The sequence below is a fragment of the Topomyia yanbarensis genome, chromosome 1 (genome assembly GCF_030247195.1).
Source record: "Topomyia yanbarensis strain Yona2022 chromosome 1, ASM3024719v1, whole genome shotgun sequence".
In the NCBI taxonomy this organism is placed as follows: Eukaryota; Metazoa; Arthropoda; class Insecta; order Diptera; family Culicidae; genus Topomyia; species Topomyia yanbarensis.
Window position 1 is genome coordinate 209,034,559 of NC_080670.1, and position 60,948 is coordinate 209,095,506.

At 39.2% G+C, this 60,948-nt stretch overlaps 2 protein-coding genes across 3 annotated transcripts; one reads left to right on the top strand and one right to left on the bottom strand.

Moving 5' to 3' along the window:
* The first annotated feature begins 5,597 nt into the window (after positions 1-5,597).
* LOC131690468 (zinc finger and BTB domain-containing protein 24) lies at positions 5,598-29,497 on the top strand. Its single transcript, XM_058976263.1, has 6 exons — positions 5,598-6,791; positions 15,892-16,181; positions 27,319-27,503; positions 27,566-27,713; positions 27,809-27,988; positions 28,054-29,497. The coding sequence occupies exons 1-6, from the start codon at positions 6,748-6,750 to the stop codon at positions 29,208-29,210; spliced, it is 2,004 nt and encodes a 667-aa protein (XP_058832246.1). The 5' UTR covers positions 5,598-6,747; the 3' UTR covers positions 29,211-29,497.
* A 10,599-nt stretch (positions 29,498-40,096) lies between these two features.
* LOC131690474 (paired box protein Pax-6-like) lies at positions 40,097-51,185 on the bottom strand. Of its 2 annotated transcripts, XM_058976275.1 has the most exons (7): positions 51,121-51,185; positions 42,523-42,542; positions 42,258-42,423; positions 42,023-42,203; positions 41,806-41,965; positions 41,413-41,741; positions 40,097-41,359 (listed from the first exon to the last, which is right to left on the bottom strand). In XM_058976275.1, exons 1-7 carry the CDS (start codon positions 51,138-51,140, stop codon positions 40,604-40,606), a joined length of 1,632 nt encoding a protein of 543 aa, XP_058832258.1. In that variant the 5' UTR covers positions 51,141-51,185; the 3' UTR covers positions 40,097-40,603. The 2 variants fall into 2 exon arrangements, with proteins under 2 accessions (XP_058832258.1, XP_058832265.1); XM_058976282.1 differs by lacking the exon at positions 42,523-42,542 and having other exon boundaries at positions 51,121-51,156.
* Positions 51,186-60,948: the final 9,763 nt, after the last annotated feature.

Genomic DNA, 60,948 nt, shown 5'->3' on the forward strand with positions numbered 1-60,948 from the left:
AGCGAACTCTTGTTTTATGGCTAGAGAATCAAACGCCTGGAGTTATGCAATATTGATTCCCAAAGGGAAAATTGGATTAAACTAATTTCTTCTGCAGTTTCTCCAAGCATTAGGTGTAACGGATTCTACTTTTCCGTATGGGCATTGCGGATATGTATTTTATAAATGGCTTAGGGGAAGTACGCAGCGCTAGATCGTGTAGTCGTACCTATATATTGTCATCTTTCACAAACAAGAGTTATAATTTTAACGCTACCACTTTTAACCATGTGTTTTAAGTTGTTCTGAAATTTTATAAAATTCGGTTTTTGTGTCCTTGAAAAGGGTCTCAAACGGACCGAAACGTCGGATTAAGATATACTAGTTCCACTTGATTACAGAGAAGGCTACACAGCAAAACCATAATCTAAAGATCTGCACATGATGTTTTATATTAGTAAGGATTGTTTTTTCTACGTTTTATTTTTATCAATTGGAATTATTGAACAACTGAGTTGGCATATGAAAGTCAGTTTTCTTATGATGCTTTAATTTTTCTTTGCAATTTCATCGTGCATCATCAAAAACGACCGTTGAATCAAGCAGAAAAGTGGTCAGAAAATCGTATTTGGTCACTTCTGAGAACGATTTTCGTGAATAAAGCGTTCAATGTAAGCCTCCTGATCATCAGTTGTTTTCAGTTTGTCGACATAGATGTGAATCAGCTCCAATGAAAAGATGGTTGTAACAACCCTATAAATTGTTGCCTTATTTTGTTCAGACAACAGGTGTGACAACATTTGGATCAATCAGCCCTCCAGCGTATCCCGATGTCGCCCGCCAGTGACGTTGACGTTGGCTTAAGCATCATTTTTAAGAAACACGAGATCAGGATACCATTCACGTGCCAACCGCATTACACTGTCAAGTTTAAAGAAGCTATGGAGTCTTGAGGATCTCCTTCAGTTGCCCATAGCAGTGAGGGAGTTTTGTTGGTTTAGTGGAGTCCTTCTTCAAGGGCATGGTAACTTACCTACTGCATCTAGAGAGTAACTTACTTCTTTCTTGTCGTTCACGTGAATGTTATCACCGTTAAAGCTATTTTGGTTCTCACGGTCAAATGTTCTTCGCTGCCTTTTGCCCGCCGTCATTGTTATTAACATTCCGGTCGATGGCGCTGGTTGTTGATACTGGGGTACTGGATGCTGCTGCTTGTGCAGTCGCCACTATCGTTTGAACAACTTCCACAAATATGGGAATCGTTTATGGTTCAGGTATTCGTATTGAAGACAGTACTTTGGATCGGTTTACTGCAGCTGAGTGGACAATCGATTGTAATACATTCTCCTCATTCCAATTAAAACTAGAAATCGAATGCAGGCGAGCTGTGTAGAATTTAATCGATTTATCAATCACGCTATGATCTCCAAGGTACAATATACCTGTAGCTATCTCACCTTCATAGGTATATACTGTTGTCGCTGCTGATTGGAAACTGAATACTTGAGTCTGCAACTGAAGGCTTTGAGAGCACTTTGAAAATTTTGTGGAAGAAAGGGGATATGGAGAAGTTGTCTATAGGAAGGATGTTGGGATTCGTGATAAATGCTTTCCATTGTAATCAACATTACTTAATTTTTATTAGGCGTAAAACTGACGGTTTTTATAAGAGATGGCAGATTTAAATGTTCGATTCAAATTTTCTTTCGTAGTCTTCTCGAGCACCATGAGCTCATTGCTCAACCGTCTTATTACAGAACTAGTTCGGAGGTGTGTATCCTTTATATTTGCTTCTATATAAAAAAGTTGCGAGATTTTAAGGTCTTATTTTGAAGGTCGTATTTTTAGTAACATAAAATAAACTCGGGTTCGGGATGCGTTCGGAACTGGAAGAGAGAAGAGAGAAAGGAGCTGGAGGAGACCAATGTGATTGACTTTATACAAATTGGTTTTAGACCTGCGATACATTAGGTGAAGCAATTACTAAATGTGAACATGGCAATTTGGCTTACGAAAATCTCTCTAATACAATCCTACGTATACTGTGCAATTCTGATAACATTCAATACGTTAGCTGAGGGAGACTACTTTACTAGTTAGAACAAAATGCACTATTCCGTCGAACATGACAACGTTAGATTCAAGTTGCTCGTACATAAGGACGATGACACTGTAGAAGTCCGACTGCACGATCTACCAACCGGTAACGTCGAAATACGGAGAGGTAATATACAATACGAATGGTACGTGGTGAAAAATTTTCAGGAATTTAAGAATATTCCTACTAACGTACAGCCGTCTTCTTCGCAAGTTCCTCTTCAGTTAATGATAACGACTACGCCCATTACCTCAAAACCAACGGTCAAATACTGTGAAAGAAAAATCAATCGCTAAAACCAGATACATAATTGTGACCCGCAAAAACAAGAAACAAGCAGAAACATCCAACCACCCCAAGCGTTGCCAAATCCATGACATTAGTAATGTCGATAACAGGCTTTCAATTTTGACAGTTCTATATTAATGCAGAAAACGGGCTGTCAATCTTTGTGCGGAAATAGCATAATATTTCGCTTTTCTAGCATTATATCAGCATTAAGACTGCGCTGATATTCAGATACATAGCTAATATTAGGAAATATTATAATGCTTATTGGTTACTTGGTTATGGCGCAGATCTATCTCAGATAACTATTCTGGACTCCTAAATTATAGGGACCACGCAAATTTCAAAATCTTTGACCGCACTCTATGTATGTAAAATAGTCTTCCCAAATGAACATCGTACACAATGTTCGCTCTGGTTCTGAGGTCATATTAGACCCACATTTCGTGTACGAACTCGAACACGCACAAACGAACCCCATGTACGTACACGGTGTGCGTACACCTCGTGTACACACAGGTTCATGGCACCAGATTTCTCTTTCTTACTCTCATCAGCACTAGAGTTGACTCTTTTCGCCTTGTGCGGGTCGTTCTCGTGTACGCATCCGGTGTACGTACACGGATGTTTGAACTAGAGTTTGTACATCGTACGCTTGGGATCGGCGTTCGAGGCGAATCTGTACATCGAGACGAAGCATGTTTTAGGTGAAACGCGTGAGCGGAATTTTGCACACAGGTACAAACTTGTCGATGTTCATGGGAAGTCTGCTAAAAACCAACTAAACTCCTATGTGCTGTTCAGCAGACTATCCCCGTTTGCAGCGAAATTTTTTTTTCATAAATTTCGGTACAAGGAGGATTTCAAGGTGCTGAGTCATTAGGCCGAAAGCCGGTAGGCCGCAAGTCGGTACGCCGAATGTCGTTTGGCCGAATGTCCGTTAGGCCGACTGCCATTCGGTCGAAGGGGTCATTGGGTGAATGGACCTAAAACGAATGATACATAGAGCGGCTGGAACTAAAAATTTTCAATGAAGGATGTCTTTTTACGATTTATTTTAAACTTATAATAATAAAATTTGGAATATTTACGACACCTTTCTCGCTTCTACGCCACATTTGTTTCAAGTCAAGTGCTGTCCGACATCGCTCCGCTCCACCGGACTTAAACTAATTTAAGCTCCTATGTTTGAGTAATCCGGGCAAACGAGTGTCTCTTAGGTTAGCTTGCAAGAGGCCGCCGCATCCGACGGCAAGTTGGCCTAATGACATTCGGCTTTATGACCCATTCGGCCTAATGGTGTTCGGCCTTGCAGCATTCGGCCTAACGGCTTTCGGCCTAATGGCCCGACACCGAATTTAAGACAGCGTACGATTTCGTGAAACCGTGATAGATAATTACTTTCGGGTAAAATTGGGTAAGTGGATTCGAATGACGCTGGATCGGTCAAAATTATGATTTGAAATGGTCGGAGATACACCCGACTCTTTTGTAATCTTAAATTGCATTGAAGTGAACATAGCACACGAAGGTGCGAGTCGAAGCATTTTTGATTTTAAATCAAAAAAAAAAATGTTGATCTTTTTAGGCTAGCCTACACACACGCATTGGGGTGAGCCGAAGATCAAAAAATTCTAAATGCACGTATCTAGAAAATAATATTGGCTCACAAATTTGATAGAAGCTTTGGTTTAAAGTGTAATGCACTAGGGTCAAAGTTTGGCTTTTGTCACTACTCGAGTTCAATTATTTTGCCCAATTGACCCTTTAGCACAGGGCGGCGGCCAAGGTACATCCGACTGCACGGAACTATTTTTGACGAACAAAGCCTCTAGTCGTCCGGGTGTATATCCTAACAGTTTGATGTCTTTCGGCTAAGTAGGTCTGGTGAATCTGGGCTATATTATGAAAACTTAGGATCTGATCTAGATAAGTAGCAAGTAATCGAGATCAGTTCTATCTTTTGATGGAAGAATTCCAGGAATATAAAAAAAACACTGTGAGATCGAGACCACGACGCACAGTGGGACAGGATGCCTCCTTCGACTAATAAAAACCTCTAGCGCTCTGGCTATGTATCCTGTATGTTTGTAGCTTTTGGGGGTATTATTTGGACAACTTCGATTTTTATCTAGATAAGTAGCAATTGATCTAGATTAGTTACATCTTTTTACAGCGTAAAACTAGAAAAAATTCTTCAGTAAAGTTACCTGTTTTGATACTTTTGACATATTACTAGAAGTTATATATACTCAACAAGCTTTGCAGATGGCGCTGTATTACACTTTCGCAAAATGCTCCTAAAACTGAACTATAAATTTGTTCATACCAACATCTCGGACGGTGATGAATAACCGGATTGAGTTGTTCCTCGCAAGGAATCCCGAAAGCCACCACGGTACTTTCTCAAGTCGAAGCCGCTGTCCATTCCCCACAGCGAGAATGGCTGTTGGTTGGGGTCGCTAAATATTAATCGGCGAAGCTTACCCCCGAAATGCAGTCTCAAATCACGGCCAACGACTGAAGTGGATGGGCTTCCATTTGTTAACTAGAAGGGTTGGAAGGGGGTCCAACAAACTTTTTAATTTTTTATATGTTTAATAATTTGGAACAATTCTCGCTGAACCCATATATTCTTGAACCAAGCGATGTTCACGAATTAATGGCTGACAGAAACCCTAATACCCATATCGATGGAAAGAAAAAAGTAAATAGATGTTTATTTTGAATTAACAAAAGTTGGAATCTGTTAGATAGCATTTGGCCACCATTTTGAATTTCGAAAGTGGCATGAAGGACTCTATCATTGATTTATTGATTCGTATGATTCGGGTTAAGATTCACAGTTTCTCAGCCATCATTTTCATTATGTGCAATGAATAACTAAAGCCACTTTTCTCTAGCTCCGAGCGTCTTTTCGAAATTGGTTTGTTTTACTACCAACTCTAATTGCGTGGATACATAACTGACAACGTCTCAAAATGTCTTTAATGAACATCAAGCTACTGGTGAAACCAGTAATATTAATTATATTAGAATATTCACGCGCGAGGAATCGTCTTTTTGTTGGGGTCATTAGTAAGGAACAGCTACGACGGCAATTTACAAAATGTTGTTTTCTATAAATATCATAAACATGAGTCCAGAAATGACGAAACGTTTTTCCGTCAACAGCTACAAATTGCTTGCCAAACTTTTTTTTATATTAATTTTTTTGCGTGGTTTTTTACTCCAAAAAATAACACTAACTTACTTTGCATTACAATCGGAAACGACCAATCACGTGCCAGGTAAACGTTTCAGAAATAAACTCTGAAATCACTTCAATGTTTTCAATTTCATGATCTGGTGCATAGTTTAGGAAAATACAAATTATATTAAAAGCTAGTTGGATTTTCCTGCCAACAAGATAAACTTCTCGTACCTAGCGAATTTTAAATTTTATTAGAATTTGGCATCACTGCTCTCCAGCATTCCTTAACACTTTGCTTAGCGTTTCCTTCGAGTTCAAGAAGATTGTCCGCACGTGTGCCTGTCCACCCGCTCTTCTCGCCCTTATTGAATCCTTCTCCATCGCAATCACGCACTCCTTCCAATCATATTCCGATGATTCGACGATTCCTTTCCGTCCATTCAGCCACCGCCGTGGTGCGTGTACCCTAGCTCTACCGAATGCATGTGAGCGTGTATCGACGGTCAGCAGTGTGCACACCCACCCCCAACATCAACTTCTCTACCTTAGCTTGTATCTCCACAACGACGACGACGACGACGAAGCAGAGAATGTGTGTGAGTGCGGCGCCTCCGGACCAAGTGTAGCGTTAACTTCTATGTTGTAAAATTGTGATGCAGTTATTAAACAACTTTCGTCACATGCATGAATTTCTTCCTTTCAACGCACAGCAGCAGCAGCAGGACGCGACGCGACGGCTAAAGGCTTCATCCTTACGCGCGGCACCGTCATTTCTTCGCCAACTTTCGTGGAAGAAAAGTGCGTGAATTGTTCGAGAGTCCGCGCGCCGTTCTGAGGTCCCTTTTCCACCGAGGAGGGGACCACCCCCGTCGCAGTTACACACACATCCCATCTCGTTAGCTAACCAGAAAAAAAGAAAAAAATCTGTTTTCGGCATTTTTTTGGCATTTCGTGATACCATTGCTTTTTGGCTTTAAATATCTTAGTTCAGTCAAAAGAAAAAGAAAAAAATCAAGTGCAATAAGATAAGTGCTTTCTAAAAAAAAATTCAAAATTTTCCCTTCGATCGAACAGCTACCGACTACCGTGCGGCTCCATTCGCCATTCAAACACACACACGCGCCAGAAGCGAAGCGAAAGAGAACAAATCAACCAGTGCGAAATTGTGATAATTGAGCAAAAGAGCAAAATGTTTTCGATTGAATCAATTTTAAAGTCTCAAATCTCCCAGAGGTAGTGTAGATAAGATTCCAGCAGGTTAGCACTGGTTTGCACCACAACCAACCAAACCAAAAAAAATCATAAAAAGCCAAACCAACAAAAACAAACGAACAAACCTCTTTTCCATGGTTAAATAATAAGAAAAAAAAATCGCCTAAAACAAAAACCAATCAAACTAATCAAAACCCAACAAAAAAAAACGAGAGTGCCAAACACGCAAGCGGGATATGATTTTTGTGTTTCACCTACGGCATTTGATGAAGACTCGGACCCCAGCGAGGGTCCCAATGTTTGCTAGTATTTCAGCAGTTTTCAGTACCCTAACGCTAGCTCTACTACGGCCAAACAAGCAATTGAACGCTGTCGAGGTGAGGAAAATGATCAACAACAACAACAACAAGAACAGGAAAAGGGCCAATCAATTTGAATTCATTTGAAACTCGAAAATTGTGCTAGGCGAAAAAAAACGGATGACGTTCTTCTATTGAAAATTTTAGAAAAAAAAGTGATCTTAGTTCGAAGTCGGTTTCCAAGTCCAAGGTAGTCAGTTCCATTTTCTAGAATGTGGGATGGGATGTTTTCTGTGAACCCGAGCAAACGGGTCCGTGTTTGAAGGGTGGTTGGAGCTCTTCCATTTTCAATCCTTGTGATAGGGGGAAAATCTTGAGTACGGATCTTGAAATACGACCTTTCTTGGCTTCGGTGTGTATTCGGGATTAGGTCAAATAAATCAGTTTCACAAAGTTATAATCTACTAAAATAGATTTTTTTATCGAATAATTAAAAATAACTTTTCACGCCCCTGGAAATGGTGTATTAATAGCGTCGAAACGTTGAAATTTTAAGAATACAAATTTCCCTTTGAACCTAACAAGAATGAAAGGCGGATTAGAATTTGTTCGTGATCTTATACCAACTATGCTCCGCATTAGTATTATTAATACATATAACAACTACAAATTGCTTGCCAAACCTCATAATTTTTTAAATTTTTGTTTTATTAATGCTGTTTCTCTGAGTGATTTTTAGCCGACATATTAAACTTGTCGGTATGAGTTAGTACAGCTAAAACGTGATTAGAAGCTAGTCCCAAAAATATTTTGAAAACAGGTTTTCATTTTTCATGATCTGCTGCATAATTTAGAAATATCTAAATTTTATAAAAAGCTATAGTTGGATTATCCTGTCGATAAGATAAACTTGATTCAAACGACAATTATAAATAATTCAACACAAGCAACAAGAAACCAGAAACAAGAAACAAGAAACAAGAAACAAGAAACAAGAAACAAGAAACAAGAAACAAGAAACAAGAAACAAGAAACAAGAAACAAGAAACAAGAAACAAGAAACAAGAAACAAGAAACAGGAAAAAAGACATAAGAAATTAGAAATTAAAAATTAGAAATTTGAAATTAGAAATCAGAAATTAGAAATTAGAAATTCGAAACTAGAAATTAGAAATTAGAAATTAGAAATTAGAAATTAGAAATTAGAAATTAGAAATTAGAAATTAGAAATTAGAAATTAGAAATTAGAAATTAGAAATTAGAAATTAGAAATTAGAAATTAGAAATTAGAAATTAGAAATTAGAAATTAGAAATTAGAAATTAGAAATTAGAAATTAGAAATTAGAAATTAGAAATTAGAAATTAGAAATTAGAAATTAGAAATTAGAAATTAGAAATTAGAAATTAGAAATTAGAAATTAGAAATTAGAAATTAGAAATTAGAAATTAGAAATTAGAAATTAGAAATTAGAAATTAGAAATTAGAAATTAGAAATTAGAAATTAGAAATTAGAAATTAGAAATTAGAAATTAGAAATTAGAAATTAGAAATTAGAAATTAGAAATTAGAAATTAGAAATTAGAAATTAGAAATTAGAAATTAGAAATCAGAAATCAGAAATTAGAAATTAGTAATTAGTAATTAGTAATTAGAAATTAGAAATTAGAAATTAGAAATTAGAAATTAGAAATTAGAAATTAGAAATTAGAAATTAGAAATCAGAAATCAGAAATCAGAAATTAGAAATTAGTCTGTGAAATCTACGTGAAAACTACAAACAAATCTGCAAAATTTCAGCAAAATGCTCAAAATCTGTGATCTGTAAAATAGATTCTGTGACCAAAAAAAAAAAATAGTTCGAAAACTTTGTGAACGTAGCAATCCTGATTCAGATCACAGCTGTTTCTCAGTTATTGCGCAACCGTGAAAATTGCCTTTGTGATTTTCACAGATGCCGTTTAGATTTGATTTAACACGCATACTTTGACGTTTCGCAGGCGTTCGTCAGGGGCATATGTTGCCTAGGCGCACTTTTTGAAAGATTTGTTCACAAAATAGCTTTTTCGCTATCGATAATAATTAATAAAAGCAAGCTTACGGTTAAGCTCTTTTTCATTTTTCTCTTGCTGGCACTATAAACTGGAGGTCACCTTGTTTTTGGCAGGTCGTCTTCATCTATGTTCTCGTCGACGTTGTTATATGTCGGATTGATTGCTGGGGAAAAGCCAATCAGAGTCGAGAATAGTTTACAATGTTCAAACATCGAAAAACTAAAAGTAAATAAACGAGTATGAAAGGGAGTCCGTTTGAGTTCGAGCACGCTATTGCCATTACGCGTGAACATTCTTTTTCGTGGCAGTAAATTAGTTTGCTTCCCTGTCTACCGCGTCTAGGAGGTCATTTTTTCTTTCGAGTTCCACGCGTTACTCGCGGTCAGATCATGCTTCTTACTTCTTGCTATCGCAGATCCCAAGTTTGATTCTGTTTACCTTGACATTTTGACAATTTCGCGCTGAAGGGGCGCTAGCTGTTGCTGTGGAAATACTAGGTACAGCTTTTACGGTGTGTAAGTTTTCATTATCACCTGAACAACAGTCGCATACATATTTGGTCAGCGTTTGTGAATCAGATCAGGTGATCAGTGGCTTCTGACCATGCTTTTTGGAAGTGAGCCGTTTGATTACAGAACGTGCAGGTGTCCTTAAACAATGCAAAACATTGCCTGTCTCATGGGAGAACCTTGTGTTTTGCATTGAAGAGTCAAGTAGGAAGGAATAATTCGATACAGCCGCATTCTCATCACAAAAGCACCATTTAAATACAATTCACAATTCACGGTTGTAAATATAAACGCGAGTGTATGCCATCGTTTGTGACTGGTTCACATCCCGGGTGTGCATATAAATGTTAAGTGAGCACGAGTAGAGTAAGCATACAAAAGGCAGTGTACGGTACGGACCACCTGTGATTGATTCACAACAGTGGTGTGAATATGAACGCTGCCTGTATGTCATCGTCGCTGTGATTGGTACCGTAGCTGGCAGGTACTTTACGCGGGTATTATCAAAATGCTGAGAGAGGTCAACCACACGGGCGTTAATATAAACGCTGAGTATATACCATCGTCTGTGACTGATTGACAACACGAGCTACACAATTCAATATTACAATATTTTCCATTCATCCGTTGCAACTGATTAAACATTTCATCATATCAATTCGAATGACTCTATATAGTAAGTACGCGGTGACAGATCGTGTAGTTCTATCTCGATTTTGTTCATAAACACAAGGCTATTTATTTGAATGCTGTCATGTTCAACGATATATAGTAGGTCGTCATGAAAAATTATTTTATTTGCCTGTCCCTCTCTGTTGAATATTACCAGTACGGAGTGCCTGATATGGTGGAACTGAATAAAGGTGATTTTCGTAAGCTTCAGTGCTCTGAGAGCCGCCAGTAAATGTTACTTAAAGACAATGGTCACGTCTTCACCTCTAATCTAATTTCGGTCATTGAAGCAAGTTTGAACAATTCTTTTAATCTCGAAAAGAATGATTTTCGCTAAACATAATTGACATTAAATGGACGCGATCGCACATCCTCCGATAACATTGTTCGATTTTCGAATGCCTCTACGAGCATCTTATCGACTTACGGCGAAGTTGCGTGATCAGTTTTCGTTTGTGTATCTAGTAAAATTTTAAATTAGTGGAGGTTGAACAGGTTACGTTATTGTTAACGGGAATGTTCCTCGATCTTGGTCACAGAATTCTTTTTGCAAAAATCCGAGCAGCCTCATGGTCTGTGACAAATTTCACAACCAACAAAACGGGCTCAAAAGCGGATAAATACATCAAAATGTGGCTTTTATACTACTTCTAGTGGGCCGTGGTGGTGGTGATTTCATACCCATTTCAAAAAACCCTGTCCAGCACTATGAGAAACAGGGAGTATCAGCGAATTGCACATAGTAAGTTTTGTGCGTGTCTGTAGGCTACGGGACTGTTACTGGCTACACAAACTGGGAAAAAATCCTATTCGCAGCCCCAACACGCCTTCTTACCTCACGGCTAACATCGTTATCACATGTCACTAATGTTCCACCATATATGAATCCGTCGACTAGCTCGTACCGTACTTCATAGATTTTCAACCCCGGGAAACAACACCATTTGAACTGCTTCGCTCTCTACCAGCTACCAGGTATTTTGTCTTGTCCTAGGTTATAGTTCTTTCGATTCTCGTAGCCTCGATTTTGTAAAGGCAAAAATGTCTCTTCCACAGCTCGGCAATCGACGCCATTGATTAGGCTGTTATCCGCGATGCGAAGAAGTGTATGAGATCTCGTAATGATGGTTTCTTTCCATAGCAGATCAGCTCTGCGTATCGCAACCTTCGCGCGCTATGTGGAACAATCGATTAGATAATGCATCGACCAGTTTCAATCCCTCTCATCAAGCGTTTCACTGAATCGTACGCTTTCTTGAAATCCACAAAACAAATGGTGAGTTCACAAGTTGTATTACGGAAATGTATCCAGGATTTGTCACAGGGTACACATCTACTTCGTCGTTGATCGTCGGTTACGAGATCCGCTTTGTCATTCGCCGACAAAAGAATCAGTTAACGGGAGCAGTTTGATAAACAGAAACCGGAAGAGTACCATATAGGTGGCAATGAGGATCGTTATGTCGTGATAGATATTGCATTCGAGTTTGTGATTCTTCAAGTAGATAAGGAATGTGAGGCCATCCAACAATTTCGTAGGCATTTCTTTTTCCATTCAGATCATCTGGATCACACAGTGGTTTGCTTTGAACAACTTCGTTGGTATGCTCACTAACATGCTTAACTGTCTCGGTAATCTTTCTGAGTTCTGACTTCATCGTGGACCCTATATATTTCGATTCGACAATGTTCAGCGAAATTCGGAGGATTTATGTTCTTGTGGACAAAATGAACCAAAATAAGACTCAATAAAATAGAAACGTAGAATAGCGACCCGAATATATATTCGGTCAAACTAGTCGTTTCTCATTATGCGCCTACCAAAATGGTAAAAGATGTTTCTTGAGGTAGTCGGTTTTGTAAATTTCTCCGTTGATGGTGCCTTTTGTGATTGAAATTTTGCTTCGCTTTCCACAGGTACAGATTGCTTGCCCAATAAGGTATTTCGACTTTTATTCGAAATGAGTATCTCTTTCGAATTTATCATTTTCGGAGTGAAAATCGTGTTGGTAGTATTAGTTGGAAGGCAGTTTTAACAAACATTTCGTGATTCATCACACAACAACCGCACCGTACCCCATCGATTTCCACCTCGAAACCAATACCATGTGGAGCTGCCGTGTACTTTTTCTTGTCATGGGTAATAGTAGATCCGTGGCATCTATTCAAAAAATGCCTCTTCCACAGCTCGGCGATTGACGCCATTGATTTCGATTTCGTCAGCGCTGCCAATAAGCATGTTAGATTTCGTGATGATGATTCCGTTCAGTCGCACATCAGCACCTTCGAGCGCTTTGTTGAACAATAGAATGGAGAGTATATAGACCTGCCTCAATCCATCTAACGTCAAGAACAACCCGGAAGTTTTTCCGACAGTTTGGACGCTTGATTCAGCGTCATGCAAATCATCAATCTTGTCGGAAAGCTACATTCAAGTATTACATGCCACAGTTGTTTCGTTTCACTGAATCGTACGCCACCTTCAAAGTCGCAAACAGATGGTGAGTCCGTAAGTTGTATTTCCGGATTTAGCCAACGGGCGCAGTTTGCTAAATAGAACACGGGAGTGTACACTGAGCTTCTTAAGCATATCATTTGCATTGGGGGCAAAATGAACCGAATTAAACTCAATAAAACACCAACGTAAAATAGCAACCCAAAGCCCACGTTGGCCAAAGTAGTCGTTTCTCATTATGTACCTACAAAAAATGGTAAAAGATGTTTCTTGAGAGTCTGTGATTGAAATTTTATCGTTGAAAGTGACTTGTGACGAAAATTTTGCTTCGCTTTCCGTAGGTGCAGATTGCTTGCCAAATAAAGCTTTTTTTACTTTAACTCACAAAGAGCATCCCCTTCGAACTTATCACTTTCGGAGTGAAATTCGTATCCTAGTATTTGTTGAAAGGCAGTTTTAGCAAATATTTTGTCATTCGTTCCGTGTAGTTTCTTAGCGTGCGTTGTTCTTGATAACAGTCTCGGCATAATCGCTTTTGGAAATTTGGAAATTTACCTTCTTCTCTTTGATCTTCTTAAAAAATCAACCGATCCTTGAACCATTTAGCAGTTTTTGAGACGATTGTATTACCGATGTTCAGCCTTTTCCAATGGGCAAATTTTTTTCACGTGTCTTCTTTTGACTCATTTCCATTTGTACCGCAATAAAACACACAACTTCAAAATTCACAGCATGTAAAAAAAACAATTCAGAGGGAAACAGTGCAAACTTGAACACCGTGACACTATGCAAAATTTACTTTAAGAAAGAAAAAAATGGATTCCGCCAATTTGTTCATAAGGGCACGCCATTTAACTTAGTCAAAGTTGCATTCTTGCGTTTCGAATTCGTCTCATCAGTAACTGTCATTAACTTGGCTTCGTTCATTTTCGCATTCTTATCAACTAACCAGAGCGTCAGTGTTTGCTTCCCGAGACATCAGTCGGGATCAGCTAAAGTTGCTTTGGGCGTTTACACAAGTTCGGTGACTATTTGGATCGCCATTAAGATTGGATTTTCGAATTCTTTAAAGCTTGAATTTTCTGTAAATTTTGAAAATAATATAAACTTTTGTTAGCAATTTTCTCAGTTCTGTTTTTCTTTTGAGCAATTTTTATTCCATTCCATTAAAGGACATAAACTAAACTAAATGGGACTTGAGGAACAGTAAAACTCATTAACTGAAGTTTTCTCTTTTGTACAAATCCGTTTTTTGCTACAGGAACGGATACTTTGCCGAATCATATTTTTTTTGAATTATTTTCGTGTAACATTTATTTGGTATATTTATTCTCTAAATTTTTGATTTTTTCGTCCATTTAGCTATTTCTCACATGTATTTTTTATATATTTCTTATTCTCTTTTTCCCCTTTTGTATTACTTATTTCCATTTTTTTTATAATTTGTTGAGTTTCATTTTTTTAAATTTACAGTCTTCTATATAATAATGTCTTTTCGATTTATTCGGAATAGTATTTATTCGGAATAGTATTAGTATTAGTTTGTCAAATTAGTTGGATTTTCAATGTTTCAAAAAATGTACAATGTTGGAAAACAATTTAAGACACTCGAACAGAAGCTTATTTTCCGAACTCACATGTATGTACAACACTCAAAAACATCATAAGAAGGTTAAATTTCTTCAGTCAAATAATTAAAATTGCTAAGGAGATTTTTATTTCATTCGCTGTTCTAATTTTGAAAGAATCGACTCTTATTATTGTTGAATACCTAACTGCTGCAGGCTCAGGGATAAGAAACAAATTAATTGACGTTTCGGACTACTATCAATGTTCCTTCATCGAGAGTGATATGTTTCGAGAACCTTTATAACCACATTAACGAAAAAACTTTTACTGATTCCCAAGATCGATAAAATATACTCCACCATACACTCGCCTTCCCACAGATCAATCAAGCTAGTGATGATCCCAAAAACAACCTAACAAATCTAAACCATTCATTTCAACATTCCCCTACAGTTCGCATCCACCCTATCTCTTTACTCGGCACACAAATTTTCCTTCCCCGTCCCATTCAGCTTCAGCAAGACGAAACCGGGTGGCAAACGAGAATAATCTTATCACCCCCTTCCGGAGAAACAGAAGAAGAAGAAACAGAAGACCACCCATCCCTACACAACCAACCACCCAGAAACATGAACCACCCCCCGTCCGCTTTTCTTATGCCGTTCGTTCGAAGTCTTCGTCGTTGGTTGCTTGGTCGGTCGGTCGGTAGGTCGGCCTCTCCTCGGTCGGTCGGTGAGGTGTTAGTTGTTTAATAAAAATTCGAAACCCCCTTTGCAGACTGGTAAAGTACGTACCGTACGGGTACGGTTAACGTGTGTGACTTGGCGCTTTCCTACTCCGGTGTCGAATAAGTGGGGAGGGGGGAGTGGGAGGATGTACGGTTAGAAAGCAGTTGTTTTAAAACGTTCCGACCGGGGGGTTTTCTTTACAAGTTTCTTACTTCGATTCGCGCGCTGACTGAGATTTATGTTCTGATGTATGGTTTTTCGTTTTTCTATCTGGGAAATAACCAACCTTTGCTGCTATTAAACACTGTTCCTTTGGAACTTTTGGCTTCCGCGGGCCTGGTGTCCCGGGAATCCCTTTCGCTGATGCTGGGTGGGTGGTGAAAGTTTTCATTAAACAACGAACGCGCTTCTAATTATCTAATTATGGGTGGTTTTTAAACAAATCACAGTCGCGCGAAACTGAAAAGTTTTCGCGCAGCATTACCATCGCCATTGCCGTTACTAATAACTACTATCACTACTACTACTACTACTATTAAATACTGCGGCTGCTGCCTACGACTAGCACAACGAAAAAGGGCGGTCGAAAGTTTTAAACAACACCTGATCGGGCCGGCTCAAAACGGAAATTGCAAAAATCTACTACTATCTGTTACATTTCATGATTATATGAGTCAACGCTAATAAAACTAGTCATTAGAATCTCTATCCAATTAAATAACCGAGGCCACAAGTGCCGCCCCCTACCGTTAGACAGCATTAATCATCGATCCTTTCGGGGTTCTGTCTCCGTGTGGTTCTCTCTTTTTCTCTTTTCCACAACCTTTCCAACACAGAGTCAGAATGCAGATTCAGCACGTACGGGACCTGTGTGCCGTGCCGGGAGCGGCCGCCGAGCTCAACTGCACCGGTGATATCCTGTCGGTGCAGAACCTGCTGCCGCAGTTGGCCCCACCGGAGAACAAACCGCACCAGTGCCAGCAGTGTCTGAAGAGTTTCTCCTCCAACCATCAGCTGGTGCAGCACATCCGGGTTCACACCGGCGAGAAACCGTACAAATGTTCCTACTGTGATCGCAAGTTCAAGCAGCTGTCGCACGTCCAGCAGCACACCCGGCTGCATACCGGTAGGCGAATTTTTTTACGAAATGATTTTGATTTGTTCCCAAATGTTTACCAGATGACTAATAGATTTATTTTTTCGAACTTTTTACTAAATAAAGGCAGGTGCGATGGAGGTTACCAAAAACAGAATTGCAAAAATCGAAATCTATCCTCTAGCGTGTAGGTCAGTATGGAAAATGCAAAATCTGGTATGTTTCGTCACTCGGTTCAGGGGTTTTTTTATTACTCTCATTTTGGGTTCGTCAAAGCCCTGAACCAAGTCGATGAAAATTATAACTGAAAGTTTAGGCTATCTTTAAATGGCTATTTCTCGTAATAGAAACTATATTAATGTGAATTTTATTCAAAATCCAATATGTGTCAAAAGGTTACATACCTTTGAACTTGGTAAAATTCAAGGTTTTTGGTGGTAGTTTCAAAGTGTATGGTTAACGTCTCATTCAATGCCACCTAGGGTAACTAATAACAGATTTACAGCTGTTCGCAATTTTCAAGAATATTTTTTTACAAGCACTTGAAAATATGAAATTTATTTTATGGTATTTAGCTTGAGACTTCAACTGCATACTTAAGAAAAATAGCGAGAAAAAAAATAATTTGAACGAGTCAAAATTATAAAACCATTTTACCAATAAGATCAGATAAGGTAAAGAGACTTTTTTGGCCCTATTAGGGAGGTTGCCGCACTATTTCAATAATTACGCGTTGAATACGAATAAATTATGTGTCTTTGCTTCGTTCCTTTGAACTTCTAATTAACGGCTTCTAATAGGTAGGGTATTAATAGAAACAAGACAAAATAGGCTCATTGCCCTAGATCTTAATTTTACATTTCTCCAACGCGTTTATAAATTTATAAGCGGACTAACCTTTTGTTCTATAAAGCGAACGATGAGACACCAACTGTAAACTGTTTCACTGTCGTCGCATATTATCTATCGAATAGCTCAACGCCAACTGCTACTAGTGGCCGGTAGCGAAACTAGCTGATGACTGCTAATTTTGAATGAGCTTTCTCCTTGGTGAATGATCATCACGAAGATGATTGCACTCTCTTATCGAAAAAAAACACTGAGCGCTACAAAAACACTAATAGCTTAAATGAAGCTCTTATTTCTTCCATCTTTTCCTTCTATAAGCACTTTTACGCTCAGCGATGCCATATATTTTTGTGAAATGTCTGTATCAGAATAATTAAAATGTCTGTAAAAGTCTGTAGATGGTTGTGTAAATCCTATTTACACTAGGTTATTACTTTAAAAGTAGCTTGAAATTACAAAACTATTGTGAAGGAATCGCTCGAATTCGGATACAATTGTTCTAGTGTAATTTTGTTAAACACTGTTACTCTTTTGAAAGTCTGTAGATTTCTGATTACGTCTGTAGGAGACCATCAAAAGTCTGTAAAATACAGACATATCTGTAAATCTGGCATCGCTGTTTACACTGGTGAAAGCAATGGCTGCCAAGTGAAATAACCGATCGTAACCAACAAAATGGCCAATTGCAAGCTATCTATTACGAACACTATCACTGAAAAGCATTTGCTCATATGTAACGCCATTTTTTCCTTTCACAAGCACTTTTTTGCACTGCTGAAAGCAATCGCATTTCAGCTCTTATAGGCCATTGCTTAAGAAGACTGTCTCGAAATCTAAAACGATAACTTTTCACACAAGCTGGCCAACAGCAGCAAACTCTCCCGTAACTTTCTTCAGCGACCGGTCTCAGTAGAAACTGCTAGATTAAACCTAGATTAAAACATCGCGGAACAAACACTAGATAAACGAAGACTGCATCATCCAACTAATCAGGATGGATTTCTGTATCAAATGCAGTTTATTTCGCTTTTTTCCGTAGAGGAAAAAAGCACACACGCGGTAAGAACGCGAACGCGATTTATTCACCACACGCATCGCAGTAGCCGGATCTAAATTGTCTGAACTGAACGGTACACGAGTAGCGAAGCGAAAGAGAAAGAAAGGGGCAAACGGTGATTTGTTTCTCTAGCTACGCGAAAGCTCCGAGTGTGCGATGTCGGCTGAACGCTAGCGCGATGTTCGCGCAGATAGCGGCGCTGTTTTGTCCAGTGTTGGCAGAATGTATAGATTTATTTGGGGGAGATGCGATTATAATTTTTGCTGTTATACTAATTGTAGATTCTTGTTTAAACAAATTGATATAGATTGGTAGCTGGTAAAACTAGTGAAATTAATTCAAAATATTCTTCTTAATAGAAAAATACTTCGAGTTTTGCTAAAATTATAGTTCGCAAAAATTCGGATAATGTACTGTCATCCAAACTAAATATAAATATTATTCACACAGCAGATTCGAACGACATTATTGCTTTTACAGGAAAGTTTGATGATTTTAACAATCTTTAAAATAGCCACAGCCGTATGAGAAGAAATTATAGTACTCAACCAATTGAAAATCATTTTTTCTGACAGAGTAATGATGTTAAGCAATTTTCAGAAAGGGGTACATCATGGGATGAATACTGCTGCTGATAGGCAGTATCAATTACAATTTTTTAAGTGTTCTTGCAAGTCTACAATGATCAGATTTTAATAGTTTTCATAAATATACTTTTCAGATTCTCGATTACTAGAAAAAGATTTTGTCATTGGGCAGAAAATTGATTAAACGACACAATTTGGCGCTCCAAACACCATCTACTATCGGCACAAAATGGAACAAATTGATTGAATTCTGCCTAACGAGCCCGGTCAGAAATTCAAAAGTGGTATCTCATGTAAATTTCTACTCCGTAGCGCTGTGAATGATGCGATTAAACAAAAACAAATAAAATATTGATCCACAACAATTCTCATGATTTAGAGCGCGTTACTAAAATTAATTGCGCTTAAGCTACATGCGTATGCGATTCGTTGCTAAAAAAAGTGATGATTTTTTTAGCAAATCCATAATATTTTCAAAAATGGAGAACGACGAATATTCGGTAGTTCTTTACAAATTATCACGCCTTGGTGCTTCTGTATAACTGCTGGTTTGGCTTGACTCGTATCTAACTGGTGTACCTGTTTTCCACTGCGCTTTCCAACGCGTCTGAAATTTCTTAAGGCAGCAATCTCGATTCCATATTGTTTATTCTATTTTTCAACAATGAAACGCTGCCTCTACAAGATGAAAGATGTATTCAATTTTGAGTAGATTCTTGTAGGTTTGCTATCAAAATTCGCAGCTTTTTTCAAGTTGTTCAAATTAAAGTTAATTAAAAATAAAATTCGTTAAGTCTACTTGGCAGGTGATAAATCGAATTACAAATACAAATATGGTAGAAACGAAATATAACGATTCCAAACTTGCTAAGTTAATCGATTTGCGAACGTCTTGTTAGCAACGAATAGAATATGGGTATGGTTTACGCGATAAAATAATTGCACTAATTAAGCTACTGTTTGGAAATATGCTTAGTAGACTGTCCAGAAAAATGATGAATTTTTGAGAACTCGATCGGCCCACCCCTGAGTCGATTCCTAGTCTCACCAGGAGTACTTGCACCAAATTTGAAGCAAATCGGACAAGTCTAACTACCGGAAAAACGTGCCTGAAGTTTGTATGGCATTTTTCAACAATTTACATGGAGAAAACCCACTAGTTCGTACTTTCGCCGCTAGGAAGCACTGTATGCATCGTATTATCACTGTAAGTGAAAATAAGAAAGATAATTTAATTGTCTACAACTTTGCCGTAGACTGCTAGTCAATCTGGCTTTGGTAAAAGAAGTTATTAAACTTTTAACGAAGTGATGTCTGAGGCAGTTTTGCACGGGGCCTAGCAGTGCAAGGTTGTGTATCAGTACTCGATTCCCGCGAGCTATACAATTTTGTGAACTAATCGTTAGATTTAGCTGATTAGTATGTTTACAAGAATTGTAGTAAATAATACGAGTTCTGTTTTGGTTGGAATATTTTAGTTCCATCTGTGACTGCATAGAGGGCACCAACACTAACTTTACATAGAAAAGAGATAGAGTATCAAGATGTTCGGAAGAAATACTGGAAATTTTCTGTTCTATAACTTTGTAGAAGACACCAAATTTCTATCTCTCCGTTCACAAGTTAGTGTTGGCGCCCTCTATGCGGTAACATGCGGAACTGAAATTTTCTAATCAAAACATGACTCGCATTATTTACTATAATTCTTCTTAACACAGCATTGAGCTAAACCTAACGATTTTTTCACAAAAATGTTTAGTTTGTGTGAATCGAGTACTGATAGACAACCATGCACTGTTAGGCCCCGTGCAAAACTGGCTCAGACATCACTTCGTTAAAAGTTTAATAACTTCTTTTATCAAAGCCGGATTGACTAGCAGTCTACGGCAAAGTTGTAGACAATTTTTTATTATTTTGATTATAGAGGTTTTAGCCTTAGGGTCATTCGCCTCTTTCCGGGTTAGAGAAATCTCTTTTGGAAAAATCTCTAACCCTATGTGCGGGGTTGGGAATCGAACCCAGGTGAGCTGCGTACAAGGCAATCGATTTACCAACTACGCTATGCCCGTCCCCTTGTAGACAATTAAATTATCTTTCTTATTTTCACTTACAGTGATAATACGATGCATACAGTGCCACCTAGCGGGTTTTCTACATGTAAATTGTTGAAAAATCCCATACAAACTTCAACCACGTTGGTCCGGTAGCTAGACTTGTCCGATTTGCTTCAAATTTGGTGTAAGTACTCCTGGTGGGACTAGGAATCAACTCAAGGGTGGGCCGATAGGGGTCATTTTGTCCTGTCACTCTAATGCTTAGCTTCGGTAAACTGCCCGTAGTTGCACTTCGTCATTGACCGAGTGAATGAAAATGCCCAATGAACTAAAAAATGATGCTTGGGAAAATCATTCTCACTGTGTATCTGTGATTGACTCAGATATTTTCATAAAATGGTCAGTAGCTACGCCGGCCGCGTCCAATGCTCTTCTACCGGGGAAGGGAAGGAATGTTAGTTCGACACTCGTTGTTGATGGAAACAGAGACAACCTATGCATCTCCACGAGCATCACAGGAAAGGAATTTATGTTAGTAGGAGAGGGAAAAGATTGGATGATGACTTGGTAGACAATACGATCTTAGCAATATGCACGAAGGACGATTGCGATTAATTTCCGAAAATTTTTATCGAACAACGTGAATTCCGGGCAGTCTGCCATCGCAAGTGTTTCTTTTTAGTTATACTTCAACGATCTTTTTCCGCTTTTTTTAATTTTATTCTTGCATTAGTTTTCAGTTTTCGTTTAACTTGAGCGTAAAAGTACAAATTATTCGCGAACAATTTAATCGAAGGTCGTAAACAAACCAAAGCTACAACAGGAAACTATCGATTTTATTCGTGAAAATAATATGAAATAATTTTGAGCGGCCTAAAATACGCAAAAAATACACTAGCAGCTCCACGTACGCCTCATTTGTCGGCATGCGGCCACAGATCTTACCGGATCTTCACCAATGCCGCTTCCGTTCGAAACGAAACTTAGCTAGACTCCAACCGCAACTGATGTCAAAATGTACGAAACCATACCCAGCTCCGGGTTTAAGTAAAAACGACACAAGGCGTCTCTTACCCCGGTTGGCATTGCGGGGAGGTAACGGATAGGAGTTCTGTATTAGAGGTGAATGGTAACAAAGTGTGTTGCGCAAATACAACTTTCCCAACCAATTTGATTGACGCGTATCTTCCGATATTGTTTGGAAATATGAACCAAAAATTCGATGATTAAAACGAAAATAGACAACTTGATACTCGGGCTTTTCATGGTGTTATAGTTATAGCTACTCCAGTGAATTGTGAATTTTGTTTTAAAACGGTTACTTTAGCTAATTATGCTAATTACCAAGTATGCAAAACACATATTAGGGACCATTCATTAATTACGTAACGCAAAAATTTCGCAAGATTTACTTTCCCTCCCCCCATGTATTAAATTGTCACAAATTTCTTTGCCCCCCCCCTCCCCTATTACGTGTCAAATAAAAAAAAAATTCTTCAGTAAAACGTAACTTTCTAGTTTACTCCCCCTCTCCCACTTGTCACAACTTGTCGAACTCCCCCCCCCCCCCCTAAACGCATTACGTAATTTAATGATTTTTTTACTTCAATTTTGAACAAATCGGTTAATGAGAACTCGAGGTATACTGGAACTTCTGAACAATGAATATATTTTTCTTATAAATCCGAGATAAATGATGAGAATGTATCTATCTATCTATCTTACTTCTATCTTCTTGCTCATCACAAGGACTCCGTTGCGAATATCCGAGAATATGTTCAATTGTGAATTGGCCTAAGATGGAGCTGTCGAATTGCACAAAAAGTTTTTTATGTTGCAAGCGATCTGTATTTTTTTTATTAAATCTGGAACCGTCTACCAACAAATCTACATTTACGAATACCTCCAAAAGTGACTTCTTGAGGTCTCATGAAGGCCTGACACTAGCTTTATGATACTTTTGCTTTCCTAAATAATGATAAAAATCTCAATATTCCAGAACTTCACTTTGTCAGAAAATGTAGGGCCATCGAAAGCTAAAACTTCGTAAAATCGCACTCCTGGTCGTTTCTTCAAAATCATCCAGTGCAGTACTCTACGCCACTCGTTCGAATTTGCACCGCTCATATGGTAGTCGGTATTTGCTAGCATTTCTGTTCTCCCATCCATTCTTCTTCTGGATCACCGAGGGATCCCCTGTCGTAGTGTTTATTATATTTGTTACTCATAATAAACATCTCGTTTGCAATTGGTATTTAACCCAATTATGGGAACGTGTCTGATAGGTAAAGTGGAGATGCCAACTTGTCATTAACATTTCGCAGTGAATTTTTTCACATTCATTTGGGATATCTTTTATACATTTGTACGCTTCCTTTGTGTTGCAAACTTTGAAAATGATTATTGAAGTGTTAATAAGAAGCATTACTCCCGATGGCCGGCTGTTCGGAGTTCAAATTGTTCGTTTCGAATTCTCGGTAATTGATCGCGAGCGACTTCGTACATATTTCTTAGATCATATTGTCTATAGATGAATAGACCTCTATCATATTCCACGCGGCTTTATCCTTTCATAACGCCCCACGGAAGAATAGTTTTTAAAATGCCTATTTGAATGGATTTATATTTCTACTGGAGTCCGCACATCTGAAAACTTTGATCTAAAAAGAAAAGACAAAGCGCGTGAGTACTTAGCTAAATCACAATATCTACCAAGATATATTCTGATTCATTTCCCTACCTACTAACACCAATCCTATCCTGCGACACTTGTGGATGATGCAGAGAATTCCTCGGTCACAAGTGTTGAACTAACATTCCTTCCCATCCCAAAATTGAACTGCATAGGCGTAGCCATCTACGTTATTGATTATACTACAATCTTAGTCTCTTTAGGGTGCACGTTGAGTATGATGAACTACTCCCAAATATCATACAATTGGTTCAATATGCAATTTCAACAGGCTTTGATCAATCACGGGAAACTCACGGGCGGTCAACTAAGCTAAGCTAAGCTAATTGTAGGTACGCTTCCTTGAATCGCAATGGCTTTAGTTAGTGATGATGAATCGTGTAAATTTCGACATCGAAGATCTTGAATGAATAACCAATTTTATGCTCAATGCAGTGCTACATGTTATTTCGGTCAGCGCTAATGGTAAACTTCTTCAACTAAATTTGTAGCACAAGGTTTGAACCTGCTAATGGATGAGTTGAGATACATTTAGACTTATTTTGAGTTTTAGGAAAGTTCCTAATTTGTCAACAGAAGGACGAATCTTGCGCTGATTAAAATTAATCGGCATTGTGAGAATTCGCACCAGGTCAATTATTTAATATTCACACGGTACTCGTAGCAGGAATATGAACAATGATTCTGTGCTTTATAGATTTGTAAAAAAAATCTTCGTGCGCTTGATAGTATTAGTTAGCCCCGTACGATAATGCACTTAGAGTAATCGCCCCGGGCAAAGACCAAAAGCAACCTAACACTCAAATTGTAAAGGTTTGGTTTTGCAGAGTTTCGGATTCTCCTCGTCATTAACCTAAACGCCAACTTAATGCTAGTTAGATTAGTTCAAACCAGCACAAAATTGGCGCTATTTAGACACTAAAATCCAATCAGTCACACGTTTGCCATGAACAACCGTGTGGTATCGAGTTATGTGATAATTCAAATTGTATTTAAATTTACTGGTGCCAGATTCTCAAAATAATTCTTTTTCTGTTCGAACTGTGTTGAAGCGTCTGGAGTAACGGATGGACGAGTTGCTGAATCTATAAATTCGCTTATCCGAGTCGGATAACAAAAAAATCAAAAATCATTGATTCAAAATTGATATGGTTTCGAGGTAGATGTAATCATCAGTTCTGTCGATCATGTTTACAGAATTAAATTCGCCTTGTGACATTCTTGTATTTATTACACAAACGCTGTATACCGAAAGCACTTTATTCTCCAATTTTTAATGTGTAGATCTTAATCTATGACAGCAGCCGATCAAATAAACCTAGAATATTTACAATAGTTTGAATGCAAAAGAAGATGAAAAGACAGTTGAAGTCTAAATAATTAGATTTTATCAGCTTTCATTATTATTGCAAAATCATATTTCGTCGCCAACTGAAATGTGCCTGGAAGCACTGCTTCACCAATAGTGAAATTCATTTACTTACAACTGCAAGGTAAGGCTCCAGCTACGAACCTTATTTATTTTTGTGAGCAAATCTTGCCTAAAACATGAGTTACAGCTGTTTATAGATCACATGGGCATGAAGCCGTTAAACATTTAAAAATAACGTAATTATCACACTAACCTCCAGTTTTATGAAGTCCTCACCCGTAAACACTTTCCGTGTCACGGCTTGCTTTTTACCGGATACCACTTCTTAAATGAACTTTCAGCTTAGAGAATTGCACTGTATCATTGAGAAACACTACCTGCTTATACAAAGTGAACATTTTTACTAACAGAAAGCTTCTACACTCATTTTTGCACTGACGAAAGCGATCCCTTTGAAACGAAACCACGGATTGAACTTTTTCTTCCGATTGCAGAGGCACATTTCTTACAAGATGGCCACCAGCAAACTTTCTGCCGCTAATTATCGGCAAAAAAGCACAAATTGCTTGAATATAGCTCCCACTTCCCTATAAGACTTTTCACGATCACTTTTTGTACCGATGAAAGCAGCCCTGATGCACTGATTATACCGATTTTAGACCTGATCTTAAAAAAAACTACCAGCAGCAGCAACATTCTCACTCGTGATTTCTTCATTGACCGGTCGAACTAAAAACTACTAGGCAAACCTAGCATTTATTGTCACGGAACGATCGCGAGTTGAACGAAGAATCCATTTTGCTATTAAACACGATGCATTTCTTTCAAAATGCTTCAATTTATTTCGCTTCTTTTCCTGTAGAGGAAAAAAGCACACACACGCGACGAGAACGACTGCGAAACAATACATCGCACGCATCGCAGCAACCGGATCTAAGCCGACTATGGACTGAACGGTACGCGAGTCGCGAAGCGAAAGAAAGAGTGACAAAGAGGCTTTGCTTCTCACAGCCCCGTGAAAACTGTTTGTTGCCTGAAGCTGCCACCAAATGCCAGTAGCGCTAGCTACGTTTCAAATGTTCAAGGTCTGTTCACATGAACTGTATAACACTGTTTAAAAGTTGGATTCAAAACAAGTAATTAATAACAATATATGAGAAATTACGCTTTCTCTTGCATCGCTTCTTCTCCACAAAATCCGAACGCTTTTTTCGCCTGAGTGCTAGTTAAGCACATCAAAATGAGGTTTGTTTGCATTCGATAAGTTTCAGGTCGAGTTAACAACATTGGCTCGTAGCGATGTGAATGTTGCTTAAAGCGTGTTCGCTGTCATTTTTGACAACTAGCCGAGCCAGAAAGCCAGCTTATGTTGGCTTCACTCATTTTTCAAAGAAACGTCAAAACATTCACCCTCTTGGCTTCTCAAGCCAAACAAAAGCTCCGAGTACGCGATGTCGGCTGATCGCTCGCGCGACAGTCGTGAAGATAGCGAAACTTTTTTAACCAGTGTTGGCAGAGTGTGTGCATTAATTTTGTATTTAATGCGGTAGCTAACTGTAGATGTTTGGTAAAAATAGTAAAAATTTGTTTTCATTCTCTTGTGAGGTAGTAGATATAGAATTGGTTAATATATTGTAACATAAAAATACCATTTTTTCTTAAACTTTTTAAAGCATACATTTGTTTAGTTGTTTTTACAACAACCAGTTGCATCATTGATTTTGATCATAGCTTTTGCAGGTAGCTATGAACATTTTATCGATCTATAAAATCGTCACTTGCGAGTGTATAAAGTATACAAAAAATACTTCGGGTTGTTCGAGGAGACTTCAAATTTGCATTTATTCTAAATTTTAGACTAGACTTCAAATTTTAAGATTGGACTAGAAGGCTTGACTTCAAATTGGTTGGACTGCAATAAACTGAATACAAGATTTTAAGAATAAACTATGTTTTAGATTTTAAATAGAACTTTAGATTTTGCGACAAGTCGTTAGACTATTTTTTATACTAGATTTCAGGCGACATCAGAACGAACTTCAAACTAGTCTTTGGACTAGTTTTTAAAGATATGAAGACTAAATTTTAGACTAGAGTCAGCATCTAAAAAGCTGAACTTATTGGCGAGGCAAAACCTCCTATTTGAACCAAACGATTTATTATCAACAAAATATAGCAATGGACAATTGTTTTTTCAATTTCTCAAAATATAAATTACTGTTACTTAATTAAAAACTAGCCGATTGAAAAAAAGATTACCCACCAAACACTTTCAGGAATTCTTTCTCATGGAGTTATGCTCATTTGAATTTTTAATCTGATTTACATAAAGCAACATAACCACAAACCAACGAAACCACAGGCATTCTCGACGAATTTGGTTCCAGCTCTCATTCTGACAGCCCTATCGTCGACAGAGTTCGCAACCCTGCCAACGTTAGTCTCTGCCCGATTCTTGTCAAACCTTTTTATAGTTCTGCATTTCTTAAAACCCTAACTAATCTTATTGAACCCCCCGGCCTCGGTCTCGACCCCTGGCAAACTAATAATCTCTAGGTGAACGCCCGTACAAATGCCACCTGCCGGACTGCGGTCGTGCGTTCATTCAGCTGTCGAACCTGCAGCAGCACTTGCGCAACCACGATGCCCAAGTCGAGCGGGCCAAGAGCCGACCGTTCCATTGCAATCTGTGCGGTAAAGGATTCGCCACCGAGTCCAGCCTACGAACGCACACTTCCAAGGTGAGTTGGTTGTCGTCGTCCAGGCAGATTCGAGTAAACGTTCGTTTTCTTCTCTCTTCTAGGAACTTCAACTACATCTCGGTGTTCTGCAGCAACATGCTGCTTTGATTAGCAACTCGAACAGCGTGACGTGCAATGTCTGTAGCAAGATCTTCCTGGGCGTGGACGCCCTCAACGAACACATCAAGTACTCGCACAAAGAAGTGGCTGGTGGGTATAATTGTTTGAATAGTGGAATTCCGTTGCAATGCAATTACCCAAACCCAGATTTCAAATTTAAACCTTTGATTTCTCCACCACTACAGTGAAGCGAAGAGTAGCGAACCATCCGTGTCCGATGTGCGGTAAGCACTACGTCAACGAGGGCTGCCTGCGGAAGCACCTGTTGACGCATCCACGAACGGCCGGAGCCGGGCCTCCCTTCCGCTCCAATCTACAGATGTGGCCCTGCTCGGTGTGCCAGGCTGTGTTCACTCACGAATCCGGTAAGTGCTGTCCGTCTGTTTGTCCATCCGGAACTGCTTCATATTAACCGACAACACCATTCTAGGTCTCATCACCCACATCGAGCACATGAAGATGGATCCGAAGCACCAGTTTGCCGCCCAGTACATGTTCACCAAAGCGGTCGTTGAGCAGCGCGAGAAGGAATCCAATGCGCTCGGGTTGGGAAGCAGCGGTTCGCATCCGATGATTTCGGTGAAGGAGCTGACGCAGAATAGTATTTCACCGTTGAACTATTCGGAGAACTCGTCGACTATGGGATCGGAAAAGAATGGCGAAGGTGGCGGAGGTGGTGGCGGAGGAGGTGGACCCGGAAGCTTTGAGAATCATCGGTTAACGAATGCGGCGGCAGCTGCGGCTGCCGTTGCCAGCGGTCACGGCAATCCGTTCGGGATGGTACCCGGTGATAACAACAACAGTCAGTTTTCGCGTATGATGATGCTACAGGAGCCGAAGTTCGACCCGGATTTGATGTTACCGACGGATGGGACTTCGTCCGCCGTACAGGCAGCAGTCGTCAACTTGGCTACGGCGATGCGCATAGGACAAAGCTTCAAAAACAATTCGATCCACGGGGATCACCTTGGCCAACCGAGCATGGGACCGCTGAAGAAGAAGAGCAATTTTATCAATTTTAACGAAATGAAGTACCCACTGGCGAATCGACAGAACTACTCATCGGTCGATTCGCCGGTTGGTGCCGGCGGTGGAGGTGGTCTCGGTTCGGGTCCGAACCCCTGCGGTCCATCGTCCGAGACGGCCATCCGAATTCAGCAGGCGGAAGCGATTTTAAGATCTCAAGCGGAAGCGGCTCTTCGGCTGGCCGTTTCACAGGCTCAAGCCGTAGTGTCCTCCAATGCCGGAGGAGGAGGTGGCGGCGGTGGTGGGCATGTTAGCAGCCACATAGGACACTTGGGGAATCACCCGTTGATGGGCAGGTGCAATGATGAGAATCGATCAAACGAAAATTGTCCCCCCTTTGATCCGCACGGGGATCAACTGAGGGCGGTCATGAGAGAACATCACGCTCACCAACAGCAGCTGCAACAGCAGCACCAGCAGCAACTTCAGCAACAGCAACAACAGCAACAGCAGCAGCAAAATAACGATGAGTGCCATCAATACTCGCAGAGTCCGGTGCCGAGGAACGGGCTGGACCTTACCGACGAGTTCCTAAAAAGTGAAAACGTACTGAAAGGGTGAGAGTAGATGTAAATTTTGATGCCATATTATATTTAATTTAAATCAATACAAATCAATGGGACGAAGAGGAGACAAGCGGCAAATACGGTGCAAGAGTTAGTAGAGGAATTAGGTACGAGAAGGTGGAATAGGGGGAGGGGGATGGGATGAGAAGGTTCGAAGGAACAGAGGATAACCGAAAACCTACACATTTGATTATTATACGATAATCTGGGACTTGAATGTGTGAATCAATAACTAAATGATAAAATAATAAAAACTGATGCATTATGCCATATTATAAAGTAGGCGGGGTGTGTGTGTGTACTTGATTCATATCACAGCGAAGAGTTGCCCTGGGAACTGTTTTGTTCGCCTACTTGTGAGTGTCTAGCAGTGTTCGAATTTCAAGGCTCATTTCCAATGCAATATAAGACTTCATTCATGTGTTCGAATTTTTTCTTTTGGATTTTGGTTAAGTATCGTCTTCGTACAGGAGCGGATATTGCGGTGAAAGAGTCATTGGAAATTGTAATAATTATTTATTTTTAACCGTTATGTGTCCGACGGGGTACCCGGGTACCTTTTTAGGTTTCAATAAATTAAATTTCAATGTTTTATCAATAAATGAAAATTGAAACTTTGTGACATCTTAGAACTTAACTAAGTCAAGCTTTTGGGTTGATAATATTGTTGATGTGGTAAGGGGGAAGTGAAGAGGGGCTCATGGTACCCGGGTACCCACAAAACTGAAATGCAAATAACTAAGACAATTTCCAGCCGATTTCGGCACTTTAGGGTGTTTCGGATTCAGGAACTCATCTACTTTTAGTCTTGGTAAAAATTAATTGGGTTAACTTATTCGGTTCCCGGGACTCCGGATTTCCGGAAGCATGTTCCGGCGCTGGGATACTATTTGTGAATTTAAATGGAATACTGGCATTATGGGTATCAAAATTCTTGGAATTGCATCAGTAGACTGGTTTTGGAACCCTCTGGTGATTTGACCACGGAACGGACATTCTGGAGCAGGTTCCCGTGAGGTCGTGTGCAGCCAATACGACACCAAATTGCCATATGATCCAGTAACAATAAATAGCAGAGTTTCGAGACGCTTTGAAGAGTTTTGCTACTCATATTGCTAGGACATTTGTAAAATTTAAAGATCATACCGTAGTACTGGAACGTTACTCCGGAAAATCGGGATTAGCAAGAAACAGATCCATTCATGCGGTTCAACTTCGCAGAATCAAAAAGTGGACGATTTCCTGAATCCAAAACACCTAAAAGTGTCAAAATCGGTTAAAGAAAGACACAGTCATGAGCATTTCAATTTGTGGGTACCCTCGTCGGTCTGTCGAAGGTTTTTTTTGTTGGACACAAATGATTCAATTTCGTTTGGATTCTAGTTACTATCTCAAAATTAGGAATACATTTCGATACATAATGGGGAGATTTCGCTCCGCTAAGGAAGAGTATCACAGCCAACATATATCCTTGAGGCAACTCGTTGGCTTCCTGTTATTGATCTGAAAAGTTGCCGTCACCTTGAATTATGGACTGCTAAGGTATCGCTGAACGACTCCAATGAGATTCCCTCCGAATTCTCTAGGCACTGGTGAAACGGCCCGAGCGTCATTTCTCTATTCTAAAATTAAATTCACATCCCAGTTATACGCTGATGATGTCGCGAGACGTCAACTGCCATATCTTTTGGGGACCTCCCATTACAATTCCGGGAGTAGCACCAATCCACTTGGTATCCGGTACTGTCGACGTTAGTGAAGGTAAAGCGAGGTAGAAAACAAAATCGGTTGTAGACCTGAATCAAATTTGGTGAAAAATTTGTCAGCGAAAGCTTCAGGATTCTTTTCAGGGTTTCGAAGTACTTGCTCATTTTGTTGGATATCTACTTCGGGCCAATGATAGCTGTTCCGAGCCGTTTTTATTGCCTGCCACTGAGGATGTTAATCATCTGCTACAACTGAGTTCCACGATGGATTACACGATGATTCTGTCCAAGGAAAGAAACGAACTCTTCAGCGGGTCCTTCGAAGTATTCAGGTGTCGGCGGAGTAATGCAAAACTTTCTTCTCATCGAATTTGTTCATTTTCAAGGACGCAGGACCTAAGTACCAACGATACATCCGGGCGCACAATTGAGCTACCATGTTTGTTAAGGAATTCACAGCCTCTACGGATATTCGGATTCAGTAACATGGATCATGAATTCAGGAAGTTCCTCCGATGAAAGCTCTCGGCATCTACTGATCGTGTGATAGACGTTTTCTTCATATGAGTCATTCCGGTAGATCGAAGCTGTGACCTGAAGTAGTTTGGGGATAATTGGTCGTAGGGGACTGGAGCAGGTACCACTACCCTTCATTTTTATCGAACGATCCAAGTTTCAGCGATAGAACTGGAGCAATTTGTCGACTTCAGGGCCGAAGAAACACGTTTCTGGGGAGTAGTACTTCTACCGTTGTTTAAAAAGACCGCGTTACTTGTCTCGACCACTTCGATAAACTGCCCAGGAGCCGAGTTAGTAGTTGTTTGACGAGTTTGTGAATTTTTTTCCAACTTGCGGAAACTGGGTTTACGTACTACGATTCTGTATAAGCCGCTAGTTGACGTCATTTCGATTCAATATTCCTTCTTCAAAGTGTAATTGAAACCTTTCCGAGCAATGTCACTTGCTGTCAGAACCAAACATTATTAAAACAGGTTAGTTTGTCAGTTTTTGACGATTCGAGCCTGTGTACCTTCTCAAGGTGGCTTAGCAGCAAATGTTCTGGGTGTCGGTATCGCTAGTGGAGCATGGCGATTATTCGTTGAACCGACTTTGGAAGAAGAAAGGGGTCTCGCAGTAGTCTCACCAGAATATCCAAGTCGGAATATCTGCAGGCTTCGGTGACGACTTGTTAAACATCGAAAAAAGTGACGACTCTACTGGTTTCCACGAGAAAATCGGAAGATTCTTCGTAAGCGTGCTCTGCTTATTGTGGTATCGACGATCTGTAGCTCCAGTCCGTATGGAGCTGTATCGCCGATCTGCTTCTGGTTTCTTTCCATGCAAACATTTATAAATAACTTTTGTTCATTTGTCGAACGTCGGATAACGCATTCAATCGTAGCTCTACGAAGTACATTTGATCCCGACAAACCTCCTCGAACTGCTTTATGCGGCACACATGTTCCTGCTTTTCCTGCAGTTCTCTCTGTTGTTGAAGATTTTGTCCCACGATCTCCCGTTCCCAAGGCTCTCGATCATCCACCTGTAGCTTCTTTTAAAGTAGCTACCGGTCTATACGCATCTTTCTTTCCTTCAACGCATTATTCATTTCAATCTCCTTCAGCCCACAAGAACTCTACGTTCATTTCCTTCGCCAAACGCTTCTTATCCACTTGCATTGCTTTGATATTCGTTGCAAGTGACGATGACGGGTTTTCGCGATCGAACTATCTAAATCATCTGGATTCATCTTCGTACGGGAGACCTTCTTCTGTTTCTGGTACAACTGGTAAACGAGCGGGTGGACTTCTTCCAAGCAGAACAATATCTTATCCGTTATTGTCGTAACTTCTACGCAACGGGAGTGACACCAGAGCTCACAACTGTCAGATGCAAACCTCGATCTGAGTTGATACCTTCCCGACAGTTCCACAAGCCGTTCTTGTGAAGTCCAGGTTTATTTTAGGGACGCAGTCTACGCGAACACGTGAGTGGATAAAGCTCCACGGAACGTTTACAAGCGGCCACTGTATTTGGCTGTCGGGATGGTTTTTACACTACCGTATTATTGACAGTTGTGGTTTGGTGAGATAATTGTTGGCGAAGGCTCCAAGATTGTCTTCAACTGTACGAAATTGGGAAACAAGGACTCCGTATCCCTTGTGAAAGACAAATTGTTTCTTGTTCTGTCGTTTACTATACCTTTCCTCTCTTTGGCCGTTTAAGAAATCATAATTATTGACCAAAAGTCGCATGAGGCACCTAGTCTCTTGATTTTGGGGATAATTATAGCTAAGGATATGAGAAGATTCCGTTTCCCCAAGTTTCATTGAAGGTTTAGAGCAGGACACGACTAATGGCGAGTGATTCAGTACAAGGTAGGCGATCTTATCGAGACTAGTCGACTTGCCCTTACACGAGGAGAGTAGACAATTTTGATCCAAAAAAAAAAAAATCGACCCTATAGTTCTGATCGGAATCAGGCGTGAGACATCGTAGGCTATCACGCGGGATTCGCCCAATAAATACAGTTAAATTCCTGGGCATTTCAGATGCTACAGCGGGTTGTGTGCTTCTTGCAAAAGTCTTTCTGTTCGAACTAATATTCGTAGCTTCGCTGGATGGAGTATCCAAAGCGGGCTGGGCACCACGAGCATTCGGCAACGGGTCTGCGACTGGAAGCTTCCTGTGTAGTCTTGTCTTAGAATAGAATGCTTATTCAACTCCAACACTCCTGAGATTCATTGGCTCATCAGATATGGTACTTCGAGACTATTTGGGGTTCCTGGTGTTGTTATTCTGTTTTCTTCTATCGAGTGAATGACTCCGTATCCTGTACATTCGGCCTGATCAAGTGCTGTATGTTGTTCTTCGTGGTACGATACTTGATACGTGGGGAATCTGAAGGGATCTCATCAGCGACATGTTTTTTTCCTGCACTACGTGACTACTAGGAAGCGATTAGACATACAACTGGGTATTTTTCCCACAGGTTCAATTCAAAGCGCATTAACAGAAGACTTCAGATCTTCAGTGGTTTCGAGCGCGGTTCGCTTAGAGAGACTCCTTGCCGTTGATGCCCGCACGGTATCCTAGCCATACTAAACAGTACTCCAGAGGTAAGGACAGTAGCGTGGAAAACCATACGTTCTTTCTAGTAGTTATTTTCTTGTGAAAAATCATTGTGATAGTCTACTGTTTCCTTCCGAGGATATGTCTGCGGTACCTCCCACCGTCCCGTACTTACAGCCGTTGGGAGAGCATCGGTTTGACCTGGAACATCCCCAGACAGGGTCGATACGTGCAGATATTCTGTATTTCTCTGCACGTGGTCTAATCGTTGTTATGTTTGTTGTTTCTTCATGTGATTTGACTTTGTTACTGTTGCTTGGTCCCCTGTTTTGTTTAATCATGTTTCACCCAGATTTCCTTGGACTCTTCACGTGGTAGTGCAATTGCCCGAATCTACAAAAACCCAAATAAATGCTGGTGCTGATTCCCTTTCGTAAGGTGAACTTGTGAATCGTCAATTTACAAGACATTCTTCGCTACACAGACGAGTAGACTTTATGGCGTGCTATTGAGGACACCAATGGAGACATTTCCTGGGGATTGGTACTAAGAAGGTCCCCACCTAAAAGGTTTAAGGGCATCCAGAAGAGTTCTTTTGGTTTTGACTCGAATTTGGTGAGAAGGCTGTCGGCGAAATCTTCAACATTTATTTCGGCTGAACATAGTTGAGAAGTAGAAATTCTTCCGACGACAGGGTTTCGAAGTAATTGCTCATTTTGTTGGATATCTACTTCGGGATTGCTATTCCGTTTCATAAGAATCGTTTTCCTCGCTTGACACTGATGGTATTTATCATCTTTCGATAATCGGAGGAGTCCTCGCTAATTCGGTCTAAGATAAAGGACCAACTTTTCAACGGCATCCCTTTGAAAGATTTCGGAATCGGCTGGATCTTGAGCTTAGCAAGTTCGTCGATGAGTAGCCTTGGTATCTAATGACTGTTAGATAGGCGTTTTATTCATATGCGATTAATTACAGTAGATCGAAGATCAAGTACCCGCGACGTGGGGGTGAGTAGTCGTAAGACACTAGATCACGGGTCTCTTCCCTGCTTTCACCCGCTTTCTCGTTAGCTGCTTCATCGGTTTAAGAGTCGTGGAATGACTACCCGTGAGATATGCGTCTTTCGTTTCCCCAAGAAGGTAAGCCATTGTCCGTCGTGGTCCACTCTAGTATCGAACAACTACGTTTTTTGACAACCGATTCCTGCTGTCCCATCAGATCAGTCCAGCCGAGTTTGCAGCGAACAGTGCTTGGATCTACTGCGCTCCAATATTCACTTCAATTGGAACAAATGAGTGGAGGTTGTTCAGCCCGATTAGAGTATTCAGTTGGTTGTCGAACGATTCGACTTATAACCCGCTTATCCGCCGGCAACTCTACGGCGTTCAATGTCTGAAGAATTAGCAACATTTCATCTACCTTATGAACGTGGTAACTCTTCCACGTGAGCGATGTCTGTCGTACACTTGATGGTATGCCTCTTCTCGATGTCTACGAGTCCCAAACGATCTACTAGTGTACTATTGATCATCCCCAAAAAGGCGAACTGGACTTCCTCGCCAATGCACCTGAACCAAGATAATCCGCAACATCATCATGCAAACATTCAGGGAGTCAGACCTCTCGTGAAGTTTTGATCCGTCGGTGAATAGCTTTAGGTATTTGGAGTATTTCCGTTCAGTACTACAGTGCACTCGATAACACATTGGGAGATTTCTGTTCTCGAGTCCAGTTCGGTTCAAACATGTCTTCCGGTTCGGTGGAGTCGAGTAAAGTTAAGAAAAGCTCAAGGCAGTGCCTGAAAGAAATGGTATCAAGTGGAGCAAATTTCAAGACTATTCGACTGCTCATCTCTTTCTATTACAAGAATCAGCTCAGCGATATTTGGCAAAGCATTCCCAGATTATTCGTGCCAGATATTGAGGTTCTTTAAGAAGCTTAACGTACTGGGTGATTTAACCATTAGAGGACCCAGAGACAATAGGTTCGATGAGAGAGCTTAGTGAACCAACCCGCTAAAACAACTACCGATTCCTCCCCGGAACTACGGCATTACTTCGGGGAGAGATTTTGTCATGTGCACAGCATACGAATCCAATAACTTAGTAGTTAGTTGTCCTTGGTTTACAACGTGGCAATTCCTGTATGGCAGTAGGAAAGCTAGCTGTGGGTCGAGAATCAGTCCTCTTCCTCTACGAGGAATATTCCATCGGCAAACTTGTCTAATTTACTGACCCTTGTTTCATCGAGAACCACTTTCTTGTCGAGCTCCCGACTTGTTTGCGAACTACTCGGTCTAGTCCCTGACCATGTACCTAGCCTCCGACGGAGAATTCCCAGACGAGAGAAGTTAGCGCGAAACCGAACCAACCAGTTAGGTGCCGAGGTCAGTTCGGCGATTGCGGTGGAACAGGGCCCCGACGACCCGAGACTCGTGGTGTCTTGTCCTGGTGTACTCAGTCTAGTCCCCGGTGGTGTTTACACCGACCGAGAGTTCCCCGGAGAAAGAAGTTCTCCCGATACCGATTCTTCTTTGGTTTTCGCTATATTTCTCTCGGGCAAACCGGTAGGGTGCTGTGGTCCGTCTGGCGATTCCGGGTGGAGCGTGGCGTCCGGTTCGCTGGCGCCCCGGCTACCCAAGCCTGGTGCTCTGTCGTTGTCTAGCCTACTCCTGCGAAGAGTTTCCTGGCGGTGCTTTCTCTCCCGTAACCGTTGCTCGCTATCAATTACGCCATTTTCGCTGTTGACCGCGTTCCACGTGTTTACGTCGCTTGTCATTCTGTAAGCTCCATTATCCGGGTTGATGTCGCTTCAAACCTCGGACATTCGAAAACTACATGCTCCGGTGTCTTCTCTACGTTCGCACACCCCGGGTACAATGGTGACGTTGCGTGCTCGAACCGATGAAGATACTTCCTGAAGCAGCCGTGGACCGACAGGAGCGATGTCCGTGCTTTCCATTGACCCACGGTGACAAGTTTGGGTTGGACCGGTAGGTCTACCTTTCTTTCTCCGTATTGTCCCATTCCTGCTGTCACGTCACCATCGAATCGATTCTCACCATCTTCCTAACGTTTCTGGTATTTCTACGATTGTAGCGCTTGATATCCTCCAGGCGATAACGTATTTGTCGTAGCTTCCGACGATATTGTTCTCGCAACTCGTAGGCCACCAACCGGAACGTTTAGCTTTTCGCGATTTCACTTGATTTTCAGCGCCGCACCCCAGGCAGAAAGCCTATATCGCTGCATCGATGACGAAACACTCTGGATATCAGACGCCTCGTCCTGTTTCTCGGACCGCCTACCTTTGGCATGATCCTCGCTATTGCATTCATTTCCTTCTCCGACTTTTTACAGACGTAGTCGACGTGGTTGTTTCCCAGTTCGTGCTCTCCGATGGTGATCTGCATCCGCTGAACCGCTTTGCAGTTGCTGTTGGTCTGCACATCCACATCTGTCTTGGAGTGAGCTATCTGCAGCTTGACAGCGTCCATCCAGTTCTCGATAGTGTCTACCGTCACCGACACCTTTACTTCAACTAGTGTGTTAGTGACACGTCGTCCGCGAAACCCACGGTTTCCTGAGTAGCCGCAGTGTCAATACCCCATCGTACATCCTGTTCCAGCAAGTTGGACCGAGAACGGAGCCCTGAGGAACGCCCGCTGTGACTCACATTGACTTTTGCCCTTCGTTTGTCCCGTACTTTACTCTGGAAGTAGCTCTTTAGGATCCGGCATGGTCATTACGTTTATCGCTGCAGCGATTCTCAGCTGGCGCTGTTGAACGGATTCTTCACATCTATCGTAACTACAGCATAGTGACGATTTCCTTCTCTAGCTTCTGTTTAGGTGCCTTCTCAGCACTCCCGAGCATTAGTCCGAATTAGTTCCAATGTCGATACTTCTTTGTGGAATCCGAACTGCATCTTGGACAGTCCGCACTCACCCTCCGTGCGTTTAGTCAGCCTGTTAAGGATAATTCTTTCCAGGAGTTTTCCCTCCTATACTGTAGCCTATACGAGGATGGATCGCCCGCTGATTTCCCTAGCTTTGGCAGCTACACCAGCTTCTGTACCTACTACATTTCGGAGAAACTGCCTTCAGCTAGAAACTTCTGCAGCACCACTCTGAACATATACGGATATGCGCAGCTTTCAGCGCCACGTTTGGTATTCCATCCGGACCGGGGTGTTTCTTTGATTTTATTCGCATCGACTTTTCTTCGAGCTCATCGTTAGTCACTTGCCACTCGTCTGTGTTTGCGCCTTCTTCTTAGCCGTACGGTGTCGGTGACACCGTTCTTCGGGGAGAGACCCTCAACCTTTAGTTTGCCACGGTACATTTCAGCTGACGTCGACGGAGCGCCTCGAAGCGATTGGCGCCAACTTTTTTTATCACAGCTCCTTATGGTAAAATAGCTTAGTAAGCTTGTTGCTCGGTTTTAAAGCGGCTCTAGCTTCCCGAAACGTCGCCTTGCGCTTCCCTCTCACTCTCCGATCTTGCTCTCTAAGCCTGCCACAAGCCGTCACAATCATTCTTGTTAGATCAGCCGCATCAACGTTCTTCATCCCGCTGTCCAGCCGAAATGCCTCAAGAAGGAGGTCTTTGTTGAACGAATTTCCACTTCAGTTTGCTGGTCGTCGCTCTCCGTGCAGTAGCAGCAGGGTTCCGTTGGCCAATGCGGAATCGCCTGACATGGTTGCTATGGGGATGCTTCTCGCACACTTTCCAGACCGTGTCCGTTTCGTGAGCCGATTAACATCCAGTTTTGTCACGATACCAGGAACCATTTAGCTCCCCGCTTCGCCATGATCTACTCGTTGTAGTCCTCGGCGGTAGATCTAGCTTCCGCAACGAGCAGACCGGTAGGTGCCGAGGCAATACTTGCCCTGGTGGGTTCCAATGGTCCTGCGTCAATGACTGGAGGAAGAGCAGCGCACAGGTAGTTATTCGGTTGTCGTTTAACTACGGCAGAATTGACTTCTCCGGGTTATTTAGTCGGATAGACTTAAAGTTCTCTTAACGACCTACTTCGTGTTACCATAGATGATATTGCTACTTGTTCATGTTTCGAGGGCTGCCAATTCGCTTTGAACCTGCCTGGCAACAGCTGCTGGTTTCCTAAAGAAGCGTATTTCCAAAATCACTGATGTCCTCGACATGACACGAGCTAGCATAATTCGTCATGTAGTTTGTTGCTTCTACCTGCTATTTGATTTGGACGGTCATTGAAGGTCTTGACGTAGTGATAGCCAGACGCCTTTCTGGATTCTTGCCTCAGAAAAAGGTACACTGTGTATATTTTGTTCAACGACGCATTTCAAACATTTACGGTACTGGTGAGCATCCTATCGCTGTAATTGAAGTACTTAGTCCAATAATTACAGAGGTTTCTCCACTCCGAATCGTGCTTCAAGTCATGGTTCAGAGAAACGGCTGGATGCAGGCGACTGTGACTGCCATGTTCAAATCTGTCTCTGGCGTTGCACAACACGTGCCCCATAATTGTTCTTTTCAAATTCTATTTCTATTATTTTGAAGGCGCCGGTAGTTGAGTGGTAAGCGTGACTGCTTCTCCCGTCAGTAGCTCCTGGTTCAATCCCTGTGGAGATCGGTTGAATTTTCTGAAGTAAAAAAAAACTCTGATCACGTCTTCCTTCAAAAGAGAAGAGGAATCGTTGATCCCGGTCTATTTTGATGGATCGATATCTGGAATCCCGATGGTCGAGTCGCCTCTTCAGCGTCTACAACTCTGAAAGAAGCAGAGAGAAAATTGTATGATCAGAACAACTTAAGGTTAGTCGTGTGTTGGCGATTTTGCCGTCTCAGCACTTACTTCGTACTTTTGGTATTTTTGGCACAGTTGGTCTGTCTGAGCTTCAGCTGCACTTCTGCTTTCAGGGATTTAAAAATCACTTTCGATATGTTTCACTCGTTTTCGGTCTTTGCGTTACTCGCTGTAGGAATAGAGATAACGGCTCTTGGTTATGTTCGATTAATAATTTAAAAATAGCAAATATTTCAATATTCATGGTCGCTAGTCATCAATGTCCCCGCAAGGAAATAATTCCAACTACCCGTCCATAATTTGGTAATAATAGTAATAATGTGCAGTTTTATTGTACATTTCAGTTTCAAGTTTACTGGAACCAGTAATATTGTTCTAAGAAGATTTGCAATTACGACTCACCTACACGCTAGAGCTTCAATTTTAAAATATTCAATTTGTCTAACACATTTTGTTTTGTTGTTTCACAGCATTTAATAGAATGTAATGAGACGCAAAAATAATACCTTTTGTTTGTTCGATATATATAGATATATGTATAAGTACGGACAACCATCACTATTAGCAAAAAAACTGATCACGATTCTGTTTCCTCTTACATATGTACCTTTGTGTCATCGGTTTCAACATTTATTTTACGTTTTTTTTCAATAGTAAAGTGATAAAGAGAGATTCGGAGCGCACCACAAATACTGCAACGGTTTCTTCTTCCTTGTTATGGCAATCATCGTCATATCAAACATCATCATTATCATCAGCATCAACATCAATCCACAGGGGAAATCTATCGCGTCGTCACCCCCCATTGACGCTTACCATTAACTCTTGTTCCAGTCCAGCGTCGATTGGAAGCTCAAAACTCCGCTGGACGGAATATTGTACAGTTGATTCTTCAGGTACATCCCATTGTACGACTGATGATGATGATGATGGTGATGGTGGTGATCGGCTGCCGCGGCGGCAGCCGCAGAGTACGCAGCCGAATGGTGCATATTGGCTGCGGCTGCAACCGCCACGGACGAAGCCGAATAGGCAAAGTGGTTGTACAGGGACTTGTCGTCCGAGGTAGGTACGTGTGAGAAACCGCCATTATTCGATAGAGCTACCGCATCCATCATGCTCGGTTCGTGGTGTACTCCGGATGAGCTTTGGCCACTTCCAGATCCTCCCCCGCCACCTCCGCCGCCACTACCACCACCACCACCACCACCAGAGCTTCCCTGAGTTGCCGATCCACCGCCCACGTTGGACGGAAACAGTTTGAACGACATGGGCGAGTGGTTCTGGGAATGGTGGGACTGGGGAGACTTCAGCGGATCAAGATTCTGGAAGGCGGTCGGTTCCAGCGGGTACGTTTTGCTCAAATAATTGCTGTTGGAATCTTCGACGCACATGTTCGAATCGTACACGTGGGAAACCAACGGAGAAGTGAGGTTCATACAGGAAGAAATGGCGGATGGTTGTGGAGGGGCAGCTGCCGATACGGACACGGCAACGTTCGATCCTTCGGAAACTGCTTGCGAACGTTGCTTTTCCTCACGACGCCACTTGGCACGGCGGTTGGAGAACCAAACCTGAAAGTAATGAACCATGAGTAGATTCGTAACTTTTAGAAACCAGAACCCACCTGAATCCGCGCCTCAGGTAGATTGGTTTTGGAAGACAATCGTTCCCGGGAGAACACATCCGGATAGTGCGTTCGCTCGAACTCCTTCTCCAGGTACTCGATCTGGTCAACGGTAAAGGATGTCCGGTTACGTTGCAGTTTACGTTTCAGGCTGAGCCGTTCCGAATCGCTATCGAAGTTGACGGTTTGTGGAATCGACGGAGGTTTGATGTTGCTACTGCTACTACTACCACCGCCCGTACCGAGTCCCACCGGTGAATCCAGATTGGTGAAACAGTGCTTTCCGAAGGGGCTCTTACTTTCCTGCTCGTTGGTCGGTTTGATGTCAACTAAAAGAGAAGGTTTGTTAGTACCCGCCTTTCTGTTAAGGTACGTTTCCAATGCAACACTTACCATTGTCCCCGTATTTGTAGTGAATAAAGGGCGAACTGTCACTGAGTGGTTTGGCGGACAAGTAACTCGATTCTTCGGTGGATGAATCTTGGATGTGTGGCTTCTTGCTGAACTCTTTCTGAGCGGCTAGATTCCGCAGCACGCGATTGATTGAGGAGACCTACGAAAGGGTTACGATAATAAGCTACGTTTTCAACCAAAAACTGGCCACACTTACACTGGGAATGTTTTCCGGCGTACAAATCCGTTCATTCAGCAATTTATCACGGATCTCCCAGGCAAAAATGTTCGGACAGTTCTGTTTGTACATTGAGATCTTGTGAACCACCTCCGGGGTGGCTACGCGAGGCTTGGAACCTCCGATGGCCCGCGGTCGGATGCTACCGGTTTCGTAGTACCTATCGGATGTACGGCTGTGAAGTAACTGTCCACCCCCAAATTAAAGAACTTACCTTCCCAGAATCTTACTAACGCACCCGTTGGAAACCTGCAGAATCCGGGATATGTCACAGGGTCGTGCTCCAGCGTGTGCCAGCTCGACGATTCGCTGCCGGGTGGAATCGGGTAGCGGTCGGCCACCCACGAAGATGCCACCCAGCTGATTGACGCCGCTGTGGCCTGTGGAGTTTGAGGGAGGACGGGACAAAGATGGTCAGTTGAGGGTAGAAAAGGGAGTCACGACGACTAATACGGAACATGGTCTCTAAGGGGTGTTACCTTCGTTTTTGTAGTCCATACTAAATCCAGTTCGGAACAGTGAGGATATGCAAGAATTGGAGGAAGAATCGAAAGAAATACGAGACTGTCAGAGAGTAAGCAATTGGAGTACTGTTTTCAAACCAAACCAACTAAAGAATGAACAACTGTGTGTCCGCTCCGGTTGCAGAATCCATCATCGTCATCATCATCATCATCATCATCATCATTAGCAACACTATCAGAGCCAACAACAATACTTACGGGAACAACACTTCCGGCTATTGTCGGAACAATCGGTGGTGGTGAAATGCCACGCGTTACCATTTTGGGGTGCGATGATGCTGTGGAAAGCAGTGTGATGTGGTGGAGAAGGGAAAAGTTGAGGGAAAATGGAATAACCAGTCAGAATGTGTTGAACGTGGGGGTCTGTCGCGCCTGTCACCAACAGATGCGCCTGTCACCAACAGATGATTTTCCCCTTTTTTTCGCTGCGGCGTGTGCCGCATTGTGTGTAGCATGAATTGGCGCTTCCCTTTTTCGGCTTGGAATTATCCCTCGACGCGGAGATCGATGGGTGATAAGGAAGTAGTTATCTGTGAACGTCTTTCAAATTTTGTTTTTGCGTTGGGAATTCATCTGTTTCATTTAGGTTGGTGGTAATATTAGAACCTTATCAGTTGCAATCGGAATTAGAGCGAAGATTTTTAAATAAATATGTATACAAAATTTTTATGTGAAAACGACGATTTCAGTGAATGCATAACAGTTGTGAAGTTGCTCATAAATATTTAGAGAAAATTGTCTTGAGAAATACAGTTCTGTTTATAAATTAATCATGGAATTCGACTTCGTCTCATCAGAATCCGACACTAACTTAGTGACGGGACTAAGCTAGCGCCAGATTGTCGCTAGCTTCAAAAAAACGGAGACACCATTTTTAGCTCCTGGGCACACCCCCAGTCAAGCGTGATGTCCCGCAAGAAAAGGAACTCATTTTAACCTGATGAGAACTAATGAAATCGAAACATTTGGTTTGGCTTGGCAAGCCAATGCAAGATAGCATTCTGTGTATATTTTTAGCTTTCCATAATTAAGTGTTTTTGACTGTGCCTGAATCTATTGTATGCAATAGAGAAGTGTCTCAGTTTTGGTTAAAAATATTTTTCTATTTTCTAATCAAAACTCAGACACTTTACTGCGATAAAAAGAAAACAATAAGGACCAAATAAATCATACACTGAAACAGGTGAAAAATAGAAAATAAAATGAAGCATGAAAAAATAAAAAAAAACAGTTGCAAATTAAATTTTAAAAAAAGGTATGGAAAAAGGTTATCACGTACAAGCAAACATAGGAAATATAAACAATCAAGGAAAAAAAATATAATGAAAACAGCACGAAGGAAAAATGCAGAAAAGGGATTCCTGAAAAAGGAAAAGAATAACATAGAATATATACAATGAAAAAGAAAAACAGAAAAAAGAAGGAGCAAAACTAAAAGAAGGTTAGAAATGAGTAACATGGAAATTAACAGAAAAACAGAAAAAAGGAATGGGAAAAAAAATTAAAAAGAAAATTAAAAAAGCAATGTAAAATGGTCAAGGAGGAATAACACAAGGGAAGAAAATAAAAAAAGAATGTCGGAAACATATAAAAGCAAAAAACAAAGCACTGAAAAATATTGAAATAATAAGAATATAAAAGAAAATTCTAAAAGTAGAACAATAAAGCAAACAAATGTAAATAAAATAAAGGAAAATTAAAAGAAAATAGGAGGAAGAAAAGGGAAAAAGTGTCATGTAGACAAGTAAAATAAATTGCAAAAAAATTAAAAAAAAAGAAAATGTGCCAAGGAAAAGAGAAAAACAAAAGGAACATAAAAAAGAAGAAAAAATAAAATGTAAAACAATAGAAAAAAGAGAAGGAAAATTAGAAAACAAAGAGGGAAAACGTTGAAGAAAAGGGGCGAGTGGAAAAGAAACAACACAGAAAAGGGTGCAAGAAAACGTATAACTGAAGAAGGAAAAATGAGTAAAACCATGTAACCATGTAAAATGAAAAAGAGCTGGAAAAATATTGAAGGCAAGGGAAAGATAAAAAGGGCGGCAGGAAATTTGAAAACAAAAAAGGAAAAGAAAAACGAAACTTGTAAAATGGATGGATGAAAGGGAAAAATAAAATTAACACGAAAAGAAGAAAGAGTTACAGCAAAAAAAGAAGACGAATAACGAAAAGCGGACAAACAGACAAATGTGAGAAAGGAAGAATAAAAAAAATTAAAAAGCGGAAAAAACACAAAAAAGAAACACAAAAAAAACAAAGAAACAGAAAGCAGAAAATATAAAAAGAAATTGTCGCTTGTAAACCTAAAAACGAAAACGAGAAAAATAATAGTAATAAATAAAGAAAAGAGAAACTAAAACAGGAAAAGAGGAAAATGTAAATAAACAGACACGCTGGACAATGTGGAAAGGAGTCAAAAAATAAAGAAAAAAAACTGTAAGAAGATGTAAAAGTAAAATACATCTGATAAAAGAAAAAAAACAGGAAAGTTAAATAAAGAGAAACAAAAACGGAAAAAATTGAGAAAGTAGGAGGAATAAAACGTAAATAAAAAGACAAATCGAGGAAATAAAGTTTAAAGGTTAAATAAGTACTATGAAAATAAAATGGATATGGATACAGGAAGCATGTAAAAGGGAATGAATAGAAGGAAGAGAAAAAAGTTAACGCAAAATAAGAAAACGTAACAGAATAATTGAAAGACCAAAGAAGGATAAAGACAAAAGAATACGAAAAGTGGGACAATGTTAAAAAAGGCTATAGGAAAAATAAAGTGTTCAAAAAAAGCAAAAGCAACGGAAAACGGATGGAGTAAATACAAAATAAAACAGAAGGGGACAAGGAAAAATATAAAAATAGCAAATAAAAGAAAAAGAAAGGAAAAATGAAATACTACGAAAATAAAAACAGAAAATGTAAGAATGAAACAGAGAAGAAAAAAATAAAAAGGAACATGTTAGCACGCAAAGAAAAATGAAAAAAAGAAAGAAGGTAGAGGAACATCTTTTTGAAAAAGCACACAGAAAAAAGAAATAAATAGAAAAGTAAAAAGCGATTGCAGAAATAGGGAAAATAAACGAAAAAGGTGAAGAAGAAAAAGCAAGCCGAAGAAAAAAAGGAAATTGAAAAGAAAATGGAACAGAGAAATCAAAATGGAAAAATAGTACAAGAAAATTGGAAAAATTAAAGAGAAAAGAGGTAAAAGAAACAGGAAAACATAGTGAAATAGGAAAAACGAGGAAAGCACAAACGAAATAAGAAAATAGAAGGAGTAAAGGATATAAAACAATCAGGGGGATAAAATGAAACATAAAAAGCGGGCCAACCAAAAAAAAACGACAAACTTTGTAACAGAGATAAATGGAAAAGAAACTGAAAATAAAAATAAATGAAACGAAGCAAAAGAAGATGGGAAAAAGGGTAAAGGGAAAGAAAAAGTTGAGAAAGGTTTGGAAAGAAAGGAACAAAGGCCAAAAAAGAAAAATTGTAAAGTGATAGCAAAGAAGGAACAAGACAAAAGAGAACGATTGAAAAGTAAAGCAGGAAAATCGAAATGGAAAGTTGAAAAAGACAAATAAAAAAGTACGTAAAAGAGCTCAGGAAAAATAATAACAAAATACGTAAGGAGGGTAAACAAAAAATCACAAATCAAAAAGAAAAATGAAATAGGGCGAAGAAACAATAAAAAAAATAACAAAAAGAGAAGAGGAGATCAAAAGGAAACAGAAAATGTAGGTGGAAACAGGAAAGGTGCAATGAAATCGGTTTAAGCGAAAATAAAAAGTTAATAAACACAAATATAAAAGACAGAGCTACAAATATTAATAAAAATAAAGAAAAAATAAAAAGACGAAAAGAAATGCAATTGAGGAAGACGAAAACAATCAGAAAAAATACATTTTTTGAATATAATAAGGTATAAAAGTAACGGAAAAATAGACAATGGAGAACGAAACCTAGAAAAAATAGTGGGGAAGAAAAAAGTGAAAGTAAAAGTAATAATTAAGAAAGTAGAAAAGAACAAATAGAACTTAAAAAATATATAGATCTTTTTAAAAGGAAAACATCATATGTAGGAAAATGGTAAAAATAGTGGGAAGATAGGAAATAGGAAACAAGTAAAAAATAAGAGAATGTAGGAACAAAAAGCACAAGAAAATAAAAATGTAATTGAAAACAGGACAGAAGGAAACAAACATGAAAAAAGTACGGAAAAATAGCGAAAACGAAAAAAAAAATATCCAAGATAGGCAAAATGTAAAACAAGACTTGTGAAATGGAATGACAATGGGAAATATAAATAAAAAGGAACATGATGGAGTAAATTTTAAAAAAGCAAATGATGCAAGAGAGAATAAATGACAGTGTCATGTAAAAGAATACAGCAAAAAGAAATGAAAAAAAGAAAACGATAAGACCGCCAGAGGAGTTTAAATGCATAACAGTAAAGATTAGTGAACGGAGAAACGGAAAAGGGTACACGAATAATGAAAAAAAAAGAATTTAGAAAAAAGAAAAAGCAAAAATAAACAGAAATCGTAAAAAATCGCCTTTGTGTCATATTTCGCTCTAAATTCTTACTGTACAAGGCAATTGCAGGGCTAGTGTTGCGATCCTATGGACCACTAGTGAGTGTTTCATAAGACCAAAGTCTTACCATCTGAGCCACCAGACCAGGGAAAAATGGAAATAAACAAAAAATACGGGCAAAGCCACTACCAAATTTGAAAACGAAATGGTAAGCGGATTTCAAAAATAAGAGGATAAATGAGAACAAACGAATAATACCAAAGAAGAATAAAGGAAAAATGTAGCGTAGAATAAAAAGCAGAAAAGAAAACCTTTACAGGAAATAAAGGAAAAATGAGAGAGTAAAATTGAGAAAGTAGTAATGAAAAAGGACAAATATAAAAGACAGACGACTAAGCCTCGCAAAAAAGGGCCATATGAAGGAAAATGGAAAAAGGAAACATAAAAAATTGACTAAACAAAGAGGGGTTAAAACAAAATAAGAAAATAAAACGAAATTATTAAAAAAAACTCGAAGAAGTTAAAGGAAAATACAATGATAAACAGAATACAAGAATGAGAAAAAAGGGGAAGTGGTTAAGAAAAGGGACAGACAAAAAAGAAAAAGGGTAGAAAAGGCTAAAATAAGAGAAAAAGAACAGCGGAAGACGGAAGGAGTAATTGAAAAATAAAATGGAGGAAAATTCAAAATATGGAAATCGGAATGAAAAATAAAAACGAGAGAAAAAAAGATAAAAAGACAAAACATCATTAAATTATAAGGTAAGGAAAAAAATGGAAAGATAATGAAAAACTGAAAATGAAAACTGAATAAAAAATGTTGGTAGGAACTGAAAATAGGAATAAAGAAAAGAGGAAAAAAAGAAAATTGGCAGAGCAGTACAAAAAAAGAATAAGTAAAGAATACAAAGAAAAAAAGGCAAACAACAAGAGAAAGAATATGAATGAAACTTGAAAGAGTTGAAGGTAGACAGAAAATAAGAAAAAAATGAATATCTAAAAGAGTAAATATGACATATGACACAGAAAGAAGTAAGAAAGCTAAAAAAGTAAAGAAGAAAACTGAAAATGAAGAAATACCAGAGGAAGCAGATGGAAAAAACCGAAGAGGGTAAGGTTAAAAGTAAAAGTATAAGATAGAAGTTAGAAGCAGAAGAAAAAGTAGAAAAGGAATTTTATAAAAGTAGAAACTAAAACTAACAAAAAAATAAAGCCAGAATATAGTGGAAAATATGCAGGTAAGCGAAAAGACAAAATGGGAGACAAGAAATAGCAGAAAATGAGCAGTCAAGGAAAAATGGACAAGTAAACAAGACGAATAACCCTTACACAGCCAATATTGAAAAGCATCCTGGAAAACACTGCAGTTATTCTGTATTGTTTTTCTTGTCAATATTAATATTTGAAACATATTTTCATATTTCATTAAAACGGACAGGCCTGCTGTACAGAGTTGGGTTTGAAGATGTTTCAAAATTAGGCGGCAATTGAATGATTCATTATTCATTCAATGAATAATTTAATTAACGAATTGTTTTGAATCTTGAAGGAGGAAGAAACGAGGACAACCGTACCGACCGTTTCAGTTTAAAGGGGATACAATAAATCGTTGGGAGCGGCTTGGCTAAGAAGGTTATCGTTACTCCTTTGGTCCTTAGTGATGGGACACAGTTATTTACACATTGCCCTGGCTAGTAAACCTAGGATGAAGCGCCTTTACTCGCTCTACAATGGTAAAAAAACAGAAAACGTGCAAAAAGGAAAGGAAGACAAAGATAAAAAAAAAGTGAAAGAAAGAGGAAGATGAAATAGCAAATGAGAAAATAACGAAGGAACAAAAGTGAAAAGGTAAAACAGGGTACAGGAAAAGAGAACAAGAATAGCGGAAGAGGGAAGGACTAAAGTTATTTGTTTTTTGGCAAAAAAATGATTCGGTTTAGCTAAATAGTATGTTTTAATGAATTATAGGGTAGCATATGCGTAATTTTTTGGCTAAAAAGTTTTAGTTCCACAATTCAGCTAACTTTTCAAGGAAGAGAAATAAACATGTTATGTTCAGGGGAATCACTAAAAATTACCTGTTTACGGCAAATTTTAAAATAAATTGGAATAAAATCATAATTGTTTTAATACGAGAATCAGTTATATTGTCCATCGAGCGACTTTCCGTGCAGACACACGGAGAGTCTTTCGGTACAGAAATATCAGAAGATCTAGACTTGTTTGTTTATTTGGAATTTAATTTCCGTATTTATGGCACTGTTTTATATTTGTGCCACTTTGTCATAAATATATCTAGTTTGTAGTTTGTTGCATCTAATCGTGGATTTTATTCATATCTTTGGAAAACAAGATATTTATTAAACCTCTTAACACAGATGTCTTCCGTATATTTCCACAATAATAATAATAATTATAGAATGCACTTGCATTTCACCATCAAGATGTATACCAGTATTTCGACGAGGTATAGTCTTCTTCAGTGTTCATATCAGTCCTGTTGAACAGAAGACATCTGTCTTAAGAGAGTTCATTGTGACATTTGACTGAGTCGCACGAAAACTTTTGTCATTTAAAATTTGTTTCGAATCCATGCAAGCTAATCCTATCTCCGGCTTATGAGTATGCAATATGATATAGTTTTAAAATTACTATTATGATTGGAGGGCGAACATATCGTAGTTAATAAATCGATTGCCTTGTACGTAGCTCACCTGGGTTCGAATCCCAATCCGATAGGGTAAGAGATTTTTTAAAAATATTTTTCTATCCCCGGCGAATGACTCAAAATTCTATAATTGGAAAAAAAAATCCAAGATTGCTATTCCTGGCTGTACGAATGACTATTTTTATCTTAAGTAGGTTAATTCTTAGTGTCAAGAGAACAAAATCTATTTCGTAGATGTTTTTCCCTTGAAAATAAATTTGAAAAATTCGTTATTAGTTTCTATTATAAAAAATGTTCGCCAAATCGAACAACGTATTCAAACTAAATTGAAAACATACCTAGGTGCTAAGCTCAATGAAGCAGTAGTCAACAGTATCTTCTAACTAGTAAAAAGCTTCAACTCACCGAAATTTGATTGCTACCAACAAGAATTCAGAAACGTCTTTGAACTACAGCCTCTATTTGTATCACAATTGGAAAGCCCTCATGAAAATGCATATATGCGCTGAGGGACAATTCTCCCTAATTATCACAAAAGACCCGTCCTCGATTTAGGGAAACACGTTAAGGTACCACCCGTACGCCCCGCGCGCAATCACGATAAGTGCTACCCGATTCCTTTCATCGATGCTGAAGGAATTCACCAGAGCACAACACAGGGCAGATCAGTAGGCGGTGAAGCGCATGTGCGCGATTTGAATTCTATTAGCCGTAGATATTGTCTGTTGTAATGTGTCTCTCCCATCTGAAACACGGAAATCGAAAGCTTCGGAATGAATTGTTTCGCGATATCCAGTTTGTTAATCATCGTTTCGGACCTCACAAACCTGACACAGGTCAAACCGCAAAACCGAAGGAATTTACCTCACAATTCGTGTAATTCGATACCCTTTTCGTCCAACGTTCCATCGTTCGTTCGATCCAATACGTATGGCTAACCAGTAAGGAGGTTATAAATGGTGACGGTTTGCTACGAATCGAGCCACATTTTCACAAATTCTTTCAAATTCAGAACCTTAGAACCTAATCAGTTTGTTAAACGTAAATTCGAAAACTTTCCACCGTCTCAAAAACAAATAAACTGGAGGTAACAAAAAAAAACAACACAACCCGTGTGTAAGAAGGTTCGCTCGCTTGCGACCCTGCCAGTCGTCAGTCCGAATTATCGAACGCAAATCGGACGTGAAAATCAGTCATGCGGAAAGTGACTGTATCTTGCGCTTTTCCGTCCGATCGGTTCCGTTTCGGGGGCAAACTTCACCGAACCGGGTTTCCGGATACGGTTCGCCGGTCGGACAGGACCACTCGGCCGTCCGCAGGCGGTCCGTTAGGCGGTTCTATGCACTGTTGTTTACCTTGCGTGTATCAGGGCCATTAATCGTAAGTTTCACCACAATTTCACTACTGCCTGAAATGAGCAGGGCGAGCTCGGGGTTTTGTTTTCGATGTTCGCTTCTCGCCTGCTGCGACTGGTATAATCGATGGCGCGATGGAGAATCGACGAAGTTTTTGACTTTGGTTGTGGTTGAAAGGAGGGAGAGAGAGAAAGCGGTTCCGATATACATCTTTGGATGCTGTGAAGGGTGGATTTGTGTGCGAGTAAAAGAGAGACCGAGATGGCAACGATAAAGTGACAACTGAACTATTAAAGACGCGAACAGACGGCTGGTTGGCGAATTGACCAATCGATCGGGGCATTTTTCTAGCTCAAAATGGAAATTTGAAAGTACCGTTTCAATGTCCGCAAAATCATTGTATAGTGAATCTATTCCAAAATTTCGATGCTTTAGTCAATATGCGTCAATCTTTAGTGGGATACTAATTATTGATTTCAGCGTCCTTTCCTCTTTTAATTGCATTTGATTTTAAAATAACGATATAACCATATCTAATGGAATTAAAATGAATATAGGTTTGACTGATTACATAAGAAACAAAATAAGGACGATCGAACACGTGAACAAATTATATTCTTCATGTTAGGACTTTCCGTGCAGCTACACGGAAAGTTCTTCAATGTAAAAAATAGCAATCACTGGTGTTGTTCCATATATTAGTGAAATTTAAATTTATTCTTGGGATTCATTTTTTTGGTATTTTCAGTATTTCTTGATTTGTATCACCTCTGGTTTTTTTGGCTAAAAGTTTTTGATAAACTTTGAAGAAAAAATTGAGAAAAAATGATGATTATGTGATATAAACTTGAAATAAATTCCATTAAGGTTCAATTGAGAAAGCTTGGAAAAGCGGCAATCTTGGCCGCTTATTGAGGCGTTCTCAGTTGAACCTAAAACTCAGGGACGAATTGAAAGTTGGGTGGCGTTGAATTTTGAATGAATTAGGAGCATGCTTGTGAATCATATAGGACAAAGATAAGATTGGATTTTGAACACATTCATGGGAAAAATAATTAGCTAATTCAGCAATAGTAAACTTTAAAATACACATAAATAACATGTTTAAACAAATCTGGTCCAATTTGCAATATTGTAGATAGTTTTATGACAGCTCTGCGAAGAATCTTAGAAAAATTCAAAACATAGAGATATATGTTTTGTGTAGGGAATGAATTTTAATCTTCAAGATTGAGGCCTCTACATCACCAGCAAGTTTTCGGCCATGGAACCATAGCGACACACCTTTTTTGGTTCGAGCAGAATGGTCCAATAGCGTGGGATAGTGGATTTCGAAATTTCGTTGAATCATATTGTGCTTTTTATCGTTAAAAACAAAATAAATATTTGAGCTAATTCCACCAATTTCGCTTCCGACCAATATCACCTGGTGACTGCTCCTTCAGTTTACTCTTCAGTATCGTCCAATACGTCTCTAATAGACGAAACTGAGGACAATTTTGTGAATTAAGTTTTTTCGGGATGAACTTTTAACTTTATCATCATGGTAGAGTAAAATCTGTTTGTTGAGGCAAACCCTGTTATACACGTACAAATTGTTATTCTTATCCGTCCTAAAATTGCTGATTTTCTTGCCCCAGGAACAATTCGCTTGCCAATTCATATTTGTTTTTCGAGAATTTCTCCGACGTTCCTCGTCGGTCTAGACACATCCTTCGAGTTCGTCCGCACTTTTCTGTACAGCTAACGGGCCTACTAAACCAAAACCTCCTATTTGTCGCAACCCTTATCCATCTGGACCAACCGTTAGGTACCCCCTCCGTAGCGATTGTGCTCTTTTTATTGTGTATTAATCTTTCTTGTTTTTTTCAATGTTGCTTTTTTGCTTGCTATCCAACCTTCCCAGAATAACTGATTCGCTAAGGTCTGCTGCAAATATCGTCACCTCCGGTCCGGAAATACCAACCATAACGGCTTACATCTCTTTACAATCATTTTCTCTGAGTTTCTTATCCTGTTTGACACTACTCGTTCCTATTTATCTGCTAGCTGGTACTGAGAGTTCCTCGGCGGCGGTATTTCTCCCGACACCGATGTCCATTTTCGTAAGCCATTTATCTGTTAGCTACTGCCAATTTGCTGGGGTTTTGTGTTTTGCCTCGTTAACTCCTATTGTTAGCCCGCTGATCGACCTAAAGCTGTGTAACTGATAGACTAACAATGGTTGCTAATATAGAAACTTGTCGAAACGTGAACCGGTCTGGAGATGTCGACCAACTTGTCTTGCGTTCCTTGTCGGCCACCCACGCAAAGTTTCTTCCTTGGGTTCTTTGACGACCTATTTATAGAGGACCGACCTCAAACGATATTTTATGCGTCAAATAGGTTCTCAGTACAGTCATGATTCGCTGGTTGGATACTTTTTAACTGGACCGCTTTTTAGTTGAACCTCCGCTTGTTGGACCATTGTCCAACTAAAAAGCATCTGAATGTCAAAATCTTATGTCAAATTTACTTTGATAATCAATCTGACAATAATTAGAGATGTGAATAGATGCAATTACACTACTCACGTCTCCTTTGGAGAGTTTTTGACATCTGTCAGTCGGTCCAGCTAACGAATCAAATTCGTTAGTTGGACAGTTAGCCCAGCCAGCGAATCATGACTGTATATTTTTTTCTGGGACAGAAAGTTAAGAAATTTCATACTCCTCATTTTGAAAAAAAATGAGAATAAATTATATCCATATTATATATGTTATCCATTGGTTACTCAAGCATCCCCCTTGATTCCTTCTTTCAAACATGAGCAATTCTTTGAATCTGTATTGAGCTTTTCAGAGCATTTCTTTGTCATTATTTGAATATGAGTAGCCCGTTTGAATTTACACTGTCTCAAAAACACACCTACGAGCAAGCGATCACAACAGCCGCAAATTTAGCATCCGTTTGTGTTGGAGATTGTGTGTTGGAATTTATTTCCGTAGATGAGTTTTCCTCGGCGATTTCCGAGAAGAGTTGTTGGATTATCAAAAAAAATCGACAGAAATGAAGAAATTTGGATTGAGTAGTTCAATTTGATTGAACCTGTCAACTTTCAACAAACCTATTCGTAATGAAATAATCTGCACGGCCTTCGATTTTGAGGTGTGCAGAGTCACTGTGGGATTTTTGATTGAATTTTGATTTTTTTTCGATTTCCCATATTCGCTACTATAAAAACTTCAACGCTATTGTGAGGGTATCAGTATTTCGAAAAAAGATTAAAATTGATGGCGGTCGGATAATAGACCTCAATTGCCCCCTGTGTGAACTGCCGGACCAAAGACATTTTTTTAACCCTTTGGAGATGTATAGTGTCGTGACGGAACGATATTCGGCCATGACAGAAATATCGATGGTTCGCCCTGACATGCTTAGGTTGGTGGTAAGTAGGAGTACAGAGTATACGTACCAGCAAACCAGGTCGAAATCAGTGGCGAGGTTTCCGATTCGAAAAAAACAATCCTATGGTGATCTACTTTTGGGGATCAAAAGGTGCTGTTATTTCCATCGAATCAACTTGCCTTTAACGCATTGAAGTCATTGTTGTTAAGTTGAAAGTAAAGGCAAAGGCTTTTGCATTGTTTATTACATTGCTTCTAGAACTTTGGCAGGGCAATGGACGCTTTGTAGTATCATCATTCCTACCCGTACAGCGGCTTGTGCAAGAAGACTTCAACTCACACGGAACGACAACTCCACATTAATCGAAAATCTTGAAAACAACCTCAATGTGAGCTCTGTAAACACGGCTGAAACAACACGGATTCCACCCCTATTCTATTCATCTCTGTGCTCGACATCGCTACAGTTAAATGTTGCACGTGGAAAGTAATCACTGATCCTCTGCGAAACATTGATTGTCTCACACGAAACATTGATTGGAAGAGCTACGCGACCGCGGTATACGAATCCATCAAATCAAAACAAGAGCTTCCTCCGGAAACAACCTAAACCTAAAAAGGTTTCGAATGGCTTGATTCTGGACACGGAGATTCAAGCTCAGACGAAACAAGTACCCGACACGAACAAGAGTGGACTCCGTAGTGGGGCAAAGAGTGCTCAGATGTGTACGCGAAGAAGGCCTTCGCATATAAGAAATTTTCTGAAGGTTCGAGCGCCTGACACTCTCTGAAAGTAAGCGACTGAAAAAAGGCAGTGAAGAGCTTGATGAAAGTAAAAAAATCGCGGTTATTGGCACCGGTTTGTCGGCGAGCTATAGAGAGAAACATCGATGAGCACCCTTAGAGGTATTGGTCGATGTTTGAGAAACCAAATGTGATTGGATTTTAGTTCCCGAAACACTTCGCTTCTGTATACTAGCCGTTAAACATAGGACATCTGGAAATTGCTCGCATAAACTCTTTAGTAAGAAAATACATGTTCTAGCCAGGAATCGACCAGGGCATTGAGAAGATCGTTCGTTCGTCAGTTCATGTGCACCACCTGAGTCCTGGCTAACGCCTGATTCACTTTGAGAACGAGTACACGTAGATTACGCTGGACCACTAGATGGAAATTATTTCTTCGTGCCTGTAAATGCCTTGTTCAAATGGTCCGAAATGTTCGTTACTTCATCAGCTTCACCCAAGGTCTCCATTAAACTCTTGCGGTGGTGTCTGACAACGATTCGCTTTTCAGTAGTGCATTATTTCACAATTTCATGAAACAGGGGAGGATCTGGATGAAACCGTAGAAAACATAGAAAATTCCTTTCCAGGGAACTTATATACCCCAGTTTTATAAAAAAAATGTCATAGAAAAGCATGAAAAAAGAACCTAAAATTCTAGATTCGCGCAACAATCTCCAGAAAGAAGAGATACAGAATTAAAAAATCGAAGAATTCAGTATCTGGAACTCGGATACGGAATCCAGTATTTAAGCTCCTATAACTAGAATCGGGAATGTTTAAGCATCTTGGAATCAAAGACGTCATGGAAAATTAAATTCGAATTATTCAAAACCTAGAGCTTCTATTTCTGGAATCCAGTTTTCGAATGAAGGCTTCGAAATCCAGAAAAGTAGCGAATCCAACAATACAAGAATCGAGAAATCTAAGCATCCAGAATCCAAGATATAGCTTTTAGAGTTTACAGAATTTAGAACAAAGAATCTGAACGTACCCGAATTCAAGAATTGAATGATTAAAGATCAAAGATACCAGAACGCAGATTAAGAAACCAGAAATCAGAAAACGAACCTAGAATCGTGGAATCCCTCAAATCGAATAGTAAAGAATCCTAGAGTCTCAGAATATAAGAAATATACTGCCTACAGAAGACAAAGATTAAGCCCGCACGATATTAAGCCTGTTCTAATGACCCTGCCACTCCTAGTTTTCCGACCTGTTTTCTTCACATCCTTGCTCTCACTTGAGTACTATGGCTCTAATTTTCATAACTTTCCCTACCCAGTAATCTCTAGCTAATTGAATATCGTTAAAATGTAAAAAATAAGAAATAAAAATCCAGAAAGTAGAACTGAGAAAGATTTTTTATTCTGATTTGTTTATTCTGTATCCAACTTCAAGATACAAAAAATCCAGTCAGTCAGGTATTCCGGAACATTAGGTTTCTTGATTCTGATGTTTTTTTTGGATTATAAATATTGTATCCAAATTCTGTATTTTTAGTTTTTCAAATAAACACTTTACTAGAATTCAATATTCCTAGATTCCAAAATTCAAAATATCGAGTCCTGAATTTAGAATTCGAAAATATTTTTTTTGATTTAAGGATGCAATAACCGAACAGTTTAGGTTTTACAATTTGAATCTACCATAAAAATCCCAGGATATCATAATTTAAAAATCAATAAAGAAGAATCCGAAGAATCAAAAATCTGAAGAATCAAGAATCCAAAATTCGCAATTTAAAATTAAGAACCTCAGCGGTGCACAACACTGAAATTAGAATCGAGGAATCTAACGCGAAGTTTAGTATCGAAAATTATAAAGCATCACAATTTTAAAATACAAGAATCCAAGAATCTAGAGTCCAAAATGTCAAAACCACCCGAATTCAAAAATATGAAACCCAGTGTCTCCGAGTACGACAATCCAGAATCCAGAAATCAACAGCATAAACGTTCAAATTCAAGTATTTAAAATGTAGAATCAAGTATCAATAGAATCCTTCCAGCGAACCAAACTCATGGAAAAGTAGAATGGATTATCTAAAATCCAGATTTAATATTTCTGGAATGCAGGGCACAGTATTTAGACTTCAGAATCCAGAATAGTAGATAATCCAAAAGTGCTCTAACCTATAGAATTTGGAACCAAGAATCTGAAGTTAGCCGAATCGAAAACTCAATATTTAGGGAATTAGGAATCCAGAGCTCCGATTGAGAAACCAACAATTAGAATCAGAGCCAAAATTCGCGGAATCCCTCAAATTGAATAATAAATAATCATGCAGTCCCAGAATTAAAATCAATCGAGGAAATAGAAATTCAGAAATCAGAACTGCGAAATATTTAGTTCACTGATTCTGATTTGTGTAATCTGAATTCAACTTCAGAATTCAGTTCTTCAATATTCAAAATCAAAACCCATGCTCAATAATTTAGAATTCGAATATAGCACACTTGGATTTCGTAATCCAATAACTGAAGAATCCAGAGATCAAAATTCTTAATCAAGAACCTCAGCGTCGCAGAATACTGAAATTCGATTTACGGAATCTAAAGTTCAGGAGGCTCTGGGACTTCGAAACTCAGCGACGAAAATTATAAATAATCACAATTTCAAAATACAAATGTACAAAGGTCCTGGCTTCTCTCGGTATCAAGATATTTAGAGTCCCAGAATGCAATCATCAAAAAACTCAAAATCATATTCCAGAATTTGGAACCAGCTACGGTTAATCCAAGAATAAGAATCGGGAAACCTGAAGTATCGGATTCTAATTACAAATTTAAGATCAAAAAAGACTAAATTCACATGGCATGGCAAACAGAAGAGAAACTTGGTTTATTTAAATTAGCAAAAATAGGAAAAGGAAATAAAGTTGTTTTGTTTTTTTTTTTTCATTCAACGACTTTCCGTGCAGACACACGGAGAGTCCCCTGCAACGGAAAAAAGCAAATTTTTTTTTGGTTTTTGTCAAAATTAATTGAACTATGAATTTGGTCTCATTTTGCCAATTTCTTTGGTCTTTTAATGTAATTTTTGGTACTTTAAGACCTTTTACATTTCTTACAAAAGAAATGTATAGGATTCGCTCAAACTTTGAAAACTTTTTCCGAGGCCCGGAGGGCCGAGTTTCATATACCAATCGACTCAGCTCGACAAATTGAGACAATGTCTGTATGTGTGTGTGTGTGTGTGTGTGTGTGTGTGTGTGTATGTGTGTATGTATGTATGTACAAAATGTCATGTAATTATCTCAGCAATGGCTGAACCGATCTTAATGAAACTAGTTTCAAATGAAAGGCCTATCGCTCCCATTTGACACTATTATTTTTGTTTTTCGATATGTTATTTACTTTCTGAAATATGAGTAATTTTGTCAAAACAGGGCTGGTTTGAAGCGAATAACATTCGAACAAGGCAACTATATCGCGTGAAGTAAACAAAAACAAAAAGCTTATGAAAATACCTTTCTAACAAGCTATAGATTGTCAAAATCCGTTCAGGAGCGGCGGAGATATTAAACATTTTGTATTTTCATTCTTCGCTTACCAATTTCCACTAATGAAAAATGAGACCGTTCCATACAGAGTATTGCTTTACTGGTTTTTTAGGGTCAAAACTAAACCGATTTTGAATATCCGGGTATGCAAACACATCTGCGTGACTCAAGGATTTTGATTCCGTAAACATTTTGTGAATTTACCTAATAATCAATTACCTATTTCTCAAAAATTAATAAGCAAGTTCATTTCAAAGACAAAATAATGTGTAAATTCACTTCAAAGTGCAAATTTGCCCAGAGTTTTTTTATTTCGATTATAGAGGTTTTAACCTTAAGGTCATTCGCCTCTTCGGGTTAGAAATTTTTTTATGAAAATGCGGAATCGGGACACGAACCCAGGTGCGCTGCCTACAAGGCAATCGATTTACCAACTACGCTACATCAACCCTCATTGTCCAGAATTGATGTATTTACCCGCTGGATTGAGCAATGCGTTCACTCGTGAGATAAACGTTGGATGGTATATGAATACATCAAGTAATCCTCCTAGTAGTGAGAAAATAGAATTCTAATAAAATTCATATTCATATTATACTCGTAGCATCACCAAGAGCAACTGTATTTTTGAATAACAAAATTGTAGTGAAAATTTATCAGTTGCATTATTGAAAATAAAGATTACATCAATCAAAATCAAAATTTCGCACTATAAACAAAAATAATGTCACAGCTCTAACCATAACTTACCATTCCTCACAACTGACACTGAGTTGAACTGAAAACCCCAATATACATTTTTCATGATCAATGTTACTAAAAGCATATTTTTTGCGAAAAAATACGACATGTAATTTCAAGAATGTTCGTGTCTCAAAGCAGTCCAGGGGCACTTTCAATACTAATTGGCTTTTCGGTGAATTTAAATAATTATTCTGGTAGTTTGAACCATTTCTTTGCAATGGTATTGCTTTGTATAGGACTCATTTACCCATATCTCCAGAACGAGAGTTCAGAACGAAACAATTCGCAAGTAATAAGGATGGGTGGAAAAAGACTGCATTGTAATCGACTGCATGTACGAGTTTTATGCCATCGACAATAATATAATTACCAACATAGCCTGGACACTTGACATTCTTTTCTAGATATTTCAATGCGAATGAATACTATTTACAGGTGGCCTTTTCTCAGTTTACTATTTCTAATTACGCGTTAAAATACTGGACCTGAAAATTCCCTTCTATACAAAATCATTTTTCAGATGTCTGTAACCAAAAAGATATCTTTTAATTCCAAAACAAATTCCTGATTTCTAGATTTCTAGATTTCTAGATTTTCTGATGACTAATTTAGGACCAGCAATAAAGTAGAAACACCAGATAATCCTAAAAATTCCGCCAAGAAAAGAAGAACGAAAACGTGCTCTTTGCAATGGGATTTTCACAAACATTTCAGAATATTCTAAAACAATGGTTTTGGAATTCGTGAAATTCGTTTTATTCATTTACTTCATTTCAATAACTTTCTTAAAATATTATTATATATTCTCATTTTTTCCAGCTCATTCCTTTAATGTATTATATTCGTTTGGTTTATTTTTTGCATTTTAAATATTTGACTAATAATAAATTTATGATCATTTCATTGCAAAGATTTTTTTCATTTAGCATTGTTTTTATTTATTTTGTTTATGTGACCTAATTTTATCTATTGTATTCATTTAATTCTTTGTATGCATTCCGATCAATTTATTATCTTATGTATCTTATTCGAATTATTCATTTAATTTAGTTTTATTCACTTTTTTCTAATATTTTTTTCTGATATTTTTCCGGTTCACACTTTTATTCATTTTAATAATGTGACTAATTTTGTTCAGTCATTCACTTTATTCATTTCATCTAGAGCATTAATTAGACACAATATAATTTCTTCTATTAATTCTATTACTATTTAATATCGCTGATTTTTTCATTTTAATAAGTTAACTGCTTAAAAACAAACAAAATGGAAAAATGATAAAAAGTATAGACAGAAAACATTTTTATTGTGATAAAAAATCTTCATTTTGTTTATGTTATTCATTCCATTCATTTTATTGATTTTATTAACTCTCTGTTTATCCTGTTATTTATGAACAACAACATT

Excerpts from the sequence above, each read along its gene's own strand:
- LOC131690474 (XM_058976275.1), bottom strand. The coding sequence starts at position 51,140 with ATGGCCCTGATACACGCAAG. Across the intron at positions 41,742-41,805 it reads CTACAAATACGGGGACAATG|TTGACATCAAACCGACCAAC; the intron begins GTAAGTGTTGCA and ends CTTCTCTTTTAG. Across the intron at positions 41,360-41,412 it reads TACCTGAGGCGCGGATTCAG|GTTTGGTTCTCCAACCGCCG; the intron begins GTGGGTTCTGGT and ends CATTACTTTCAG.
- LOC131690468 (XM_058976263.1), top strand. The coding sequence starts at position 6,748 with ATGTTTTCGATTGAATCAATTTTAAAGTCTCAAATCTCCCAGAG. Across the intron at positions 16,182-27,318 it reads GCACACCCGGCTGCATACCG|GTGAACGCCCGTACAAATGC; the intron begins GTAGGCGAATTT and ends AATAATCTCTAG. Across the intron at positions 27,989-28,053 it reads TGTGTTCACTCACGAATCCG|GTCTCATCACCCACATCGAG; the intron begins GTAAGTGCTGTC and ends ACACCATTCTAG.